The sequence below is a fragment of the Larus michahellis genome, chromosome 5 (genome assembly GCF_964199755.1).
Source record: "Larus michahellis chromosome 5, bLarMic1.1, whole genome shotgun sequence".
NCBI lineage: Eukaryota > Metazoa > Chordata > Aves > Charadriiformes > Laridae > Larus > Larus michahellis.
In genome coordinates this window covers 10,589,292-10,650,239 of record NC_133900.1, presented here as the reverse complement: position 1 = coordinate 10,650,239, position 60,948 = coordinate 10,589,292, and the positions used below count along the sequence as shown (strand labels likewise).

General features: G+C 45.0%; 3 protein-coding genes across 6 annotated transcripts; 1 reads left to right on the top strand and 2 right to left on the bottom strand.

Annotated features, from left to right (window-relative positions):
- Positions 1 to 1,036: 1,036 nt before the first annotated feature.
- On the top strand, positions 1,037 to 15,851 carry PPEF2 (protein phosphatase with EF-hand domain 2). The gene is made up of 16 exons (XM_074588699.1): positions 1,037 to 1,097; positions 4,680 to 4,807; positions 5,295 to 5,352; positions 6,518 to 6,693; positions 7,638 to 7,752; positions 9,055 to 9,101; positions 9,535 to 9,701; positions 9,786 to 9,822; positions 9,912 to 10,061; positions 10,855 to 11,190; positions 12,083 to 12,268; positions 12,951 to 13,093; positions 13,682 to 13,788; positions 14,323 to 14,486; positions 14,936 to 15,023; positions 15,673 to 15,851. Exons 1-16 carry the CDS (start codon positions 1,037 to 1,039, stop codon positions 15,849 to 15,851), a joined length of 2,142 nt encoding a protein of 713 aa, XP_074444800.1.
- Positions 15,852 to 17,256: 1,405 nt separating this feature from the next.
- Positions 17,257 to 32,019, bottom strand: NUP54 (nucleoporin 54). 3 transcript variants are annotated; one of them, XM_074588689.1, is made up of 13 exons: positions 31,868 to 32,018; positions 30,031 to 30,192; positions 27,579 to 27,662; positions 27,338 to 27,472; positions 26,386 to 26,615; positions 23,521 to 23,708; positions 22,463 to 22,659; positions 20,674 to 20,728; positions 20,017 to 20,110; positions 19,420 to 19,527; positions 18,910 to 19,029; positions 18,425 to 18,535; positions 17,257 to 18,084 (listed from the first exon to the last, which is right to left on the bottom strand). In XM_074588689.1, exons 1-13 carry the CDS (start codon positions 31,917 to 31,919, stop codon positions 17,956 to 17,958), a joined length of 1,665 nt encoding a protein of 554 aa, XP_074444790.1. In that variant the 5' UTR covers positions 31,920 to 32,018; the 3' UTR covers positions 17,257 to 17,955. The 3 variants fall into 3 exon arrangements, with proteins under 3 accessions (XP_074444790.1, XP_074444789.1, XP_074444788.1); XM_074588688.1 differs by lacking the exon at positions 30,031 to 30,192 and having other exon boundaries at positions 31,868 to 32,019; XM_074588687.1 differs by lacking the exons at positions 30,031 to 30,192; positions 31,868 to 32,018 and adding an exon at positions 31,565 to 31,745.
- Positions 32,020 to 32,919: 900 nt separating this feature from the next.
- On the bottom strand, positions 32,920 to 56,421 carry SCARB2 (scavenger receptor class B member 2). Of its 2 annotated transcripts, XM_074588690.1 has the most exons (13): positions 56,123 to 56,333; positions 49,279 to 49,436; positions 45,364 to 45,511; positions 43,685 to 43,873; positions 42,817 to 42,908; positions 42,075 to 42,194; positions 40,972 to 41,150; positions 40,300 to 40,418; positions 38,013 to 38,086; positions 36,501 to 36,552; positions 35,673 to 35,831; positions 35,462 to 35,532; positions 32,920 to 34,114 (listed from the first exon to the last, which is right to left on the bottom strand). In XM_074588690.1, exons 1-12 carry the CDS (start codon positions 56,237 to 56,239, stop codon positions 35,503 to 35,505), a joined length of 1,437 nt encoding a protein of 478 aa, XP_074444791.1. In that variant the 5' UTR covers positions 56,240 to 56,333; the 3' UTR covers positions 32,920 to 34,114; positions 35,462 to 35,502. The 2 variants fall into 2 exon arrangements, with proteins under 2 accessions (XP_074444791.1, XP_074444793.1); XM_074588692.1 differs by lacking the exon at positions 35,462 to 35,532 and having other exon boundaries at positions 56,123 to 56,421.
- Between the last annotated feature and the right edge of the window lie 4,527 nt (positions 56,422 to 60,948).

Below are 60,948 nucleotides of genomic sequence, written 5' to 3'. Positions count from 1 at the left end.
CTGTTTGTCCTCAAAGTGAGAGATTTTAGAGTTTGACCTCATATTGAAATAGGAGCCGTTTGCTCTGACCAGAGCTTTCCGCAGCAGTGAGGTTACAAAAGTCTGTCTGTCCTGTCCTTTTATACTAGCCAGGATGTAAGCAATTGATGGTACAATACGCTCCCACACTCAAGCACGTCCTCGAGCTGAAGGAAAGCAGTGTTTAACAAAGCTGATTATTTTCTTATGATAGCTAATTGTTATTTTAGACTTACGTCATCTCTAGCTGTTGTACTGCAAATAGATTTAAATACCATCTGAGGGTTCAACCCTCATAAATGAGAGTTATCCTTCACAGATGGCTATATGCTTGAATATTTGCCTGCATATGCTGATTGTTAAGGAATCGACTTAATTACTTTTACGGTTCCTGATCAGTATTGAAAAACGGTGGTTGTTTTGTTTTGTTTTTTCTATACAGCGTACAACTGCAGTCATGTGCAGTGTTTTAGCACCTTCATCCGGGTGCTTCAGGTATGCATGAGGAAGGGGGAGGTAGCGTGAGGATTCGGAGATCCCTTTTATTGTAGCATCTGAAATGAAGGCTCGGCTCAAAAACTGCCGTATTGCTAAGAGACAGGAGCCTAAAATTAGGCACGTGAAGCATTATGAGACTACATGAATGCCTGATTTATACATTTACCATACAATTATTGTACCTAGATATGCAACCTCTTGCTATTTTTATACAATTAGGAAAGGTGCTGAAATGATTCCCATTCATACAGCTGACTTGAAATTTGAAACAGTGAGACAGAAATCCTCATCTCGGATTGTCTAGAAGACAACAAAGTAGCTGAAAAAAAAAAACTGGTAGTGGAAGATGTACACCTGCTTGTTGATCTTAAGTGTTAACATATTTAATTATAGATTCTCGTCACCGTGGAACATGTTGCAGCTGTTTTGATTCTGGCCGAATGGTCTTTCCTGCATCCCTCTCGTGGTTTTGGTGATACCGGGCCAGTCTGCAACGTTCTAGGGGCGCTGGTTGGAGAACATGGGATCTGGTAGTTCTGTGAATGCCAACTACAAGTACTCCCTGCAGAAGTCTGAAAATGGTGAGTGATTTTTTGAAAAGTAATCTTTTCCTGCCTGCCCCTGCACATGCTGTTGGGAGATTGCAGTGGATGTGTTTCTTTTCTGAGTTACCTGTTTCTTTAGATAGTATTGAGGGAAGGTGATATCTTTCAGCATTCTGCAACAAGGAGTCTCAGCTGTCAGGCGGAAGACTAACAGGCTTGAGAAAATAACCGCTATTTAAACCAGGATTAGATTAAAATCGATCAAAACCTGACCAGAAAGGAAGCTGCAAAAAGCAGTTCTGTTAGAACTAACATCCGATGGATTAATCAATTGCTGGCTAATGCGCGTCCTGCCATGTGCTGACAGCGAGATAGATGGTATCACCCCGCTGCTTCTGGTGGACTCTGTTTTTAAAGTCTGTGTTAGTGGCGCAGGGCTGATAAAGCAGAAACATTAGCAAAGCCAAAATAAATTCGGTTCTAAAGAAGGTAAGACGGCGTGGCTAAGAAAAGCTGAAAAACAAAAAAGTGTGCTTTTTTTTCTAAATACCTCGGCGCAATGCTCTTGATCTCTGCTAATAATCTAGACTTTTTTATGGCTCCCAAAGCTGTAATGATTTATTTTTATGAAACCCTCTGTATGACAGTATCAGTTTTCTGGGTGTGTGCTTAGGTCTGCTATGGAGCAAAGGGAGCTTATGAGTGAGACTTTACACATAAGGAAGTGTAAAAAAGTAAACAGACGACTGTAAACAGAAATGAAAAACAGCGATTGCGTTTAGAAATGAAGAAAGCAGGGATACTGTTGCGACTCAGCCTTTTTTGTTTGTAAATTGTTGAAAAACTCCACCTTTTTTAACAGTAGGTTAGGCTTGTCTATTGCCTAGAACGCCAGAGAACCGTGGACTTTCACGAAGAGTTCAGGACTATTTTATGATAACAGCTTGTCTATAACAAACCAAGTGTAACATAAAACTAGTTTCTTGTTTGAAACTCTGCATTAGATGTGATATCTCATCAACAGTTTCCCATGACAGTAAAACCTCTTGGAATTTCTTGCATCTGGTTCTCAAAATCCTTCAGATCTGCGGATGTGGAGCTGCTTAGGACTTTCCACCCAAGTATAACGTGCCAGGCGGTGTCCTGTCCCTGTTGTACAAGGCCCAGAGGCTGTTCCCTATGGAAAGTGTAGCCAGTGTTAAATCGGCCCCACACTTGAGTGAAGAAGGGGATGGGGAACCCGAGAGAGGATGCTGACTCCCTCCTGTAACCTGATTCGTGAACTACACTGCTAGCACGAACAGGCATCTTTTGGTTTGAGTGCTGCCACTTTGGTGTGCGTTCAGTACCTTGTACCACGATGTAAGATTCGGTTTACTGCTTGGATCCTCAGAAAATGTGGATAAATCTCTTTCTTTATCTTTTTTATTATTTTTTCCTAAACTAGTACAAACTCTGCCAGATGAAACTCACACGGGTAAGCTGGTAAATTAGAATAGCCGGCTTTTTCAGTTGCAGAGTCAGTCTCTGTAAAAGTAAAGTAAAAAACCCAGTGCTTTGCCCAACTGGAGCTTAAAATGCTGTGGATGGTGGTATATACGCTCGCTGTGCGCTTGATAACGAGCTTTTCATGGATTTTATTTTTCATGTTTCAAAGGACCTAGTTTTCACTGGTATATGTGGAGTCATAACTGTGAATTTCTGCTTGGGATTCAGCTGAAATACATCTGACTCCTACCGCAGTAACTGGGCGTTTGTCTGCTCTTAGGGGAATACAGAAATTGTTTATTTTAGAGAATGATTGTGACTGTGATTCTGGTTACGTGCCAGGCAAATTACTGTACAGGGAGTAAGGCAGCTGTTTTTGGGTCTGTTACAAAGGAGGCTTGAAGAGGTAGCATCGCGAGCACCAAAATGCAGAAAAAAAAGTTAGCCTCTTATTTTTTTGTAGCCCAGCAGATCAGTAAGCATTATCTCAACAAGATATAAGGCCGAGGCAAACAATACATTAGTTATTTTTGAATTAAGGCCAGCCAAGTCTTACCTTCTTGCCCATGACTTCACCGTGACTCTGTTCCCCAGCTGCACAACAGTGATCGCTCTTCCCTTTTTGTGTTCTGCTGCTCCTAGTGCTGTAACAGTAACGTAATTTAGAAGGATTATTATTTTCGATAACTAAGCCATCAGGATATCTTCTTTAGGTAAAGGTCAATGTTTCCTGCTCAAGTACATGGAGGGTGGTTTATGTTCTACAATTAATGCAAGCTAATTGAATTAATGTCACCTCTTTGTCTCTTGCCAGCGCTCAGCAGCCTTTGGGGTACGCGTGGGGAATTTCCTTCTTTTTAATAAAGTTTTTCTACCCCACACCCCACATTGCTCTCCCTGTTTTGGTCAACGTGGAAGTGCTCTCACAAACCAGATGCCAAGGGAATACAAGCTTCTGCAGCGGGCCTAACTCTAACTCTGCCATCTCCATTTGATTTTGGGGCCAGCCAGTAGATAGAGCCGTTGTCCCTCCCTCAGCTAAAGGTGACACAGAGAAGCGTCGCTAGAAAATGTTTTAAACGTAGGGCTCTAGGGTAGGGCTCCATAAACGAACAGGAAGGGACAAAAGAGAGATGCCAAGTAGCAGAGTTGGCTGGCAAAGTGCTGTAAAGTAACTCGGCGGTCCGAACGGGGTCCAGAGCAGCTAAGGAGGATGGAAGAGTTTCTAAAGGTAGTACATTAAGTTCCCTGGCAGAACACGAAAAAAGAAATGGGAAACCGCACCAATGTACTTCATTTTAAATACGCATACAGCCAATCTGAAATAATCTTTTAATGAAGAACACTGGAATTGGGGATATGCGGAGGAATGGTTATGTTTTAAAGACCAGGGTAAACAACCATCACTTGGAGGGAAGATTCCAGTGCTGGCTGTGCATTGAACTGTACCAGGCACCTGGAAATTCCCGGCACTTCGTTGTTTCTGTGCCATTAAGTGTCCAAAGATCTGTCTCTGTCTTTTCACTGTGGTATTAATTTTGTCATTATTTTTATTCCAAGGTAATGGTACATTAACATTTATGCTAGAATAGATAGCTTCTGAAGTTTGTCCAGAACTGTAAAAGCTGAAGTATTTATTTGGCTAAGACGAAGGTAGACAAACACCGTATTTTTAAGGCTCTGGAAGGGGACTCAATGTCTTGCTTTCCCCCAGCTCCTTGTGTGGCTTCAGTCAAATCCCTAGTTTCCTGAAGTCCGAGTACCTAGGCTGTAAGACAGACATGAAAATCATCAAGGTAGACAGAAAGGGAGGAAATTGCCTATTACTACTGAAGAATGTGTTTGGATCTTTAGGCCCTAATAAGTTGTTGTTAACACTGGTGCTGAGGAGCCAGTAGCGATGGTTTAGAATTGCTTCAGAGGTCTCTGGTCAGGCAGGGTCGGATCAACCTCTTGCAATATGGTGAAAAGAAGTGAGTGTGTTTTATCCTTAATATTTAGGTATCAGAACACCTTTCCTGAAAACTTCCTCCTAAAAAAGAAAGGTCCCTCTTCAATTTTCAGGGTTGGGTAACGAGCGGTGTCAAGGTATCTGCAGCTCAGCAGGCTGGTTCTCTTTTCGTCCTCTAGCTTTCAAGGCAGCCGTTTTGATCCAACAGTGGTATCGGCGCTATGTTGCTCGGCTGGAAATGCGCCGACGTTGCACCTGGAGAATTTTTCAATCCATTGAGTATGCCTGCGAGCAGGATCAGATCAAGGTAAGGGGCCAAAGAAAAGAGTATGTAGGAAAACACATAGAAGGGTGGTTTTTGTGCCGCAGACTCACCCCTTTCCGGCTACTGGCTGGTAACCCTGTAAGTGCTTCAATGGGCTAAGAACTGGGTTTCCTGCCCCCTTTTTAGCCTATTCATTTCCTGCCTGCTTACGTCTGAACACAATAGGTAAGCCTAGTTGGTTTGTTAGACTTAAAATTTGATGAATATTCTCTTATATAGTTGCCTTGCTGTCAGGCAGGGAGAGGGAGGGCTTACAGGTGTACTTCTGTCTGTATGGCTGAAGGTAAAGCTGCTTTTTTGACTTTATCATGAGATATTTAAAACTAGAATTGGTACGGTACGATTTGTTGTACATGCCAGACAACATGAGAAGGGCACAGACACTACTTCCAGAAAGATCACCTTAAGTTGCCGCTCTGCAGAATTTCATTGCAGGGTGAATGATGATGGGCTCTCCCTCTTGTTGCAGCTTCACAACTTCTTCAGTTACCTCATGGACCACTTCACGCCCAGCAGCAGTAAAGAGAGTAAGTTTCTATGTGCCGTTTGTAGATGTGGCACCAGCAGCTCAGAAGGCTGCACCCTGTATTGATTCACTGCCCGGTGCTGGCCCTTCAGGATGCCAAAGCGGGGGCCAAGAGAGTCTAAAGAGCGATGGCATCAGGAATTTGGATAGGGAGTGAATTGTCTGGAGACTGTCAGAGCTGTGCGAGGGATGTGGGGCAATTCCTGCTCCTTAGGAGCTGGAAGGGGGGAATAAAAAGTCAGTATGTTTGCTAAGAGCAGTATTAGAAATCTGCCTTTTTTTTCAGTGATCCCTGGTAACCAGGGCTTTGCAGAGTCCGTTTCTGAAGCAAGAAAATCCATCTTTAGGGAACTGTGCTCTAGGGTGTCTACTTTATTTATATTTAGTCTCTCACTTATAAGTGGGGCATGGTGGGGATGGAGAAATGCTGTAGGAACCAATAGAGTATCTTCCTGAATCTGTAGAGGGCATTATATTTTATTTCTCAGTGCTGCGAACTTGCTAATGAGCTTAGCTCTGAAATCTGATGGTAGTAAGTCAAAATTAACTATTTTGCTGATCATAACCTGCTGAAGTCCTCGCTCCTTCCTTTCAAACTGCTATGCTTTTTCTCACCCCTCCCCCCCATATTTTACAGTAAAGCTCTGTTGGGGAAGATTTTTTTTGTGTCTATATAAAACAGGACAATAATGTCCTGTTCCTTGAGTTGGGCTCTGAGATGTTACAGCAATAAAAAGTAATGCGTATTTATACAAATTTGGTGCAACACTGAGAATGTAGGTACAAGCTTAGAAAAGAACAGTGGGGCGTAGGAGACAGTCCCTTATTATCCAGTTTGCTTTTGCATGTCATTGAAAATAAGATTTCAATTAGCCATGGCAACCAATGTCCACCTGGCTCTCCCAGAGTTCTGCAGACACCAGCGTAGCTGCCAGCGCTAGCTGACACATAGCGCATGGAAACTTGTCCCCGACGCCTTTTCCCCACTGCAAATCCTGTAGCGGTGTCAAACTAGGGAGCCTAGTCTCTGCCGCTGCCATTGCTTGTGAGCTCTAGCCTAACCAAACAGCTTTGCTTTAGCAAATTACTATAATAGTGTATTGAGCCAACTTAACTTTTTCTTATCTCTTTCTCTTTTAAAAAAACCCGACCAATCTGCCATCCAGGGGATTTTATCAGTCGCATGTTCATAAGTGGGGAAAGCTTCAAAGAGGCAGAGCTGGAAAAATACTGTGACTATGAATCTATGGAGGTGCCAGACACGTACACTGGACCCCGTCTCTCTTTCCCACTCCTTCCTGACCATGCGACCGCCTTGCTGGAAGCTTTCAAACAGAAACAAGTAAGGATCCGAAAAGGAACCACGCTTTCCCATTCTCTGCGCAGCGATGCAGGATAGATAATTTAGTTTTAGCTCTCCTAACAAGCTGAGCTGATTGGAGTACAACGAACTGGCAGGCTATTAAGCAAAGGGGGATGGAAATAATATGGTATTTCCCCCTGCCATAGGAACGCTTTTGCAGTTTTGACAAAATGGAAAAATTTTCGTAGGTGTGTACCAATATTAACCTGAATTTCATTTTAAAAGGGAAAAAACCAACAACAGTCTGTGTTAAAACATTCTGTCATTTTTGGTTGCAATTCCTCAATTTATAAAAACGTATAGGATGGCCGAGATGGAAACAGCTGATTAAGATTATGTTTTGTCCCATGCAACTTTGCTCCATATTTAAAATGTGATTTTTTTGATGAGGCAAACCAGTGCCAATTCAGCAGCGCTAACGAGACAAGTCCTGGTAGGTACAATGGCGGGGCTCTGCTGCCATCCCTCAGTCGAGGTGCTGAACTGCAAAATCGGCCAAAATATCCCTTCTTCTAACAAAATGACTTTTAAAACAAAGATCTCTAGTGTCTTGACTAAAATTAAATGCCTACTCCCTGGCTTTGAGCGAGCGTATTTCTGCAGGACATACAGCGGCCCGCGGCCTAGTTTAATGTGGAGAAGGCTAAGAAAGATCTAGAGGAGCAGCTTCTTACCTGTGATACCAAGGCTAAGAAAGATCTAGAGGAGCAGCTTCTTACCTGTGATACCGGGCTGGAATTTCTGCTGCTCTAGGAGGTGGTGTTTGCCTTGTCTTGTTTTTAAGCCCATAGGTCGGCACTGACTGTCGTCACACTTTCTACCATCCAGGCTATGGTGGCCTTGGGGCCTTTGCAGACAGAACTGCGCTGCTGTTCAGAAGTCACTGATTTCCTGCTTTTAATACCTTCGCTTTCTCCTAGTAGCAGCTCCACGCTCGCTATGTCTTAAACCTTCTTCACGAGACCAGGAAGCACCTCAAGCAGTTGCCAAACATCAGTCATGTCTCCACCTGCTATAGTGAGGAGGTCACTGTGTGCGGTATGTCTGGGTGGGAGGGCACTGCACAGTCTCTGGGGCATAACGCTCACGTGGAAGGGTTGGGAAAGCTATAAAATGGTAGCGTAAGCATGATGCCCTCCTCTGTACTGAGCGTGGAGCATAAATTCAGTCCGTAAGCAAAACGTCTGTTGCACTGAGAGGCAACTGGGGCCATCTAAAATATCCCAGTTTACCCTATGATGCTGTATTTGAGCTGCTGGGAAGACTAGGCTGAAGACTGGAGGGAGCATGGCCCTATTTCTGCTTGGTGCGGAACGGGATAGGGGTGTTGGAGGAAGGTGGTTTTCTCGGTCTGTAGTCTGCATTTGGCTTCCACGAGAGATTTTGGGATACATCATTAACAAACCCTGCCCCTAGATGGTAGCGTTCAGCTTCTGTAGCCTGCTGTAGCAGTGGTGCTGTCGCGGTGATTATAAAAACGCAAGGAGAGGAGGAGGTATGAACAGATGTACGTTTGTTTAAGGGAAGAGGAAGGGTGATAATGATAGCCTGTGGCTCTTAAAATTGTTACGCATTATAGCAAAGGTTTAACGAATTCTTTAACTGGATTCAAATCAGTCTTTGTTTTGTCACCCCAAACTTGGAGCCATTTAGCTAAATCGCAGAAACTGCACCTGCTCGAGGACTGGCCTCAAAACTCAGTCATTTTCTGTCCTGTTCCGTGGCCTGGGATTATTTAAACAACCAAATCCTGGAGCTGTTTTGGCTGTTTTCATTAGCAGCAGTGTATGAATTCAGATCCAGAATACTAACATGTCTTTGAGTCCTATCAAGTAAACTTGAAAGAGACGAAGCTTTTCACTGTTATTTTCCTACCCTAAAACTGATGTTTAAACTTTGAGATATTCCTGAAAAATATATACTTAGCACAGACTTTTGCAGGCACTCAGCTTCTGGAAAACAAATCTCTCTCTCCAATAACATATTAAAGGAGAATTTAGTTTGATTATTATTTTGTACGCAAAGCTTTCTCCCATGTAATGTGTAAACTCCATTTCTTGTGCCATGTTGTGTCATCATAACTGAACAAAGCTTCTAAATCAGAGCCTTCATAAGCTGGTGTAGGTTTTTTGCTGTCCTTCTGAGGCTTCAATTCAAGCCTTTACATCGTGTCCTTTTCCTTCGGGCACATTGACTCAGCGTAAGGAAACTTGTACCCTGAACTTCCCAAAATATTTCAGTGCTTATTAATTCATAGAGATACTTCATAGGAAGTGATTTATTGGTGTCTGTTTAAGTTAAAGGTAAATATACTGTGACTTGTCTTTTTGTGCCTGTTAGGAGACTTGCACGGCCAGCTGGATGACTTGTTCCTCATATTTTATAAGGTAGGCACTGTATTTGGAGAGGGAGGCTGGCCAGGCATTGTGAGAGGTATCGCGTGGGTCATGCTGAGAAGTGTTTGCAAAATTGGACCCTTCACATGCAATTCTCTAGGTCAATTTGATTTTTTTTTTTAAATGGCTTCACAAAGCAGCAGCTTGCTCCTTTGCTGACTTTGAAATCTGATATACATGGACACTTCGGAAGTGCCACTGGGCGTTTTTCTAAGTGCTGTACCATTGGCAACTCTTCCTGACTGCCAGCTTTCACTTCTCGGTGCATTCCTCCCACTAGGAGCCTATAGAATAAAAATAAGAGTCAGGATCTACTCTACCAGGTAACCTGGGACAGGAGTGAATGTGCAGTTGGGGCGGGGAGATATACGGAGCTCAAGGGGAGGCCTCTCTTGTAACACCCATGTGTTCCTTGCTTTTACAGAATGGCCTTCCTTCCCCTTCCAAGTCCTACGTCTTCAACGGGGACTTTGTAGACAGAGGCAAACAGTCCCTCGAGATCCTCATCATCCTCTTTACCTTCCTCTTGATCTATCCAAAGGAGGTTCATCTCAACCGCGGGAACCATGAGGACCACATGGTCAACTTACGGTACGGGTTCTGTGCGGGGATGATAGTGATGTCAAGGGGGTCGCTGTGAAATCCCACTGAACTTCCTTTCTCCTGTCCCTTTAGCTACGGTTTCACCAAGGAAGTAATGCAAAAATACAAGGTAGGCATGTTTGTGTCTCCTTTACCACGTGAGACGTGGACTTTGAAGGCTTGAAGCTTCATCTTTTCCTTTCTGACCTGTCCTCCTAGGTGCATGGGAAGAAAATCTTGAAGATGATTCAGAATGTTTTCTGCTGGCTCCCCCTGGCCACCCTGATTGATCAGAAAGTCCTCGTTATACATGGGGGCATCTCTGACACCACTGACCTGGACATGCTTGAGAAAATTCAAAGGAACAAAGTAGGTTTTATTTCCTAGATATTGCAAGAGACAAGAGTGTTGCTGATTTGCGGTGAGGAGCTTATTTCTACACGTCAACTTGGCTGTTGACAAGACAAATCAAACGGATGGCATTCCTAGACAAACTGTGTTTAAGTACAGGCTTGGCGTGGATTGCTTGGGTTTAATAGTGTGTGTGTGCAGGAGGTGTGAAGGGAAGAAGCTTTCTTGGCTTCTGGAGGATGTACGGATCGTAGCCAGGGAACTGGCGGGTAATGGCATGGGTAAATAGATGTGCTAGTGCCGACTGTAAAAACACAGTGATGATGAGACTTTGTCCCACAATTCCTTAGCCTGTTTTTCCCCCCTAGATTTCCAGAAGGATTTTGATAAGTCATTTAACTTGTCTCTGCTTCATTTTCGAGTTGAGAAATACTACTTCCCTTCTCCAAATGTACTGACAAGCACTTGCATTACTCATTACTCCTTCCCTTATTCTGCTGCCTGGTTCCCATTGCAGATGAAATCCATGTACTCTACCTTTTGCGTAACGTCTAGCAGCATAAAGTCAATGAAGAAGAGATAGATCTGTAGTCAGGATGGACGTGGGGCCCCAGCTGTAAACCAAGAATGGCACATCCGAGAGGACAGCACTAGTAATCTCACATGATTAATCGGTGTTTGATGGCACCAAAGGGAATTCGGGCTCGGAGGTTTGGGTCACTTGACAGTCTGCCAGCGGAAGATATTAGAACTGGAGATGCAGGTTTCCAAGTAGGGTGACCATCTCTCTTTTCTTTTTTACCTCTTTCAGTTTATATCTGTATTAAGAGGGAAAAAAAGAAAGGAGTCGAATAGAAATGTGGAAATACAGGAAATAAATGGGGAGAGCAAAGTAGAAGCTGACCCAGCAGGGAACGAGGCAGCCCTCAGTTTATGTCCACAGCCCCGGCCGACCGAGGCTCCCAGCATGGCCAACAAACTGGAGTTCTCCAGGTGGGTCCGGCAGACGGTGCAGGAGCAAATCGAGTGGTGCCGACGGCTGGTGGACATCAGTGAGTCGGAGGAGGAGGAGCTCACCTATTCCAGCGTAGTCTCCTTGACGGATTTGGATGGGCCGTGCTGGACTCGCCAGGAGGAGTGGAAGCAGGTGAGTAGTCTAAGCGGGGCTCTGAGCTCGGTGGGCTGTGGGTGTCTCTCGCAGGTTTGTTCTCTGTTATGAGGAATCTCAGCATAAAGTCTGTGAGTCAGTGCACAGACCTCTCTGCAGAGAGGTTTTTGCTGCTTCGCACGGTGGAGTTAAGGAGTGAGTTGTGATCTTGGGTGGTAAGAGCAGACTGCATTTGTAGTTTTAGCTGGGGAGCACTGCGAGTAGACTGCTAGGCAGGTCAGAGCCTGGGAACTTGGTTTCCCGTTTGTGTTAGACCAGACTGTCTTTAAGTCCCTTCTGTGTGCTCTGAAACCATCGTCACTTACTTCACATGGCATATGACATCCCGGCACTGCACACCTTATCAGCATAAAGCCGTATATTGAGGTCAGGGTTAAAGAGATTAAACTTTAATCCAAATAGTGGTTACTGAGTCGGTACTTACATTACTGGAGGCTGCAGAATGTCCTGGCTAGAGAGCAAAAGAGTTTAATACTAAGCCTGCTCGTGGCCTCGGGGTCTGCTGGGTATTCTTGCCCTGGGACCTGCGTTTTGGGATGGAGGAAGACAGGCAAGGCTCTTGGAAATCTTAGAGGCAGCAAAAGGGAAGCTTGTAACGGGCCTGATTTATGGACACCCTCAGGCACTTCGGATGCACCCCTAGCTCCAGTCCAACAATATCACCACCTCTGTGGTGGACCAGTGAAGCGACAGTCCTGCGAAGCAGTGTGGTGGTTCAGCTGGGATGCTGGAAACATTTGCTCCCCTGCCATATGGTAATGGCAGCAGCCCAGGGAGGGATTCAGAGATAGAGCTGTATTTGCTTAGTAAACTTTGACGGGTGGTATCTGCTGGGTACACTTTATTCAGTGAACTCTTCCAATCGTTTCAGATTTTAGACGTTCTCTGGAGTGACCCCATGCCTCAAGAGGGCTGCAGAGTAAATACGGTGCGAGGTGGTGGCTGCTACTTTGGGCCTGACGTGACAGGGAAGATCCTTGAGAAGTACAACTTGCAGTTCCTCATCCGCTCCCACGAGTGCAAGCAAGAGGGCTACGAGTTCTGCCACAACCGGAAGGTCGGTGAGGGGGATTGCATGAAGGATCCTCGGGTTTCCGTCCTGCCAGGGTGGGGGTTCTGCAGGGGCTTGTCTCAGCTCTGTATTTCTTCCATTGGGGCTCTGTTATGTACACGCAAAATTGTTGGACAGCCTTAGTGGGAGTAACTCAAGTGTGTTCCCAGCTGAGGTCTTAGGTCAGGACAGTCTAGAGCCACGTGCTCTGTCGGGGGCATCTGTTGTGTTGGCAGTATGTCCTTGCGGGTGGTAGCTGAGAAAAGAACTGAGCCTGTTTGTGCCGTTACCCCCACTTAATGCAGCTGTTTCTGAAGGTGGCATACAAAAGTGTGTTACTAAGCCGCTGCAGCAAACTTTTGCTCCCAGGAGATTCAGGATCACTTCAGTGACTTGAACAGGGGCACTTTTGACTCTGCTCACTGCAGTGGAGAGTGGAAGCTTGTCAGGAGTACGGTGAAATCGCAGAAGCCCAGTGTGTGGCCAGGTCCACATATGACCAGTGCTGCCCTCGAGGAATTCACAAATGTAAGGTTTCCAGGCCAGCTGCCACCTTGCTCTTCCTTTTCCACCTAAAACATAGCGCTTTCACAGTCTGTTGACTCCAGATGGGATCGGTTGTGTTGTTTTCACTGATGCATGTATATGTATGTACCGACTGTAAAAGCCTCTCTTTTCTGGAGGTTAGGTGCTGACCATATTTTCAGCCTCAAACTACTATGAGATTGGCAGCAACAGAGGAGCCTACGTGAAGCTGGGACCGGACCTTGTCCCCCATTTTGTTCAGTACCAAGCGAACAAGACAGCCCATAATCTCACAATGACCCAAAGGCAAGGCTTTCCAGTTGCTCTGTATTCACCAAGTCAAAATTCTAAAAGGGAAAACTTTGTGAGTTTCAAGAGTTTGTCTCCAGAGCTGAACTTTCACAGCTTGATTTACTAAATAATAGCGCTAGAAGAAGATTCAAACTTTGTGCAGAAATTACTGAGGGAGGCTCAAGGGTTGAGGAGGGAGTGTTACGAGATCAGGAGAGGACTCTTTTTTTTTTTTTTCTGCGGGGTGGGGTGGGGTTGTTTTTTTGGGGTTTTTTGGGTTTTTTTTTTGTTTTTTTTTAACAGACTGCTGATTTTCAAGCTTCTCTTTTTAATGTCAAGTTTTAACTTTTGACCCTTGCTGAGGTTCTCTTCTGCTTTATTACTTCACAAATTGATGCCGCATTCAATGCATCAGCTGCGGGGAACTGCGTTCCAGGCATGCAGGGCCTTGTCACGAGCACTGAGATGCAGCTGTAGCTGCGCAGAGTAGTTGTGCGAGGGTCTGGGCAATCCATAGACAGGTCAGAGGACTGGGAAGGTGCAGCTTCTCTTGCGCTTTGTGGCAAGTCCTTAATGTGCTTCTCTCTTTTCTGCATCCTCCAGAATCAGCAGAGTAGAGGAGTCAGCCTTTCGAGCCTTGCGGGAAAAGCTCTTTGCTCACACCTCAGCCCTCATCAGCGCGTTCAAGGCCTACGATAAGGACAATACAGGTAAATCTGAGACGGGGGACACTCCGGTTAATTCCCTGGTAGGACAGGATTGAAGCAGCTAAGTTGAGTGTGTCGCTGGTTGGGAGGCTCCGCACTGATAGTTGTCGGTGACTGTCACAGGGAAGGCTGCATCAGGCCTTGCCACAGCGTCGGTCTCATTTGCTGTGTTCAGTGTCTCTGTTGGGAAATCTGTTAATGCCTCAGAGTGGCATTGTAACGAGGTGGTGTCGGAGAAGCGAGAGATCATTAGCCTGATGTGTAGCAATTTAGGCTTGGTCCTAGGAGAACCCATTAGAACAGAAGTATCGATCAAGCGTTGGAAAAGATGACCTGGGACATGTCTGTCACGTGTCACTTGGGAAGGGCTGGGGGGTCTCTAGAGCCCCTTCATTCCTGGCGTCTCAGGGATGGGAACCTCCATGGGAATCACTGGGAAGAGGAAAGCGAGGGCTGTCCACGGTGGTAGCTTTGCCTTCACGTGCTTTCAGCTGCCCGTCTCCCAGAGGTCTCCATGACTCTCCCTTTTCTTTACAGGAAGGATCACGCTGAGCAACTGGGCAACGGCAGTGGAGTCAGTCTTGCACCTAGGATTGCCCTGGCGAATGCTGAGGCCGCAGCTGGTGCGCAGTACGGCAGACGGCATGCTGGAGTACAAGTCCTGGCTGGATGACTTGGCCATGGAGCAGAGGAGCCAAGAGGTAAGGACTCGCCACCTTCCACCAAAGCATGACGCAAAGCAGCTCACGAGATCCCCAGCATGTGGAACCGAGTATGGTACGGAAGGAGAGTGGATGGTTCCGGTTCCTGTACAATCCAAAATAATTCTCTGAGTCGCAGTCTATTAATGACACCCAGCAAAACCAACTCTGCAACTGTTAAAAAACGTAGCCCAAGTCACTGTCTTCTCTGTTAGCGCGGAAAAGCTGTTTGGAAGGGCTAGGTTGCTGATGTGCTATAATGCAGAGCTGCATAGAGGGCCCAGTCATCACAAACCTGTTTCTTAAGTCACACACGATGCCAAGTGCATTGCTGGCAAACTCTTGAGAGCAGTAAACACTTTTATTTATGGGAAGGTCTGTAGTAACTGCTCAGAGGAAGCAGAGAGCTGTCAGAAGGGTAGAAGGAATGTGACCACGTTGTCTTTCAGCACATCCAGTCAAGCTTGCTGGAAGTGATTTATCGAAACAGATCCAACTTGGAGACGATATTCAGGATCATAGACAGAGATCATTCAGGTAAGCAAGCGTGAAGAGGGGTGTTGGTCACTGCATAGTGTTCATTCTACTTTTGTGCTCCCTTTAGTATGTATGAAGGCATTTTTATTTAACGGTTTATAGTTTGGGTCTGTCTCCTCCCTCAATTGGGGTTATTGCCTCAGGAGCTTCTGAAATGTCATTGCAAGTTTCCACAAACGTGATGTATTTTGATGGATTGTGTGCAGTCCACGTAGAGAATTAATAACTATTTGTTCAGCGGGAGGAGTTCAGCAGAACAAAAATTGTGATGAGAGCAATGACAGTAACGCAGTGTACTAGGATCTTGAGCTTTACCTGCTTTCAAGCAGTCATTGCCACAAAATTACTTGTGAAAGAGAAAATACAACAGTCTTTGCCTTCTTTTACTCTCCCAAATTGTATTATGGCTCTTTACTGCTTTAGGTTTTATTTTAGCTAGTGTTCTGCACGCTAGGAAATTTAGTTGCAGCACGTGAAATTAAGATTACAAGCGAGTGACTTCCTTCCTTTAGGGTATGCAGGCAGCAGGGGTGGGATGAGAGATCAAACATGAGCAAGGGTCCCTCCTTGCATGCTGAGCTGGGACTGACTGGCAGTAGGGCCCACGGTGAAACTCGTGCTGAGGTGGCTGTGCCTTCCTTCTCCACAGGTCTCATCTCATTTGAGGAATTCCACCAAACCTGGAAGTTGTTCAGCTCCCACATGAACATTGAACTCACAGATGATGGCATCAATGACTTAGTTCGCAGCATTGATTTCAACAAGGATGGAAACATCGACTTCAACGAGTTCCTAGAAGCCTTCCGCCTTGTCAAACAGTCACAGTAGCGAGAAGCTGGCGAGGGTTGCCATGTCCAATGCCTTGACTGTCTGCGAAGCTGGGGGCGGGGGGGACTGCTTCCTACCTAACCGCAGAGCGTGCCTGTAGATGCGAAGCAGGGAAAGGGAAGGCAGGTACCTGTAGCACTGAACTGCGACTGCCGTAGCCAACAGCTGGGATCTACGTGGGGAAGGTAACGGATATAATAGTTCTGATCTTTTTTAAAAAGGAGCTGCGTTTGAAGTAGAAATGCCTGCTCAAAGGGAAGATGCAACTTAGTTTATCTTGTCATGAAATGTTAGAGGTCTATTCAAGTGTAGTAAAATGGGAAAAAAGGTATTTGTTTTAATATTGTAACCCGGTAGCAACTGTTTGAGCACAGCTTGCCTTCTAATAAACAGGTTTTTTCTAGATCACTGGGTCTGGGCTGTTTATACCTTCTCGAGTTTGTCAACTCTGTTAGCAGCAGTGCTGTTTCAGTGATAATACCTACATCCCCTCTGTTGTTCTGTTGCGGTAAGTTTGTTCTGCTTGATGCTACTAAGTGCAGTGGAGCAACATTTTGAAAAAAAAACACCTCTCTCTCTCAAACATGCAAAACCGTCTCTAGCAGGGGGCTTCTTTAAGAAATCTATTGAGACTAGTTCTTTTTCAAAGGCCACGGTAGTAGATGAAGTAGCCCCCTGCTAGAATGCCTATGCTGCACGTTAAAGAGATTTTCAATTGAAAAAGCAGGAAGGGCATTGAAGTGTTTGCGAAGAAAACACCACCTATTTATCTTGGTAAAAGACTTCACTTAGACTGCGACCCTGGCCCTTGAAAAAGAGAATTGTAGCCTCATTTGATTTCTTAGTAGAGCCTCTGCTGGAGCCTGTGTTGCACGTTTAAGGTATTTTATGTTTCCAAAAATAAACTAATCCCTTTCCCCCTTAACATTCCACGTACACTTTTTTCAAGTGTACTGCAGCCTTATTTCCCAAAGTAAACTCTCTCAAGTGAACAATACACGCTCTAGCATGCTGAGGTTCTATTTCTGTTTTTCTACCTTTCAAATGTTACAAATAGAAATCTATTTTTTTTGTGGCTAAAGAACAAAAGAATTCTGTCTCTAACGTCTTTGAGTTTCTTTCTGCTTCACAAATGCCTATTGCAAAGAATAATGTATCTTCTTTTCAGTGACTTTTTTAGTGGGGGGAGAGGGGGAAGCGCTCTCTCCAATACACGTAGTAGCCACCTGCTCTGCAGTACTTGGTCCCAGGTAGGATCTAAGGGACATGACTTCGTATTTTAGTTTGAAGACTGAGGCTACCAAGCAGACCTGTGTTATCAGGTGTGGTAGCTGGTACCTGGCGTGCCTGGAGCGTGTCCCTTCTTTGCTGATGTAGCTGAGAAAGAGCCAACACCATCCACAAGTTATTACAAAGTCAGACTGAATTTATTACTCTCTGGCAATTAAAAAAAAGGCAGAAGACAACACCTAGACATTCTGTTGTTATTTATGAGGCAGCAAAGCTCTGTGTAATACACATACGTAACGTGGTAAAACCATAACCTTCAGATCGTTGCAGGCCAAAGAAAGGACAGAAACTGGAAACATAAACTTCCTGCAGCTTGCCCCAGTAAACTACTTGTATTGCAGAGACAGAGACAGTTACAGCAACATACATATCTGTAATTAGCTGTTTACATAACGATGTTACTTGATTGTTTTGACAAAAACATGGAAGTAGGCTAAGCTTTCCACAACTGAAGTCACGAGTGGAACAATTCCCTCAGCACTGCATTTCTAGCACTATGCTGTTGTAAAAAAAGGAAAAAAAAAAAAAGAAAAAATGTACAATAGTACATATAGTTTTATAGTAAACCAGTATCTGAACAGATTCAGTTCTCCTTCTTTTATTAAAGCATATACAGCTTTATAAAATATAAACCTTCCAAAGGTCAAGTTCAAAAGCTTTGAAAAGGCTTTGCTAATTCTAAAGATAACAGCCAAAATACCATTGCTCCGAGAAGATACGTGTTTTATTTTACCTCAACAGTTTTAGCCTTGGAAGGTGAACCATGAACTTGAGTAACATGTTCTGTATAAGCCCAGCAGCAGCATCCACCACGTCAACTGAAGACTCCTCCTCTGATGGGGATGCTCTCGTTCAGCCCATGTTCTATAAGTTTGATGTCCTCCAAATCATCCTTTATAATGCTAATTAGGTGACTCAGGCCTTCTTGCTGCTGCTTCAGATGCTGCAGATGATAGTTCAAAAACCAGCATAAGTATACTTCACAAATTTTAAGTAATATTTCCCAAAGGTGCCATGGCCCATGGCCTTGGCACATCATTGAAAAGTCTAGCATAATTTCTTTGGAATAAGGAAAACCAGCATTTTCTGCACTCATAGTTTAAGTGCATAGAATGGCTCTGTAAAACACCTTGATGCACTGTCACTGAGAGCAATAAAAAGGACTCAATCACTGAACAATTACAAAAACATGACAATCTAGATACAGCTCCCAAGTCAGCGTGTAGCTGGCTTAAATTATGAAGTTCAAAGAGCATCCCAGGATTCTACCCAGTAATACTTACTTGTTTGATTTCCCTTAAGAGGTCTGCATCTATGTAATAGCGCTCTTCAGCCCGCACTGTTCCAAAGTGGTTTTGCATCCTGATCTGGGACATGAGCTCATTCAGTCTGCCCTGAGAAGACAAACAGGCTTAAATCAAATGCAACTCACTCTCATCTGTCAGAGCTCCAGCATGTACCACTCCTCAAGTCACCAGCGCAGAAAGCATATGCCACTCTTCCACTCTAAATCCACTTTTATTTCTTTAATTTTTTTTTGGAAGACATGCAAAAAGCAAGCAACTCCAATACTTCTAAGAACTCAAAAATACTTAAATACCTATCAGTCATGCAGCAAAGAACCTGATGCTACAACTTAGTAACTTCTCTTCTGTGCTTCTCTTCTGAAATCCTTCCATAACAAATAGATATGCACCGTTTAGAAAACTTACATTCTTTTGTGAGGAAACAAAACCAGAGTTGTGGCAAAGTTCTTTAAACTACTCACCTTGAACTGTGTAGGTGCGTTAAGTTCACACTGAATTGTATCTAACTGTACACGAAGCTGCTCTTCATCTGCTTGAATGGCATAACCACTTTTCCTTTGGATCTCCTGCTTTATTAACACCTACAAAAGAAGCCTTTGAGGTTCATTAGAGAACACTTTGCCCACCTCTTTCCCCACTAGCCCTTCCACGTGTCTTTTTGCCCTTCCTCCAGCATGTCTCTCATCCGATTAGTTCTTCTTTTAGTCTGCTGCTCTGAGACCTTAGCGCGGTCCCATGGCTTCTGAGTAAGTGAGAGAGAAAGTTCCCAAAGCAGGAAGACATGCTGCACACTTGAAGCTTTCCCTGACAGCTCTGCCTACTACTTAAAGCAATACCGTTTCAATGAAGTCAGAATTTCATTTTCAACATAGCCCATGCACAAGATTGCACAGGTCATCCTGCCCCGTCTCAGTTTGCTGTCTGGCACCAGAGTGTGTGTCAGAACGAGTTATTTAGACTATCCGTGTTACCTGTAATGTTCTGTGAGAAAGCGCCATCAGTTTCCTTTTGTACTGCGCAATTTTTGCCATAGTTGTCGTTTGGTTTTTCTGCAGCTCACTGATATCTTCTGATATTATCTGCACAGGAGGAGATCGAGTCAGCCGCAAGTCATAAGAGTTTCTGATAACAGAATACATTAGTCCTAATTTGAAACCTTGAGTTTCAGCATCGTCATCAAAGAGGCTTTCAGAAAGCTTTTTGCTAGACGGCCACTGTTCTGGTTTCTATTTATTTTCATATGCAACTGGGATTTTCAGAAGGCACCTTAGAAGTGGGTACCCAAATTAGAGTCTGTGCCAGTGCAACTTAATCCAGCTGGTTTGAATTAGCTTATAACAACACAGCAAGCTTGAACCTGAAAAAACCAAAGCCAAAACATACTGCTCAGGTTTAGGCCAAAAAAATGTAATTAAGAAATGTATTAAGAAATAGTGATAAAGAGTCACAGTCCCATGCACGTGGTTCCATTTTCAGTTTTCTACACATAGGAGGCACAGGGGGAGGCTCATTTAATGGCACATCCTTTGTCAACAGCAAGCAGACACGATAAAGCTGAGAAACCTTACATCTAATCGAGTTTGATGCTGTTTGGTCATCTGATCTTGGACCTTCAATCTTCTCAACAGTTCCTTGAAACCCACCATTGGCACCGGAATAAGCCTACAAGAATACAAATATTTCCTTCAACACACTTTTATATTAGACATGTGGTATGGATTAATAATTAGTAATATACTCTAAAGTTACAAATGATCTTGACCTATTATAAATTAAGATAACACATAAGCATATCTTATTCGTTAAGTTCTACGGTCCTCACTATTCCTAACAACTTATTCCTTTTTCATAAAGGAATCATCTTAAATTATCTGTAACCACTGGAGGGTACAAGAGCACATTAGTTTCAGCTGCAGAAACAAAGAGAAAAAACGATAATGGTTACAAAAAAAACGTCCCAACAACTAGTCTGTATAATGAAGGACACCACAACTCGAAATAATGGAAGTAAGGCTCTTTATCCTGACAACCCTTAAGCGCCCGAACGGGTAAAGGGATTAGACAGGCATTTCTAGTAATCCTCACTGCTTCAAATGAGATCGGCACTTGACAAAGTTATTACAGAATAAGTTTCTTACAACTTACCTGAAGGGTACTACACAATATTAAATATTTCTCCCTTTTCCAAGTCTTACTGTAATACTCGGACAGACTACTAGACTTACTTGTCAGGATCAGGATTGTCAACTTTAGCTTGTTCCCATATAATAGGATCGACACCTTAAAAAAAACCAACCAAACAAGTTTTAAGTACGGAAGTTGAATAGATACCACATCTTACAGCTATTAAGCATGAAAAATACTAGGAAATACACAAGCCCTCTGAACTCTGCTAACATGAACAACTGCTATAGAAATTGAGGTTAATTAAAACAGGGTAGTTCTTAAAAGTCTTGGTCCTTGACTGTGGCAGTAAGTTCAGTTCAAAAGGCTGTCAAGCACTTCTGCTGTTTTGAAAGGAACAACCACAGGTGACCAAATTGGACAATCCGTACTTCAAGGGGAAAAATTCCCATCTTTTCCACTGTATGCTACACTTGGGTCATCTTTCCTCTTCAAGTTGCTTATTGTATTAAAAAATAAAATAAAATTAAAAATCAGTAATTAAGCGATCAAAGTACCAAACCAGTTGGCGAAATAGTCCCAGTAGGAATTATCATGGTTCCTAACACGATTCACCTAAGGATTTTATCTGTTGACAGAACAGTTTCTTGCTTTGCCACGAACTGTTTCAACAGGTAAATATGTAAAATAAAAGCAGCCCAATTGTACATGTACATCAACATCATGATGCAACTTATTACATTCTCCAAACCTTACTACAAATCAGATCACTGTATAAAACGCCGATACCTAGGGATGTTAGGAAAAAAACAAGACAACACTGATAGGGAAACAATTGACTTTCTGACCAGAGAGAGACAGGAAAAAAGGGAAAAAAAAAAAGGGGGGGGGGGGCTGGTAATTTAACAATTTCAGGCCCATTTAAAGAGACCAGAACAGTCAGCTGGAACAACATTCTTCATTGCACAACACTCCAGGTCATTCCTCATAAAACTTACTATCTTTATACCAAAACTCATCTCTTGAGGTGTGACTGCTTCTCTAGAGCTTAGCACTAATACATCTTCTTGCACATCTTACTGCTTGATTAGCCAGCCTATAAATCAGCTTCTTTCTCAAGTCAAGCTGCGCCCAACTGCTGTTACACAGGCCTTGTGATACACCTCCAACATTAAGGAAAGCCAGCTCGCTTGTGCCCAGAGCAACTACTTCTTCCCAACGCAGTTGGAAAACACTGCTGCTTGTCTCTGACTTTTTTGCAAGAGTAGGCCAAGTTCTTTTTGCAATCCAGGTATCACAACCTTTGCTGTGTTTTTAAACCTATGGTCTTACTGAACATGCTACATATCGCCTGCTGGAAACCACAGGCTGCTTTCCCTGACCCACTGCAGGGAGTTCACTGCAAGTACTCCATGTGGTACTCTCTAGACGTAGAAAATAAGCCACAATTATCCTATGAAATGGCACGAATGGCACTAAAGAACTCTAAAACAAAGCTGTATACATATTATCTGTGGCCCCATACACAGGCTAAGTGATCTCCCCTGTAAATTAGGAAGTGAATATAGGACATGATTATTCTGATATTTAACTTTTTTTTTTTAATTGGACAAGTTGAAGCGATTTATGATGACTAAATCATGTAGTATGGTGTTGTGCGGCATATTACTGATAAACCCTAACTGTCTTGGTGAACTACATTGCACTTCAGTGGGAAGACTGGCTGTAATTAAAACCACTACATTAGTATGTCTGTCAGAGCGCCTTGGAAACTCTTGCAGTTTTAAAAGGTGTTTTCCAGCGGGCTGACACCTGTATTTTTCCCCCAGAGGCCCAAAAAAGTCCCATCAGGGGCCCGGCGGTGCCCTTGCGCAGCCCCAGACCACATACCGGCAGGAGGGTTCTGCAGGAGCTGTTTGACTTGTGCTGGGGACAGCTCTGTCCTGGCCATGGAGAGGCTGACCCCCAGCTGCTGCAAGGACGATTTTATGTTGGCTTGTTCAAAGTGGGCGTAGAGGGTCGTTGCGGGAACTCTCCTTGAAGTGCCGTTGGGCGAGCGCTCAACAACGTAAATGATCACTTCTGTCCTGTGCAAGACAAAGCGCATACTGTCAGAAAAAGCAGCGTACAGGAACTAACACAATAAGAAACAGCCCTAAATCGAAGTTACTCCTTCTCCCAGCTGACTGTTAACTTCCTTTAGCTAACTGACCTATAAAGTACCAGTAAACGCAGGGTTTTACACAGCAAGGAAGAGGAAAAGCTGTAAATAATACCCTACAAAATTACATTCTCTCCCCCGCCAGTTTTAACAACCACATTACACGGTGATACATCAAGAATAACCTAAAACCTTTGGTTTTTAAAACAGAATGAACAAACTGCGGGAAAGTAAGAAGCAGAAATGTCAGCGTACTGAAGTACTTGAGGCAGAAGGCTGAAGGTCTGAAGTTCAGACTAGGCTGAGGCCCCTAGACAAGTCAAAGTAGACAGCAGCCTCGGAACAGCTTTCCCACTGAAACAAATGTTTGTGATAGGAAACACTGCAAAGATCCTACTACTAAACATCCCAATGCTCTTCCACCTTACACATGGCCAAGTGAAGAATACCTCACAGCTCCGAAAACATTCAGTATTCATCCCACCCTCATGGTTAAAATCCTTATCTCCAATTTTTGCTGCTGGGCAGGGTCTAGAGAAGCTTATTTCCTGACCCGAGCTGAGGTACTCAGCTGTGTGCTCCAGCAAAACTAAGTAACATACACAGGAAAGATACTGGACTTAAGGACTTAAGAAAAAGCAACACGAAGGAATGAGAGAGACGAAATCAAACTCAGGATGAACAGATCTAAAATCAAGGAGAAAGAAAGACAGAGTAGACTAAGTGCCAACCCTTTATAACAAGCAATACCAGATAAAAACCACAAAACTGTGTAAAGTTCACATACTGGTCATCTGGCATCGTTTTAACACCTTCTACGTTGACAGTGAGGGTCTGGTTTCCCCCCAGAATTTTGTGTAGCGATTCTACAAGCTGCTGCTGCTGGCTTCGAATATCTGTTTCTTTTCTGTTAAAGACCAAGACCACGAGACCATCTTCATCTTTGTTGTTGGGCATTAAACTGTAACCCACAGCCTGCAAATGAATAAACAAAACCCGGGGATATATTACTTAACAAAAGAGGCTAAACCTCTCAATTTTTAGAGCAACTGGCTCAAAATTTAAGCTACAACATATTCAGAGATTGAGAAACATAAAATCAATCCCACTTTAAAACATTCTCTCACAAGGCCACCAATAGAGTAGTTTTTGAAACAGTTCAGGTGTTTACAAAACTTTTGTAAATATCCATTCCCCATATTAAAAAAAAAAAAAAAAAAAAGAAAGTGCTACGGATTGGGAGATGCCAGCTCAGCAGGGCATTTATGCTACATCAGAGCTGATATCAGTCAGCAACATTTTACAAATGTACACTTTTTCTAAGTTGCAAAAGGAACCAGAGGACCAGACTTTAATATAGAAAAATTACTAGAATTCCAGAAGAGTTTTACAACATTATATTTCCAGCTGTCTGAACGAAAAACTGTTACTGACATAACCTTGTTGAAAGATAAGGCAACCGTAAACATTTACAGATTCCTTAGCATTTTCCTACTGTATATCCGGACAGTTTGCCTGGCAATACAACTCAAAATACGGACACGAACTATTTCTACTACTAAGACAGAAATGAGGTAAGGCTCCCCACACAAGAATTTGGGACAGCTGGTTTCCCTTGTGTTAGCAAGTGTCACGGTTTCTTTGTACAGCTGCTTATAAAGTTTAATGTTAATCTTTATCCTTGCTGTGATAAAGGTGTAGTAAGGTTAGCTGTTTAATTCAACATCATAATCTAATACAGGAACACTTGATGCCACCTGTACTAAGCAACAGCGTGCTTTCCCCATTTCAGAAAAAACCCTGTTAGCTCCCGTGAAACTCCACACGACTTGTATGAAAGACCCAAACTGTTCACTCATTTTAAGCAAAAAAACAGAGCGGCAGTTTCCATCTCATCTTGCCTCCGAACTGTCGCACCAACATATCACTGGGGGATGTGCCCAAGAGCCTGGTCTTTGTCAGCAGAGGTTAATTCCCTGTGATGGTGAGCCTCGCAGAATCAGCCTTCTGAGGTTGGGCCATCCTGTCATGGAGCACAACACCGACAGCTAAGGAAGAATTTGGTTTTAAGCACATCCCTTTCACTTTCGTAATTGTCAAAGAGGCCCACACTGTTGAGAAAGACTTGCCAGTACACGGAAGACTAAATCTCATTATGTGCAAAGTGGTACTAAGGCCACACAAACACGGCTCCCCTGGTATTTCTGTCTAAAATAAATCAATAAATCTTTCACAATTTCCATATGCAATTAATTATTTTCAAACTGTAACAGATGTTTTACTTCACTGTGGTCCTTCAAATGACAGCCCGTATCACATACCCTAGAAGCACACTTTTCTTGGTTCTGCATGCTTCTCATTTGTTCTAGAGCTGGAGTTGTGTACAAGTGGATTCCTTGAACACCTGTGAAACCCTTCGGGTAATGCTTCATTCTTATCAGATGTCTGATGCTTACAGAGGCAACAAACCAAACCAGCTTATGACTCTTTGCTCCCGTACCTGCGCTACCAGCTTCTCCACTGTTTTTCTTTGGCATCCGCCATTGCTGGCATACATCAAACTCTCCAGTATTTCACTTAAGGTATGTGAATTCGTAACGGCATTAGTAATATCCAAGCCACAGGGACAAAAGTAAACCTGTGTCATCACCTAACTCGAAAGGAAAACTTATACTTTTAGTAAATAAAACTCTAAAATAACCAATTTTGCATCACACAATTTATACTTTGCTATTTTTCAAAGCCCAGAAAACTCTAAAGCCCTTTCAGGTGACAACTTCCAGGGAAGTAAGCTTTCAGGTGCATTATCAACAAAACATTCAAGGTAACACCTAAAAAGGTAACGCAACAGAAGCCAAACGTTTGTTATGCAGGCACTCAGTTGCTGCAAAGATTTTATAAAACTAGTCTTAATTAGGTATTAACCTACATTCGGGTTAGAAAGTTTGCACTTCAAAGAATCAGCTTGGGAACGGAGGGTATCACCAGGCCTGACCCAAATCCACTTTCAAGTCTGAAGCTCAGCAAGAAAGTCAGCAGGCACGAGATTTGCGGAGGATGAAGAGCTACATATTCTTGCTGACATGAGAAGCAAGATCTGTAACTGCTGACCATATCATACAAGGAACAGAGTCAGCTTTAGCACTGGCAAGGATAAAGGCAGAAGAAAGCTGAAGGCCAGTCTATTTAAAATAGTATGCACGGTTCATAGAGGGTTTTTCTCGTGTAGGCAAAACAATGAAGCAAGACCCTGAAGTTCTTATTCCAGATGTTAACAATTTATTTCAGATGTGAAGGTTATTTTAAATAGTTTCTCTAATATTGTAACCTGAACAAATACACGTTAAAATTCATTTCCAGAGATGGGCTCCAGCTACACACGCAATAGTCTGAATGCTATCATAGAAAAAGGTTAGTTTCACGATCCACATATGCACTCAATATCTAGCAGCTCAAAATCATCCAAATTTCCAGCAACTATACATCTTCAAACCTTTTAATTAGCATACATCAGAATTGTGTACATTGCCTGGAAAAATGCTATTTCACAATACTCTTAACAGTAACAAAATCCGATTTAACGCTCACGAGATGCTCAGCAAGCAGAGTAACTGCTTCAGAACTGTTTGCGGGCAGCTGAACAATTCCGTACCTTAAACCTGCAAAAGGGGTTTTCCTGCGTGAACTCCACTGGGGCAATGTTATTGTTGAAGTACCCTTTGCCTGTTCCCCAGAAGGCCTGAAGCTGGTTCCATTTTGCCAAAATAGCATCTCTCTCATCTCCTAAGAGTGTCGGAGCCGAGAGGGCACTGGCCGTGTTGATGAGCTGGTTCGACTGGGCAGGTGCCTGAGCAGGCTGGCTGAACAAGCCGCCTCCTAATGCTGCGTTGGATGAAGAAAAACAAATAAACTCCTTTACCAACCAAGACAGACTTGCTTGCTTACACGTTCCATCTGCGTATCATTGGTATCATGTCTTTGCACGTGTTGAGAAGCAAAATAAATGCACAGAAAAAGTAAATCGGTATCAGATAATGTTTTTTAAAAGTGTCTTTTTACACCCAATCTTCATCAGCAACGGAAGTTCCCCAATGCTGAGTTAGAAGAAAAGATTTATTCTTTTTTCTTTAAATAAGATGTCTATATTCACCCACGACATCATCTGGCCCCTTCAATGTCTAAATCTGAAGGGTACATTTGTTATTATAAATTCAGTGAACTCCGAGCCTGCAGCTGGCTGTTATCCAACTCACATTTAAACTAAATTCAACACTGCTTTTGTCCTCTTTCTAGTAATGCCACAACTGCCAACATCAATTCCATAACTACTCTTCCTACCACTGCCAAACTAAAAGGGTGAATATCGCTGCTGGAAACTCAGGGGTGAAGCTCAGAAACTTGCTTGAGCTCTAGTTTAAGAAAAAGGCAAGGGCTGCAAACGTAGGCATTTCAAAAGCCAAATTTCTGAGAAGTCTCCATCAGTCAAGGGTTAAGTGTAACAGCCTCCTTTCATAATATACTTCTGTCCCACTACTTGTGCACCTGTTGCAGTCTTATGCTTTCATTACTAAAGAAGGGGTAAATGAAGCGAAGGCCATACTTACTGGTCTGTTGCTGCTGGGTACCAAAGCATCCAAAGCCCAGCCCCGTTCCCAACCCACTACCCAAGCCAGTTCCAGTTCCTGTGCCAAAACTAGTACCAAAGCCAAAGCCTTTGTTCTGGGTAGCACCAAAGAGCCCTGGGGAAATAAGCAAAGAATTATTGAGAGAAAGAGCAGAATAGTACCTGTGAAATGCAAAACATTATTGTGAAGGGCAAATACTTTCAGGCTTGTGCTCTCTTACCGCTGGTGCCTGTATTGGTGGGAGCAGAAAAACTGAATGCTGGTGCCGCAGTGGTGGTAGTTGTCCCAAATCCTCCAAAAGCACCTAACAAACAAAGTTTGCAAGTAAGGCTGATGGCATGTTGTGAGCGGCAGCTGTGCGTAACATGACAATAAACTGCACGCTTCAAGGGGTGTTATGAGAAGAGATGTTGACAGATGGATGTATTATGTTACAAGCATGTAGCTCACATTGATCATGGGTATCAAGTTCATTGTCCGAGGAAATGGGGGAGAAAACATGAACCAGAAAGCCAATACATCTACGGTGTGCCAAGAAAACAAAAAACAAAAAAACAAAAAACCAACCAAAAAAACCAAAAGCAGCAGTTAACTAACATCCTGTTTCTCTACCAGCAGGACTTGCTTTCCTTAGTGACAGACACAACTAATAATAGTATTTTTTAAATTCATTCTCAGGAGTACTTCTAGTCAATGTTGTTGCCAAGTGTTTAATAAACAATCATCTGATGTTCTGTGAGCTTTTTAAACATTTCTAACCTCTTAAGAGCAAAAATAGAAACATATCGAGTAAAGCCTGAGGCCAGGGTGCACACAATTGCTGTGCCTACATGGGAATGCTGTCACAGCAGATTTCCTTCTACACACAGGTGAAATTCTACCAGGTGTTATCTTTAAGCCTAGTTTCCCTATTATCCTCCCCATTAAATCTCATTTTGAGGTTCAACCACTATCAGAGGAAGACAGATGCAAAAGCACTCAGTCTTCCACAGATTTTCAGGAAAACCGGTCACTGGCTAGCAGGAGACCTAAGTGAGAACCTGAGCTCCACTGTGCCAGAGAAAGTCCCAAGAACCCATCTTCCCATTTGCCCCCTTAGAAGAGGTGCTCTGATATACAGGGCAGCTACCGGCCTGGACACCCTCCAGCGCATGAGGCTGTGCAAGTGCTGGATGCCACCCCACAATCTCTTTGCTATGGTGCAGAGTTCGCACCACTGGCCCAAGGTGCAGCCTGTGGACATCTGACTAGCCCGGGAGAACTAAGCTTTCTCCATTTCAAACTGTTTTTACATGCATTCAAATGAAGACTGCTATAAAGGATTTATCAAAAAGATGCTGCCAGTGCTAACTCACATGTCAATAGGAAAAAAAACCCACCGACCAAAGTCTCTTTAGACCTACTACGCTTACCATCCTCTAGTACACATACAAAATGAAAAGCTTAAACCACAGCTGACGTGCAATTGCATTTTATTTTCATTCACCAAACATGTTAATGCGAGTGGATATAAGAAGTTTTTACCTTTAACGTTACAGTTTCAATCCTACCAGCAAGTGAGAAACCCTAGCAGGAGTACCATCAGATGACACAATTTTTAGGTAGTTTTGTACTCACAGAACTTTAGTCATCCTTTCTTGCAAAAGGATCTAAGAGTGCAAATTGCTAAACAAAATCAAGTATCCAAGTTCTCTTCTGGAGTAGTTCAAATTCAGCTGAAGAAACAGTCCAATGGTGTTCATACCAAATAAAAACAAACCCAGACCCTCGAGTGCGCAAAACAGGTAAGAGTACGCTAACACAGGGAGCAATGACACTGTGGAATGAATATAATTCCTATACGAGCAGCGGCAACGAGACCCCACAGGCTAATTCTACACGAGTAAAAGCGTTAGAAATCCATACAGTTCAGCATTTTTGTATGAAACAGAAGAGACTTAACTTGAAATTATATTGGCTGATCGCTCAGAACTGATGCATCTACATGGGTCCATGAACGGTTTTCTTAACCGATACCCAGTGCACACATCATGCACAAGACCCTCCCGGAAGCGTAAGAGAATCTCTTAGCGAGAGCCTGGGATGCGTGCTACTTCAGGGTGCAGAACGGCCTTTAGGAAACAGAGATCACAGCGAGGGCTGTTCATTTTGTGCTGATCGTATAAAATTTGTTTCTCCACAGAAACTATTGAGGTGTAGTGCATTCATGACAGCCAACGGAAGGCCAATGAGGAGACACAGGGGAAGATGAAAAACATGACTGCAGTAGTCCAAGAATCTCATGTCAGGAAACGTGGCCTTAGGGACCAGCTCTGCAATTGTTCATGATTGCCTGGATCTGAATGGAGAATTGATGTTGCCATTTTGCTGGGGAATCTAGGCTCAATTTTAGACGGGGTCAGACTGGTAGGTTACCACAATTCATTTCCAGTTCAGAGACTGAGTATTTGGTACATCTTTATTTTTCCTCAACAGCTATTTCTTGAAAATTTAATAGGCAAAAAACCCCACAAGCCTATGGCTCTCAAACCCATTGCACTTCCAGAGCTTTTATCTCCAGGCTTCACTGGATATGAAGATTAGTACTAAGCATAGATTCTCAGTTAGGAATGTAATTCTTGGACCCCTGCTATTAACATTTATTACAGAACAAGTATTTATGCATTATCTACCTGCACTTGCCAGACTGTTACCAAAATTGAATGGTGGAGTTGAGGTAGTGGAAACACCGAAATTCCCAATATTAAAATTCACTGCAGGATTAGCAGTTAATCCGAAACCCCCAAAATTAAACCCACTGGCAGTGGAGTTTGTAGTTTCAAGCCCACCAAATCCTGACAAGCGGGAAGCAGAAAAAGAGCAAGGTAACATTAGTTCTAAGTAAAAGCTAGGTTCAGGAAAGAAAAGCTAAAATATTTTTCCATCACCACGGACGAGACAGGCACAGTTAAAAACAAGAGTAAGATACTAAACACCATTTATTGAACACAAGGAGGACAGTTAAAAGCTTTCTGTTTAACCCACTCTCCCATCATCACTGCTGTAAGCATATCGTTTTTCAACTAAAGCAACTAATGCTTCTCCCATCTTAATTCAAAGCTACAGATGAAAACATTGATGTGATTCAACATTCCTGATAAGAGCAATTTTAGCCGCCTAAGATAGTTACATTAGTACAGATGCAGCTGAATCAAGCTGATAGTAGCGTAGTTATTTCATAAGCTATCAGGAAGGCAAGAATAAACCATCTTCATGCTAATATCATACACACATATGAGCAGCGAGAGCAAAATAATGACAAATTACAACTCCAGCGGCTGAGGCACCATGCGTGCCTCAAATACTCTAGGGCTGACTTATTCGAGTTACATTCACAAAATCTGTCATATCCAGCGCCTGCTGGTGTCTTACCTGATGCATCCACGTTTTTCAGTGCTAAGAAAAATGGGCTAATACAGCGGCTCCCCAATTCCCTCCCCAGGAGTAGCTGAGAAAACGTTCACGGTAGACAGACAGACAGACAGACAACGGGAAGTCCTGGGGTATGATCCCAGAATTCCCTCTTATATTGGCCAATAACAGTGTCCAAGCAGCACAAGATTATCTTTTTACTTTAAGATGGGGCCAGAAAGTCTGCGTCTAAACCATCCAGAATCAGAGGGAAAGCCCAAACAGTATTGCCCAGGCTAACCGCAGTGAAGATGAGGCCGGTCCAAAGGGCTTATTCAGAGGGTCTACTCTAAGAGCCAACAAAAGACTTATTTTACTAAGTGAGAAAAAGGACAGCTCTGGCTCGCATTTCATCAAGACTGACAGCCAACTGACAGCAATAAAACAATAGGAGAGAAAATGTCTTTCTTCCTTTACAAATCAAACATCGTCTTTTACACTGCTCAAAAATTAACTTCCAAGCGCATCTCATCCAAGCAGACACGCTACTGCCATTAAAAGCGATGAGCCCAGTGAGCTGGCAGCACGAACCAGGCACCGCCGTGCATCACCACAAGCGCCCTAAGAGCGACCGACTCCTCTTTCTGCGGGATCAAGCCCTGGACGCCTCCCGACACGCAGAGGCCACCCCTGCGCAGGTGTTCAAGCCAGAAAAAGAAAAAAAAAAAAAAAACAAAAACACGAACAAAACCCGCTGGGGACAGCGTTTGACCGAAGGCGGGCGGGAGAAAGCAGCGCGGGGAGCTCGCGTCTCACCGGCTCCGCCGACAAGAGGCGACCAAAGCCCGGCCGAGGGCAGCTCTGCGGGGACCGGCCTCCCGCCCGCCGCTGAGGAGACGCCGAATGGCGCTGAGGGGGGCCGCCCGTGCCTCCCGCCGCTGAGGGGGCCGCGCATCTCATTGGCGGGGGGGCACGCGCGCCTCCCGCCGCTGAAGGGACGCGGATCTCATTGGCGGGGGGGCACGCGCGCCTCCCGCCGCCGTCGGCGAGAGGAAAAAGGCTCCACCGCCACCACCCGCCCCGCCCCGCCCCGCCCCGCCCGGGCCCCTCCGCGCTCACCGGTGGGGTTGGCGGCACCGGCGCCCGCCGTCGCCCCGAAGTTGAAAGCCATGAGCTGCTTGGTTGGCGGCGGGAAGCACGCGCAGCTCCCCGGCGGGTCCGACCAGAAACAAACCGCCGCCGCTTCCGGCCGCGGCCGAAGAAACGCTTCCGGGTGACACCGCCTCCCGCCGGCAGGCGAGCGCTGCGGGATGTACCACTACGCGCGGCCGGGGGGGTGGGGGTGGGGGAACGGGCAAGGATAGCGAGTCTCACCCGCGGGGACACTCAAAAAAAGGAAAAAGAAGACTAAACAGCTGTTTTTGTTGTAGGAGGAGAAGAAAAGGCCCTGCTCCGGCACAGCTTCGCGGCGGCGCCGGGCTGAGCACAGCAGCCAGGCGGGCTGGGGTCCCCCCCGCTGAGGAGGAGCCCTTCCCTGGCGGGGATGGGGCCCAGCGGGGGAGCGGCGGTTTGTCCTCGTCCCCTTCCCGGCGCCGTCGGTCTGGCCCCAGGTTGGGAGAGAAAACTCCAGCTGGAACAAAAAAAAAAAACCTGGAGTTTCCCCGCGAGGCAGGTTCTCTCCCGCGGCCGGCCAGGGAAGGAGGTGAGCAGCACAGAGGCGCTGAGGGGGCTCTCCCTCCATCAGGGTACCCGGCTCCCAGGACAGGGGCTGAGGAGGAGAGTCCGGGGACCGACAGAGCCGAGAAAGCTCCCGAGGTGTTCCCACAGAGCGTTACTTTCATCCCATCCGCCCAGAAAACAGCATTGTGGGGGGGCGCTGAGAAGAGGGGGCAGTTTGAACCCCCGCCGTGGAATGGTGAGGCGTCTCCAGAACGGCTCCTTTGAGGCAACCGGCTGCACAAAGCTGTGATGAGTTTCTCCTTCTCGTACCGCGTACGCTTGTGGTTCTCCAGGCAATAGTTTTGCTGCTTGGCTGAAGTTTAGTGCACCTGCCCTGGCTCTTCCATGTACCACGCTGGAAGAGGCAAGGCTGCAAAAGTGTGAGAGCCCAGGGCTCTCTTTATCTGCTTTTAGCTAATCCAGATAATAAATAATTGCAGTCACCACGAAACTTCCTGGTTGGAACTGTCTCCAGATGAACAAAACTCTTGAACAAATCGCCAGCTAAGAAAAAAACCCCAAACCAACGCAATGCAAAAACCAGTGCTTCTATTTAGAAGACAGTAATACATTTTTCAAATATGTTTCACTATCTAGATCTAACGGAAATACTTCTTAATGAGAATAATCCTTTAATTAGGGGAAAAAATACTTTTGTCACTTTTAAAACAAGTTTTCACTTGACAAGTAAAAAAAGTGTTACGACTTTTCAAGGCCCTATACATACCTTAAGATGGAGGTGTGCTTTTACCCTAAACAGTAAACGTAACTGCCAAGTCTGCACTCGCATTAAACCACAGAGCTGGGAACTGTGACACAAATACCAGAGAAAAAAGAACACCATTTTGTACCCTCCACCATCAAGAACAATGTCGTGTTGTGTTTTGTTTTTTAAGTTGGAAAAACCCCGATGGACAGATGCATTGCTAACATGCAATGGGATCCGGTGCAGAGTTAGAACAGTTAAGAGGTCTGTACGGAAAAGCATTTCAAATCAGCGGCTTCTTTTAGCCTGGTAACTACAGAGGCTTGACAAACTTTCACTCGGGGTTTTGGACTAATTGTACAAATAATTTTTGTGAAAGGACCAATGACATTAATAATAAACAGTCAGTGCATACCGGTAATAAGTAGCGCGCAACACTTGACAGAAAAGACAATACTAGGCCTAGAGCAAAATTGTCCGTTGTTCCTGGGCGATACAGGAGCCTGCTGTGTTTCCAGAAAGGTACTTTGCAGCCCACACTCCTAAGGCCATTTTCAAAATTTTACCCGTGTCGTTCCTGTAACGAATCAGGCCATTTTATTTTCGCTGATAACAGTGGTTATGATAGCCTATGGCTGTCAGTGCAGGTACAAAGAGTGCGTGGTTGAAAAAAGCAGGATCTCAAGCTGTTTTTAAATGTAGTTTTAAGGTTGTAACTTAGCCGGTAAGAAAAGTCTCCTCCCTTAATGACAGTGCAGATTCTCTTCCATCTCTATACCACAAAAAGTTACACTTGACACGATCGTTTCTCCACAGTGGACAACGCTGGGTAGTGGTAGTTGGTATTAGGTCAGCTCTAATAGTTTATTCTCCAAGCTCACACGTTTAAAGAAAATCTCCTAAGACGTCCTGATGAGTGGGGACCTTTCGTCTTCAGTACTCTGAAAGAAAAAAACCCGCAACACAGCAAAGTTAAATATGGCACATTAGAGAGCTTCCAGTGGGGAAGCTGGATTGCCGAGACTCCAAACGGGAAAGGAAAAAGCTCTTGGCTCCTACTTCTAAGTACAATTTCCTGTAAGAGAACCAGCACTGCACTAAAAAAGCGCCAGAAGGTGGGTGGCAGCTTGGGCAGGGACCTCGGGCTCACTGTAGCACCTTACAGGTGATGGCAGGCCATAACCACCCTGGTGGGAGGGGCGTCACAGGGAGAGCTATAACTACCTGAACGACTTCTGTTTGCAGGAAAAGCAACAAAAACAATGTAGGGAAAACACGGATTTTAGTGTCCCTTGGTCATTTTAATCCCTGCGCAGTGTTCAAGAACACCCAAGAGAGCTGGTATGAAGCTATACGTGTAGGGTGGGGCAGGAAGGCCTGGGACAGGGGCCTGAGGCGATGGGATGGGTTTGCCTCTCTAGCTGAGCCTGCCAGGAACACAGGCAGGCTCAAAAGCTCAAAGGAAAAAGTACCAGGCTCTCTTGTAGAGGAACCTGAAGTACAGTCCTGAGAGCATCTGCTCATGAAATGGGTACCCAGAGAGAAAATCAAGAAGGAAGCCAAGAGAGCCAAAGATCAGCTGCTCAAAGCCACTGCTCGAGGAAAGGAGGCGGCAGACCGCACCGCCCAGGTGCTGCCACTGCTGCCGCTACCATCACACCCCTAGTCTCACTGGAGATGTGGTGGTAGTGACCCAGATGGGTCCCACTGCCTAAGACAAAGCATGCGTGGCGGGGTGCTCTGGAGGCAGGCGTGAGGGCACTATCTTACAACGGTGTGAGAAAGCATTTAGGAAACGCCACACAAGCAAGGCCACACTAAGACCACAGCAACTACAAGGAGCAAACAGCCTACTAGAGTACCCAGTCGATTTCTCTAGCCAAAGGATCCATAGTTTCTCGTGTCCGAACTCGACTGCCTCGCCTATTAGGGTGAAATTTTGGCATCAGCTTTTGACCGTAATGTCAGCACGTCATTTTGTGACAGAACTTTTCATAAATAGATGTAGAAACCGGTGCTGCCTGGATAAAACTTTCTGCATGCTGTTGTCTCTAAAATTCATCTGTTCTTTGGTCATCAATTTGCATGATGATTCTGAAAAATAATCCACTGACATGACACAATTGCTTCTACTGAGAACGCTGTCAGATTGTCACTGACTCGATCTGTCCATCCAATATGGTGGAATTTTTGCATCTTATCTCTCAGGGTCCTCTAGACAGGCTGATTTTTTTATTTTCACTACCGTTGGCAAGGGAATTAGGCACAGAAGATACGACCTGCCTTACCACGTTTCTTATATTAGCTCCATTCCTTTGTTTTGGTGCATTTATTCTGAGTCTATTAAAACTTCCCTTCCCTAGAAAAGGTCATTTTAAACAAAAACAACATATAAAAATGTTTGTGTGCAGAAAGACACTGAACAGGTAAAATCAATGAAAAGAAAATCAAATACAGGCAGATGTACAGTAAGCAAGGTCTAATTCAAATGCTACTTACCTCTTCACTTATTCCCCGGGACCTGCACACGAGCACAATAAAAACAATCCCAAAAACAATTCCAAGAGTCATGATAACGAAGGGGATTCCAGTTACAACACTGGCTTCCAGCAGGACGTGCTTGAGTTTGCTGGCAGATACTTCATCAATCAGAACACTCTGGAGCAGAGAAAGAGATCAAGAGGAAAAAAAAGATTTATTTCTGTTTTTCCTTTATATCAGACTGCTTTATTTTTGTAAAGGGCAGGGAAACAACACTCCCATAACTCTCCACCTCTGCTTCATTGCTTCTTGATATACTTTCCCTCTAAGAATGCTTAGCCCTCCTTGTGTGGCCGGAGGGATCATCTAGTCTGCATTTCAAAAGAAAGTAGTGATTTTTAACTCTCAGTTCAGGAATGGAATAATATAGGCCGGAATAATGGCGTACATCATCAAAACTAGTCCCCTAGAGTCCTCCCTGAGTCCAACGAATTCAGTGACCCAACTACAGCCCAGGAATATTCACAAAAGACTACTCAAAAAAAAAACCAAAAAGATGTGATCTTCTGAACTCTCGCCTCCTCACCTGAGCAGCCCCTTTCCCCACAGCCAACACCTTTGAAATTAAAAGGACTGTCTGACTGAGAGGGTTTTGCAGGGCTGAACTTAATACTATGGTCAACAAGCAGCAGGAGGATGTTAGTTAAGAAACAGCGACAGCTTCCTACCCATTGCTGTATAAAACAACAAGAATAACAGCATTTTCTTTTCGGGTTAGCTCAAAGACGGTATTTTTGCAAGCATAAACATACCGCAATATTGCAAAGAAATAACAAAAATACTTACCTCATTTATATACATCACTGGGAAAATTAGCGTTCGGATGTTGCCTGTTTCACTGTGTAAAAGAAACAACAACTAAAAATGATGGGTTTGTGACTTGGAGGGTTTTGAAGACAGATTATAATGGAACAATGAACAAGGAAATTGCCCCTAAAAAAGCTCTGGGCCGTTCCTTTTTATCGTCAATTTCCACCCCCCTGCTGGAAGAGAACAAGCTCGATCTCCCAAGATGAATACTAAATTCTGTTTTGGGAAAAATGGTGTATTTTGGGACTCAGTAGGGAGAGAAAGAGAGGGATCCAGAAGAGGCTCATTAATAACCGACTGAATGACAGATTTGTGCCAGTCAGCAGGAATGCTAAGCTAAGCTGGTCTTGAAAGTTACTCATGTTTGTAAAACACAGCAACTATTGTCCAAGCAACATGCGCAGAGCAGCCTCCCCAACATTTGGCACACATGAAAGAACAGCTCACTCTTAAGTTGTGTTAATGGAACGGCTCCTGGGCACTAGAAAACACGGTGGTGCTATTTTGAAGAAATACCGCCGACTCTCCCGAGAGCATCGGGCAGGTAAAATACTTCTTTTTTAGTTATAATATATAGCAAAGCTGTGCCAATAAACATCGGCTTAGAAGCTAAGGAGGAAGAATAGCTACCACACAGCGTTGGTGATGAGTACATCACCATTCTATGACTCTATATCAGAAAGACACGAAATGAAGGGAATGGTATTTCTGCACAGTTGAGCTGCAGCTCGGGGACATCCCCCTCAAACAGGAACGCCCAGAAAACCAAGCAGAATCCACTTGCAACAAAGAAGAAAAGGGGCATTTTACTCACATATTACTTGGGATTGTACCTTGTTCCCGTTTGCAGGGTTGTACTGAGTGCCAAAGTTGCAGTACAAAGATTTCTCGTTATCACAGCAACGCAGTCACAGGCAAGGTACTTCCCTCCAGCCGATCGAATGATCCCTCCCTCCCGATTTTAGACAGGACTTGCCTCGGCTGGGAGACACGCCACTTGGTCTACATTTTGTGCTTGGCGGGGAAAGGCACGGGCAGCCCTGTCTGGGTTTTCATGTGACCGGTGCTGAGAAATGATGGCAACTACAGTATTTTTGTCTCCTAAAAAATGTGAAGAGCAGAATGGCATGTCCTCACTGCAGCGGGTAGCCACTCTCCGAGTTCTAGCTGCACTCCGCTGTGGCAGACCTTCTCTCCAAGCAAACAAACCAGCGTGATATGACTGGTCCACAAGCACCACGTGGAACCTGTCCGTAAGATCTTGCTTTTCTTGAATACTGTCTTTATTCTACAGATGGAACTGCAAAATTTACTCGCTCCGTAAGAAAAAAGGGTACTGCCCCTTGTAATTGAGATTTGACTGGATTTCTCTCTCTCTCTCTCTCACTTGCTCTCGCCACCCAATATTCCACCTGAACGCTGCAGACAAATTAGTTAGGAGTATCAAATCGGATCTGAGATATCCACCCGGCAGCAGAGAACACTTACAAAAATTCAGGTAATTTTCTGACATGAACGTTGATCTGCATCCGCTTGGCTGCTTGCAGGACAAGCCCGGTCAGCTGAGGAATGAAAAAAATGAGAACGTCAAAAAAAAAAAAAAGAGTAAACGTGAAATAATAGGAACTGGGAAAATACAACCTGTTATTTACACTGGTGTGGGCTTGATAAGGGAAGACAAGACCCACTTAGCGTTATTATTTATGTTCCTTCACCAAGACAGTCTTCTAACTCATATACCTACATTCCAGTCTGCCTCTTAATTAAGGAGATGTGAAGAGGCTGCGCAGAGATAAGGGTGCCATCGTGCTGTGCAAACTTACGCTTGGGCTACAGAGAGATCCCATTTCTTCCAGATCCAGCTGTAGCTTTGGAAAAGGCTGCCACCTACAAGACAAACCTTTTTTTCTACAGAGTGAAAAACAGGTCCTGACCACAGTCTATGGGAGTGTACGGCCACAGAGATAACAAGCGTGAAACACTCCTCACGGTAACGCCACCACTACAGTAAGAGCTGCAATCGGATGCACAGGAACATTTTTCTCATTCAAGCAGCAAAATTTAGTCTGGAGTGTGGGTGGGAGGCGTGGAGCTTGTTTTATGGTAGTACAAAAACTCTGGGAAGTAGGAGCAGGGTAAGAAGAAGAACCTGGCACCAAAGCGCTAGACCTTAAGAGAGGAACTATGCAATTTCCTCCTGCTTTAGCTACACATAACAGCCTGATGAGTCAGAGCACTCCGTTTCTGTAAACTAGGCAGGTCACGATTTTGCTCTTTCCCTCGACCTACATTCCTACGTGTGGATGCAGAGATCAGTGTCGCACTGGTTTTAGCTGGGATAGAATTATTTTCCTTCATAGCAGCTGGCATCAGGCTATGTTTTGGAATTGTGATGATAACAGTGTTTATAACAGATGGACGTTTTAGGTATGGCTGAGCAGTGCTTACACAGCCTAAAGGCCTCTTCTGTTTCTCACAGTTTCTCACGCTGCCCTGCCAGTGAGAAGGCTGGGGTGGGGGGGGCAAGAAGCTGGGAGGGGACACAGCCAGGACAGCTGACCCAGGGATCAGGGATATCCCCTACCATATGACGTCATGGTCAGCGATGAAAAACTGGGGAGAAGTTTGCCAGGGCTCCTGTTGCTCGAGGACTGGGTGGTGGTGATCAACTGGGATTTTTTTGCATCGCTTGTTTTCCTTGATCTTGTTTGTTTCTTTCTTTTTTTCTTTTTTTACTTATTAAAGTGTCTTTATCTCAACCTGAGTTTTCTCACTTTTCATAGAATCATAGAATCATTTAGGTTGGAAAAGACCCTTGGGATCATCAAGGCCAACCATCAACTCCACTCTACAAAGTTCTCCCCTACACCATATCCCTTAACACGACATCTAAACGAGTCTTAAACACATCCAGGGATGGCGACTCCACCACCTCCCTGGGCAGCCTATTCCAGTGTCTGACCACTCTTTCTGTGAAGAATTTTTTCCTAATGTCCAGCCTAAGCCTACCCTGCTGCAGCTTGAACCCATTCCCTCTTGTTCTATCATTAATTACCTGTGAGAAGAGACCAGCACCAACCTCTCTACAACGTCCTTTCAAGTAGTTGTACAGAGTGATGATAGATGTAGAGAGTTTTCCCTGATAGTCTCCCCCATCCTGCCGGGGGGGGAGCAAGTGAGCGTCTGTGTGGTGCTCAGCTGCCTACTGGGGTTAAACCACAAGTGTAAAACCACAGACCATCAGTTGCAAGCTCCCTTTATTTCTGGTATTTCACGGTGAGAATACCAACAACTCCGTAAACTTCCATGAAAAACATAATCATCACGCTTCTGTATCTCTCCTCTCATGACTCCATGCCATCTAAATTGAGTCCAGCATCCAATGAATCTTTATTGATTTGCTCTCTTGGTCCGCATACCTAGCTTCTACTTGGGGAAAACACAGTCAAGACAATACTCAAATGGTTGGGATGGCAGGGTAAACAGGAAAAGTAGCCTCATCGGCTTCTAAGAAATACTTTAGCCCCTTCATCTCATCATTACCCGTCTGATGGCATCTCTCATTGCACAGGCACAATGGGAAATGTATTTTAATTCTTGCTATCCACCAAAGTTTGCTCTATACAAGCAAATACTAATAGACCAGTTCCACATAAACTAATACAGCTTCCTTCAGGTCAATGGGACTGTGTCGATTACACGCCGTCCAAGAAGGCGACCTAAATCCACGTGCTTGAATTCACCTATATAACCCTTTAAAAAATGCTGCACTTACAGGATTGATGTCCAGAAACGTCTCATGATACTCCTTTTTCGGATTCATGCCCTCTATGTCCTCTACAAACTTTGGATCTGCTTGGTAAAAGTGTGGAGCTGATAGAAATATTGGAGCACCTGGAATGTGAAAACATAGAAAGTCACCACCTAAAAAAGGCGGAGCAGGATTTGGGGAAGTCTTTGAGGACCTCAAAACTCTTCCCACCGTGGCGTTTACAGCGAAAGGAAACGTCCATTCTGGAGCTACAGAATCAACACTCTTGACTCCCTGGCTTCAGAACAAGCCAAATTTTCCCTTGTGCAGCACCAGCATGGCTTCATGTCTTGCATGCTGGTCCTTTGCACTGTTTTTGTTCAACTACTCAGATGTGACAGCCACCTGGGTAAGAGCAGAGGCTAAACGCCCAAGCTGTTCAGTATGGATCCTGGTACTTCCTTCGGATTCCTTGATTTAAATCATTGCTGGAGCCGACAGCATCCGACAGGAACATCCCCTCAGATCACTACTGCATTTTACAGCCAAACAGTTGCTTGTTGCTGGCTGATTTCACTGAGCACAGACATAACCCTACAGGCCTCACCAAACTGTCCTCATGTGTTTCAGATAGAAAGGAGAAATATATTCCCTACTGATGCCCTTCTAGTCTGCTCCCACCGCCTGGCAGCACACCTTGCTTGCAGATGCTGACGTTCAGGACGCCAGTGCCAGGGCAGTTTCCCGGCGGCACGCAGAATCCAGCGTTGTCTGGGTTAACCGTCGTGTTGGCAAAGACCATAGCAGAGGGCACAAAGCGGTAGGTTGGGATGCCTGCAACAGTTCCTGAGCTGTCGTACACCAGGTACAGAGACCTGCAAGGAAGAAAAGCCAGGCCCACATTTGTTATTCTTGCGCACACGCTGACACCTGCTGCAGATGACTCTTTGCTGATGCCTGCCTATCAGCTTAAGTTTACAGGAAGCTAGGTTTGGTTTAAGCCCACTCCGACAATCTTCTGTATTAAATTTAACAGGCTTTTGATCGGCAAATAGACATCGCATCATTCTGCTGCTGCACAAAATAGACGATCCTGTGCCAGCTGCGCTGCTGCAGGGACGCTGATGCCTGCCTTCCGCGTTTCAGGGTCTCACTCTGGTCCCCACGTTGCTATTGCCTGTTGTGTGAGACAGTTACACGCTACTGAGAAGAACAAGGAAAGGAACACAGCTGGGCAAGACAGAACAATTTGAAAAGTCCTGAATTTAGTGTAACGCGCATCTGTATTGATCTAAACAGAGAATTTCAGATTGGTTTTGTTCTTCACAAATAGGGAAATAGGCAAGGGAGGAGACAAGGTGGAACATGAAGAAGGAAACATCAAGATATTCTGCATCCTGATGCATTTCAAACAGCCTTATGTCAAGTCATGAATCTCTGAAGAGGGCAATCTGCGTTCTCTAAAAAAGCAGGGCACAGAGGAAGATTTTGGAGGAAAGAAGCTTGAGACAAGGTTCAATAAATCCTTCCATTCCTTGCAAGGCAGTCCAGTCTCTCTTTCCAGTCATCTTCCGAATTTTCACTTTATCTTTATTTTGAAATAGCACATCCTTAACTTGATGCAAATTGGGTTTTTTTTGGTGTAACTCTCTCATCCCTCATACCATGAATAAATGCAGAACACTCTTACTCTTAAATAAAATCACGGGAGAAAAAACACCAGCCTAAACATGAAACCTCAAGAGGAATGGATGTACCTGCTCTGCTTTAAAGTCTGAGTGACATTTTCTTCTCCTTACCTGCAGAAATCAGAAGAAAAGATATAAATGTTCTCATCTTTGCTAATCAGTGGGTGAAAGGATGTCCCATCTGTCCCATTGATCATGTTACATCCCTCTGTTGTCCACCAGCTCAATGACCTAAAGAAAAAGAAGCAAAGAGAGAGTAGGGGTTAAAAGATCTTTGAGCGGTGGTCAGGCAATGCCAGCTCATGGTCTGAGCAAACGAGAATCAGACCTGTCTAGTGCTAAATCCTCTTGCTTCAGCTCCGCAAACAAAAAATGGGATTAAAACGGGTTTAAATTGCATCTGTAATCTCTTTAAACTTGCTTGCGCCAGGCAAGCAAGAATACGTCTGCACAAGTTCCTCCCGTACATGTAACTGCTGGCAGATGTTTTAATGGGAGAGGGATGTTTTACATAGTTCATCTTTGGCTTCTTTGTGACACACGCTGCCCATGAGGAGGTGTTAGATACCCAGGCGCAAGTTGGCTCTGGGTACAGAGCCGTAAGGAAGTGTGGTCTCTGGAACGCTGGCCGTGGAGATGTGGGAACGCTGTCCCCATAGGTGGCTGGGACGTGTGTCCCAGAGGAGGGAGTGGAGAGAGGGTCACCTCTGCCAAGGGGCAGCCAGGGGTTCAGAGGTGAGTGTTCACAGCAGTCTGCTCTGTGACCCTTTTTTTTGTAAGCAATGCTTACGTTCATCCAGAATGTGAAAAGGGGCAGATTTTGACAGAGGCCACCACACGCCGAAAAACTTACTCTTTTCCTTTCCATTCCACAATCCTTGAGAAGTTAAGGTAGTTCGTTTCCCCACTTAGGAAAACATATTCTCCATCATCGGTTCCATTCATCTGCAAACAGATACGTGAATTTTTCATCACTCCACTCATTCTGTAACACCTGGCTGGTAACTACAACAGCGTGGCAGGAGTTTAAGCTGTCATCGCTTCAAATTCTCCCTAGGAGTGATAGAACTCCCCCGGAGGTAAGCGCAATTCATTCAACTCCACCTTGAATATAAATGAGGTGGAAGTGACCGGGCTAGATTCTTACACCTCCCGAGTGAAGGAAATATAATATTAGATTAGCCTTTTTTTCCTTTGAAATTTGACACTGAAGAAGCAGCCCTTAGCAAAAAAAATAAACCCACAGAAAATAACCTGAGTGCTGCAGATGATCTCCAAGATACAAGGAGTCCCCGCAGCCCCAAACGACGCACAACCAGAAACGCTATGGAAGCCAGTAATGGCTCCAGCACAGAAATAACATGCAATTTCAATCAATTACTAAGGAAATTGGTCAGGAATTGTTTTCTAGTAGTTTGCACAACCGGCCCCACAAAGCCCATGTAATTCAAGTGAGCGCAGCCAACACTGGAGTGGTTTGCATCCACCCTTGGAAAGCTTATCCATACCTGATAAAGGGAAGTCAGATAAAACTCACAGCTGTGCTACCAGCGAGTGCCTTGATACGGCCCAATGGAAAAGGGAACATCCTTTTGCTATCCCTGCAATCTACCTCCTGGCCTCAGCCCAGGCACATCCTTCTCAAGTGGCTGACAATGACAGTCCAGACTCCGTAGCAATGACATAATTCCCCACCTAAAGCATCAGAAAGTCTTGCATACCTTATTAAAGAATCCAAATACTGGATCGATCTCAGGATGCAAAAGGTGAATGGTTGACAGGAGCCTGTCTTTGTAGCCCCACAGTAACTCATGAACGGTGTGAACTGTGAACAGGGATTCTTGGTAGAGAAGCAGCAGCACCTCTGTGGCAAACTGAAGAGGGGTTGACCTGGTCCACTCCATCGCAGTCTGCCAGGGGATTGGAATAAGGGAGAAACGGTCTGATTTACTGTAGAATAAATAATACCAGCAGCATACAAACACAGACACATTTCAGCATTGCACATGTTTCAACTGTATTTTCAGTTTCATTATTTCCACTTGCAGCAAGTAATGTGCTGGCTAACAGGTTCTTCAGCTTTTCTCCCACAGGGATGTGCTCTTGCAGATTCCCAGTCAGCCTGGCACTGGCACACAACCAGCTCAGTTCCGTGCCATTAACTTCCACAGTCTTACAAATGGATTTTAACTGATACGTGCAAAACCGCTTTCTAAACAGCCTGAATTTCACAAGTATATTACAGCTGAAGACGTGCTTTGAATTTCACCCTTAGGAAGCTGTGGTTTACATTTTTGAAAGCCATTTTTAAAACATAACCATTTCTCCAAAATGCAAACAGTACCAAAATTTATTCCCTTTCTAGCTGACAAGCGACTTTACAACGTCTTTAAAAAAGCAAAAACAAAAGAAGGGAATATTGCCTGGGTGAACCAACCTGTAGTTCTAGTACTGCCTGTTACAGTGCATCACAGTCAAAAATCCGAACGAGAGATAATACTTACCACCACTCAAATGCCTGGGAGGAATTGTCAATACGGTGACTGTACTGTTGGCAACTTTTAGTAAGTCGAGTCCTATCGCCTACTATATACAGTGCATTTATGTATTCATTCATAGAGTCAGACAAGACATTTTTAGAAATGCTGGGGGAAAAGTAGAAATTAATGTGCCCTGTAATTGAAGTCAACTAAACTAGTAAGGGGAGTGAAGGCTTAGTTACACAACCAACAGGTATTTTAGTACAGTCTCATTTCCTTTGCAGGGTATGAGCTTTAGATCCGCTTGTTCTCAAACTATCCCTGTATGAGACCAAATATCATGGTCTGACTCTCATCCCCAAAATGAAACTTTCTTTGCGGAGAAGTTTCACCTAACACAGTTTGGGGGCACGTGTTTTAACTTGAATTTTATTCTGAGAGCACCTTTTCATTCATCTGTATCTGAAACTCTTCTGCTATAATTTTTTTTTTTCCAGTTTGAGATGCAGACTTGGGAGGCAATTTTTGCAATTCGGACAAAACAACCCCAAGCTTTCCAAACTTTCCCATTCCGAAGTCAGAGTTCCTCCTATGCGTTTGGCGTCACTAATTGCCTGGTTTCACTTACTCATGAAAACCCCACAAGCCTGATTTCTGCTCGTCTCTGAAGCGCGCAGCTCTCTGCGCAAGGGTGAGGCACTGACAGTACAGAGGCGTATGGCGAGGGAGGAACAAAATACAAAAACCCCACAACAGTCCAAACCAAAACCGAATGCGGTACCTGCCCCGGACGTAATGCCGCCTCTCTCCTTCTTCAATCACCTTTATCTACCACAAGGCCAGAGACAGCATGAAGCAACAAGCTGCTAGTTACAAAGTGTGTCAGGATGATTTCCAAGCAGAAATGAAAGAGAACTCACCACTGCAGGAATATTAACTGTTCTAATCAGGTCCACTTCAGGGTCTCCAACTGACTTCTGAGGTTCAAATACATACGTCTTTGGATTCAGAGCAGATACTTTGGTACCGTTGTCCAAAAACTGAACATGCACTCTTGGCCTGTATTCTCTGCAAAACAAGAGAGTTTGCTCTCTAATCAAGTTAAACAAGTACACATCACATTAATTGCAATTAACTTATGGCTATTCTACTGCTTTAAGCACATGAAGGCGGGATTTTCAGTTCATTAGGAGCAGACTCGTTTTGGCCACTGCTGCTGTCAGCAACAGAACTCCCCTTTGTGTCAGTGTCAGCTGAATCAGACCTCGCAGGGCGCTTCCAAAAATGCCATCCCACATGTTAATTGCACTTCATATTTTTGCCTCGTCTTTAAAAACCTCCAAGGAAAAAGAACAATTTCAGACAGAACAGCAGGATTTAGAGGCGCTATATACGGGACAGCCCTTGAAGTACAATCTGAAAACAAAACTTCTGCCTCTTTGCTGCAGGCAAAATTCACTCCCAGGCAGAACAAGATGTGGGCTTCATGTAAGTCTCATTAACCTGACCTAAGAACCTACCAGTATCTTTCTGCTGGCTTCAAAGTACTTTGCACTAGGACTTCTGGGCTTACATGTGACACGCCCACAGAACAAGACGCATTTTAGCTCTTCTCCTTTAATTCCCAGGCAGGAATCCTAGACACGACAGAAATTTAACTGAATTTTTGCCATGAGCTTCTCATGGCCTGGGAGGTTGCTTCTGTTAGTGTCAAAGCACTCAGACGAGCAGCATAAAACTCAGGATTGCTGACAAACAAGTGCAATTGGCAAGTAACATCAACTGCTACCTGCTTGCCCGACGAGGAAGTCAGATCTTAATTACCCTGAAACACATGTCATAACCATAATTCAGTCCATTGCCACTGCCATTGTACAGAGAAGAAACAGACCGTTCTGCAGAACTGGCTGGCTCAGGCTCACATTGAGCTACGCATGTGCCTTCAGCAAACCTGAAAAGGGAAACGGCGGGTTGTCTGCTCACGGCATGATCCTTTTGACGTACACATTAAGTGAAAGGCACCGTATTTCATAACTCTACATTCACGTAAGAGGGGTTTGACGTTTACATCGCTTTGCTTCCCGTGTAAATTTTAAGTCCTAAGATACGAAGGTGAATTATTCTGCAAGACCCTGTGCTATGATGTTTTTCATTCATTTCAGGTCCGAGATCCTACCCCGGCTGCACTAGACCCGTCAATGCAGCTTCGTGACAGGCTGTATTACTCTGGTTCAGTCCTTCAAATTTAAAGCCCACTGGAAAGGCCTGTGAAACTATTCTTGTTGGAAACCAACCATTTCCCATCTTCCTCACATAAACAGCGCGCCTACCGCTCTTCAGCATCCCTGCCACCTAGGAACATTTCGCTCTGGCAACACTTCCAGCTTGAGTTGGCAAGAGCCTCTCGTCCAGCAATCTACTTTACACTCTAGGGCTTGAAATGAGGGGATGGAAACAGACAGTTGTGAAGTCCCTTCCCTAAAATAGGCCAGAGTTAACCTGAGAAGCCTCTCCAACTCTAAAAGGGCCAGAGAGGAAAATAATACTCCCTGATTAGGGATATGACCAGGAAGATCTCAGACGTTAAAGGCAAAAAGCTGTAAATGTGTGCAAGACCAGGCAATATTCAAGTGTTCTCTGGGACTCAGCAGGCTGGGGCAGATAAGCAGCTTGCACTTCATCGTTAATTATTTTATATGCTGCAAATTCAGCTTGCAGGATTTGAAAACACAAGCACTACTACATTTCTGTTACAGAATCTACCTCTGTGCTAATTGGGTTTACACTGAACGTTGGTCAGGACGTTGGAAGAATACGCAGGAAGAGATTGCATTTAGCCGTCCCACCTCCTCTCTGTCGCTCATTAGATTTTTTTCCTCTGCTTGTCCGGGCCAGTTCACTTCCAGCCTTTCTCCTCAATATCCTGTTTTATAAAAACACTGCGCCACACACTTTGTGTTTAGGCATTTTAGGTGTTTTGCCACATGCGAAACCTAAATGAGTCTTTAATGCTTTGCTACGTGGGGCCTGTGAGCCAAACTTGGTATTTATTCTCTGGCTCGAGTGTGCAGTATGTCTGCAACATCCCTCCCTTCTCCCTCTCCTCCCACACGCCTCCTCTCTTCCCCCCCCCCCACTGCTGACAGTCTGGTACGGTCGGCTGTGACAGCAAGGCAAGGATTAAAGAATCTGCGGGAAAAGATCACTCCACTCTCCAACCTTCCTCTTTCTTCTATCAGACGGAGCACAGCACAACCGAATCCTGTTCAGACATGCCAAAAACCAGGCTAACCAAACAAGCCAGAAGCAACTGAAACACACAGCGCTGGAACGCGCAGCCTCCCTCCCTCGCACGGCAATAAACAACTCGGGGACAGCCTGCGTCGGCCGACCCGCTGCCAGCCAGGCTGTGGCACAGAGCAAGCCAGCCACGCCACCAACCCCGGCCAGCCCACTACACGCTCTCATGGATCACATGCAGCTTCACAAACCCAAAAGACACTCTGAGATAAGGAAAGGGAAAAAAAGAAGCCAGCAAAGGGGACCGAGTACCAGGGTGCAGGAGAGCATGGGCCTATGTGGTTTCATGTAGCTGTATTACACCTAGAGCCGGCCCTATCTATCTTCCTGACAGGCTGAAGGCACGGCTGACTAATTACCAGCATTATACTGCAGAGACCTGAAGAAAAGCTTGGGAATTTGAAAGCTTATGCATCTTTTCTCCAGCTCTGCTGGTTTATCTAATACAAAGCACCACACGTAGTTTGCCAAGGGTAAACAGGCACGGTACTGAAATACAGAGGAGACAGGGGAAGACTGGTGGCAGAGGGTGAAGCAAAGCTGAGGTGTGGGAGGACAGAAACAGAACGGCACAGACCAAAGCTACCACAAAGGTCCTCCCTTTTATTCTACGGTATTTTTTTCAAATACTAACAACCAGGTTCTGATCGTTTCGCAGCTTCGGCAAAGACAACTCCTTCTGGCACTCAGCCCGTGCCCGGTCTGAGTGAGCGTGTGTGACCCGAAGTGAGACTGACAATGAGAAATCAACCTTTTTGCCGTGGTTCTCGTACCTCCCTGACTTCAAAGACTGTAACGCTTCCTGCCACAGGACTGCTCCTGGTTTACACTGCTGCACGCAGCAGAGCAGAATGAAGCTCTAAAGGAAAGCTCATTTGTAAGGTGACTTTAAAATCTCTCCACGTGCAGCAGAATCAGACTGTTCAGCGTGTAGCCATACCACGCAGAAGGAGAGCACTCAAGAGGCTGGATAAGCTCCAACGCTGCATGTGGCCTTAGGAAGCGCGGCTGTCTGTAAAAATGGTAGATATGTCTGAATCTAAGCAGGTTTTACAGTGAGAGCTGGCTGAGGCACTCTCTAATTGGTTTTCTGGCCACATTTTTACTGATGTAAATTGTGCAACTTCAACTAGGAACTAATTTTGGGGTGAACACATGAATCACGCTTTTATGCAACACTCCTCTCCCCAGACTCTCAAACATCACCCAACCAGTCACTGTTTTTTCTCTCGTTAAGACAGTAGGCCAGGATGCAAACAACTTCCTCTGTGTTAAGCAGCTGAGGAACAGCAGCGCACAAGCCAAATCTTGCCCAAAATCTGATAGAAGTCACTGGCTTAATTGGGAGCTGATTGCAGGCCCTCCAAGTGTCAGTCTAGTTGTACTGTCTGGGTGGTGTATGACCATGAACCCTTGAATAAACTTTTACTCACACATTAAGAGCTAATGCGATCCCAAGCGTTCTGGATCCCACTTTTTGGCTTCCTCATACACAACAGGTTTAGTGAAATGTGAAAATAGTGAAATGGTCCTACCGGTAGGTGTATGGTCCTATTTCCTCTACAAGAGGATTATCGCCTTGAAGCACTTCTAAAGGATTTGTCACGTTGAAAAAGTAGAACTGCATGTAGACTGGTGGAGGAGGATCCTCCCAGGCTTCAAAGGTTTCCGTGCCATTTTTCAATACTGTTCCCTGAAACAAGAGAAAGACAGATTAGCTGTTAATGACAGACGCTGTATGACGTTTATAGGGAAGAGAGGAATTCTGTGCCCTCAGCATAAGCACAGGCAATAGGATTGGAGATGCCAATTCTACAAGTGTTTATAGATACTTTTTACTTTGAAGCATCTCAATAAATATCAACACGACCAGACACACGCTACAACGGCTCGCAGGTTGAAGGCACAGGTTTGTTGGGTTTGTTGTTCCACTTCTTCCCACAAACACTTCTTCCTGACATTTTTCACAAGGAAGACTTATCAGCGATTACCCAGCGATCCTCTTGCGTTTCCCGCGCCAGCAAAAACCCAACCTGGTGTAAGATACCACAAAACACGCCAACATTAGACATAAAAGTCAAACTCAACAGTGGGAGGCCAAGAGGTCCCAAGAGAGACCTCTTAGGAGGAACAAGGCCAGCAAAGAAGCTTAGATTCCTTGTGTTTATGATTTCTTTGCCTAAGAATGTCAGATACCAGTACAGCTGTGAGATTCTGTCTCCAAAGCAATTAGACTCTGTTTCTCAGTGGCCCAGGAGGAAAACCTGCAAGTGACCGAAATTGCTTTCATGTAGGCATATGAGGATTCGCACCTTTCTGAGGTCTCTGAATAGGGCAAAGATTCTTCCCCCTCTGTCTTTAATTACTTTCCTACAGCAAGGACAGCGCATGCATCTCCAGACCCACGGAACATCAGTCTACTTTGTAACCGAAAAAACACGGATCTACAGAAGAAAGCTATAAATCATTATTTTATGGCAGAAGCACTTGCGTAACGAATCGGTAATTCCTTTACCTAGGAGCATATACATGTTATAAGGAAAGTCACAAGCATACCTGTACGTAGCTCCATTAGTAACGTATAATACAGGTCTCAACCCCTCATTTTATTCCCATTCCATTTCAGATAAAATTCACCCCAACTATAAAAGCATCACCACCACCAAAATCAAGGCTTTTCATATAGTTGTAACACTGGTGCTGCTACTGTGGTAGTAAAGAGTAATTGGGCTTGCAGAGCGGAACTTCCAGGAAAAAGCACAAAGAAAACTATATCTTTGAAAACCGTTTCACCTGTAGGCGGAAGAAGGGTGGGGGGAGTAATTTGCAATTAAATGGGTCTCATCAACACTTGCTCTTTTTATTCTTCTGAGAAAACAAGACACATATTGTAAGTGCAAGCTCAAAAGCAGGGCAGACTGGACAGCTGCCATTCCTTGGTTACTGTTCATGGGGTCCTAACTTTATCGGGCACAGTTGCCTCAGGCCTCATTCTTGGCCTTCCCACTTAAGGAGCTGTTTTCTCTCCGTGTAGATTTTAATTTTGAACGATTAGATAAAGAGAAGACTGTTTCAAAGGAAAACTTATTGGCAGGAGCTGGGAATGGCAGCAGAACTGCTGAACGGCAATGAAAGCCAAGCCAGCTGGTGGCACTTTGCAGTTGCGGACTCCTTTCCTCTGAGGATTTCAAACCACGTATTCTGTGCACACCACAAAAAATACTATATTTTAGATATGCTTCAGGAGCTTTGTGCATTTCTTTGGAACTACCAGCACTCTCATACGTACCATTTCCTACACAGCCCAATGCTTCTGATCCTGTTTTCTTGCCATCCGTGCCAAGGAGGCTCAGCCCCGTATGCAGACAGAGCCCTCCTGAAGTCGGTTTGTAGGATCAGGAACAGAAAATGTCCCAAAATCAGGCATACCGTTTCCATGATGCCACCATAAAGGGCTGGGAGGGAGACAGCAATGTATTTAAGACACCTACAGATGACTGTGATAGCTTTTCTCCATATGCATAGGACCACATTCCAAAGGCAATTATTTCAGAGGTGGTGTAACGAACTACTGAAGGCTGCTCCCTTCCTAAGTAGCATTAAGCTCACAACTCTCACGTGCGTGTAACACAATAAGTATAAGCTTGACACTGACGAACAGAGTCACTATTGTCTGTCCTGACCTTAACCATCCGTATCTAGAAATTTGAACTGTTCCTTAACAACTACGAAGCATTTTCAGGACACCTATCTAGTGCTCAAACTTCTCTCATATGAGGCAACTAAAATGCGAGACTATTACTCAGCCTAAATGCGCAATGTCTGAAGAAAAAAGCGCACCCTGGTCATATCCATTCCAGATTTAGGCTCTAGTCTATCCTTTATGACAGAGGGATCACGTTTACGATGTGCAGGGAGGACACGTCCCCAATCTCCTGAGCTAGACTGAAAACAAGAGGCTCCCCAACTCGATGTAGCATCACTAAACCTAAGGGAGATTTCTACCACGCTCTCTATATACACATACGCACCAGATTACACGCAAAGAGCATTAATAAGAATGAAATGAAATGAAGGATATTTTCTCTGGCAGGTTGCTTTAAATACAGGCTCTTGAGATTCTGAAGTCATAAGTGATTCTCTGGGAGATGAGCTACGGAGCAAAAGGGTAGTCATCTGCTGATTTTTTTTCCTGGGTCTGCATGACACCGTTTGGATCTCCCACAGAAATGGCGTGTCTATTTATAGCTCTGTACAGTGACAGCCCCAGTTGTAAACCCAGATGCACAAACTCCTGAGCTGGATGCAGACAGGCTCATGGGAAACTCTCCAATAATAAAATACAGTGAGCTCTCTTCTATTTTTCGCCAAGCGTTACCAGGGATATTTGGGTCTATCACATGATATTACACAGCCTGGACCTGAGAGAAAAATATGAGCACATATTTTTGGGCAAAACATATGTCCGTGTCCCTCAGCTGATGGCATTCAAATTCAGCTCTGCTGACTTTCCTCCACACCAGAGCACGATCCAATGTTACATGATTGGGATTGCTTGGTTTTTTTGCCAGAGCTCGTGTTCGCTACCAGGCTGGCCAGGCTACAAGATATTAGATCACAGGACTCCTCTTTAATCTAAAATATGTAAAAGACACAGCTCCGCTGTCCTTATTGCTGCTGTACTGCGCAAGGCCAGAGAACCAGACCTTTCCTCTGCTACGTTTATATGCAGGAACAAGAGACACAACTTCAAGAATTCAGAAACCTCAAGTCAGACACTCGTCTTGCAGGCAGTAGCCTAGAGAGGCCTCAGACTCGGAGACCCTGCCTCAGAGAGATGCAAGGCTGCACCTACTGCAAGATCACAACCCAAAACCAGCAGACAATATCATCTCCTCTCTTCATGCGGAAGCACAGCAGGCGTTCTCCTTTCCAAGTGGAGTCCATGCTCATTTCAAGTGTACCAAAGCATCCTTCCTGCCGACTTTATTTATCATGCCAGTCCTGAATCTGCAGCTGTGTCGTTCTTTGGTGCTTCCTTGTCTTGACCGCACGTCACACAAAGGAAATAAAAAGTGAGCTTCCCCTCCCAAATGTATCTGTTCCTGGCAGTGATAGCGGGGGTGGGAAACGGTACTGAACATTTTTGGAACCTACACAGAAAATGAATATATTTTTTTTTCCCCTGGAACTGAAAATGTTCTAATTCCAAGACATACTCTTATGAATTCATCTATGACAGAATTTAATTGCAACTTTGAAGACAAGTGATAGGGTAAGCTTTCAGACACACATGAGCAGACTTCTCTGACCCTGCACCTTGGGAACGGTCTGCTCAGAAGGAGCATCTCGACTGATCCTTCATCTGAGCCTCCACGCTAAACTGCGCTGGAGCTCTAGTACTTCACATCAAAGAACAACAACAAATATCAATACATAAACTAAATGAAGGGACACAGTATCTTCCCTGTCCTTTTGCGTCCTAAACACTCCAGACAACCCAGCTCTAGAGATGGCTGCGAACAGAAGCCCAGTGAAATTTCAAGGGGTTAGAAGACTAAGTGATCAGTGTAAGGTATGGGGCATAAAGAAAAGACTTGAGGTAAAGGACTGATTGCCCAAGTTTGGAATTAGGTGCATAAATCAAAGGTTGGTATATTCATAAACTGCACGCTTATGGCAATAAAATACCTAACATATAGCAGAAGGCAAATACTGCTAGCAGCTAAGGAAGGCCCTTCTCCTGCAGGTAGCTCATTTATTCTTGTTCATTACAGGCTTTTTGCCCTTGTTCGATGGCGTTTCAGGTGCTAGCCCCTGAGAAAGAACAGCTTTTGGACAAGTTAGACACGTGATCTGGGATGGCACTCTAATTCACAAAAAGCCAGTCAGACTGGCAAATAAGACAAAGAACAAATTGACAAGATTTGAAGGCCTTCCAGGAAAGGTGGGCCCACTGTCCTTGTCACTACACATCTGCCTGCTGATTTTCAAGGGGATGTGAAAACTGACGCCGGGCTGGATTCCCCACTCTTCCCACACCCCCTCTGTATCCGAGAACCCTGCCTTTGGCTTGAAAGGATGCAGCACACAAACGCCCTGCTGAAAGCCGACCCACCCTCAGTGGTTCACAGGTCCTGGGTTTGGACACAGGGGTGCTCCAGCTGCTCCAAAACACGGTCTTCCATTTCAGGGGTAGCTGAGACTGTAGCAGAGGCAGCTCTTCACTGCAAGTCAGCTGCTTCAGGACTGCTGGAAAGCCCTCAAAGGAACGTGCACTACCTGCCGTAAGGGCAAACTCTTGCCCCTTCTGCAACTCCTCCAGTGACAAGAGAGGCTGAGGAGGCTAAGACAGGCCAGAGCACAGAGATAATGTTTCATGTTCACTGTCCTGGACTGCAGAGAGCTGGAAAAGCTCAAGTCTTGCCACATTTCAAAGGCAAATTGAGATTTGTCTATTTGCACAAGATTTTCTGAGCTGCGTACGTGGTTACACAAGAGACAGCGACTTTCTAGACTACACACAAATGAGAAAAAGCTCACGTGGGATAAAGCAGATGTGGAAAGCAGCCGAATCAGCAGAGTGATTGGGAGGACACTGCTCTGGGCCCGAAAGCTGTACTTCTGCACTTGTGTGTGTGGCTCCTGGAGAAGGCCAGGAGGGAGACAGTGGCTAGCGCAGGGAGCAGAAGGCTTGATTCTGTGCAATCCAGATGTACGCTAGCACGAGCTGAAGAGCCGTAAGCAGGAAAAGACCGAGCTCTGGAAACTTTATCCTGCATTACCGAAAGCCCTGCTGAGCGAATACCAACTTACTCTTACATAATCAACCATTAAGGGTAAGGAGCATGTAGCTAAGAGATAATACGCGTAAGGAGGATCACACCTAATTCCTGACAGTCCTACACTCTCCCGCCAAACCATTTTTTTTTACTCCCCTGCTCTTCTGTGAAGAGCATGAAAACAGACTTGAAACTCAAACTTCTGCTGGGATGCGGCGGACGACGAGACTCCTTTCCAAAGAGACCCAAGATCTGGGCGGCGGAACTGCACATGCCTGTGCAAAGCCGTACTGATTTGGCTTGGTTTGCATACAACTTTGCATACATTAACACTCGTATCGCTTCTCACCTGCCTTGCAGACTGCCTAGGAAAGGTATGGGCTGACGATCAAATGACTTCAGGATAAACCATCCATTACCCACGCTACGCTCCAGCACGGCAGAGGCACGTACCTGAGAACAAACACTGTAGGAGCAGCTGTAGGAGCGGTTCCTGAAGAGCTGCTGACACACTGGCAGGCTGCAGGACAGCTTACCCTATGGTAGCCTTTTTTTTTTTGGCTGTCCCCTGAAGTTTACAGGCGCGCTTCAAAGTGCCATGACTTGCTTTAAGCTGACTGCCGACCTAGAATTGCGCTCGCTAAACCAAACTGACTTAGGTTAAGACAATACAGCTTCTATGTCAGGAAATGCTCCCTGTCAATACCCCGAAGAAAAGAACAGCGCATTGGTTAGGGCATGACAGGGGATCAGCAGACACTGTGCACCCGTTAGACAATAGCACTGGTCAAATCCCTCCATTTGTTAGCACTCTTGGTTCCTCTGTCAGTACGACAGAGAGGATGATATTCCTCAGACTAGGTAAATAATTGTTCATTTACACACTTCACAGGCATTTTAAGGGAGTTATTAACACTAACACAGCTGACCCTTCTCACTGGACCACTGGACAAATGCGAAGAGCCAGTATGAGAGAGGAACAAAAGCTCAGGCAGGCCACCAACAGTGAAGGGCTCTACATTCATAACAATGTCAGGATGGGTGTCCCCAAAGCGTGCTACAAGCAGCGTTTAACAACAGGGTGAAATGCCTCGCTGTCGTCACCCAGACTGGGAAACCACCACGTGTTTCAGCCCGTAGCACCTCTGGCTGTGCTCCAGCGGCAGCAGTAAATGGAGCAGCAGAACAAGCTGCTGCACAAAAGCTGCAAGAAATCTATGACAGGGATGTCCAAACAGTAGAGGTGCTTTAGGTCCTCCCTGCTCACCTCATGTGCTGCTGCTCTGGAGAGGGCTCTGCACCACACCTGTTAAAGCTGCCTCAAGAGAACTGATTTTTACTCATATTTACCCAATTTTTACCCAGCCCAGGCCGAGGGCAGCCTGAGCTCCGCCCGGAGCCCCAGCCTAGCCGGGTGGTGCAGGGCAGGGGGGGGTTCGCTGCCCAGGGATGCTCCTGCCCTCATCCAACCACAGCTGGTGCAAGCAGCGAGCCAGAAACGCCACCCGCCAACCCCCTCCCTCTCATCTCAGGGTTATTTTGAGAGGGAATAAATCGGTCGGGAGGGACTGGGGTGGGAATCGGGCCGTGCTCTCACCTGCTTCACCTGCAGGTCCACCACCCTCTGGAAGACGTGTGCCACCAACAAGGAGATGCTGGCGATGAGCAGCGTCATGGCAAGGACCCCCACGGTGACGAGGCAAAGCGACTTCATGGCTGCAGCCGAGGAGGGACACGGTCGCCAGCGCCACAGCCACCGCCAGGCTCCGGGCCGGGCTCGGGGGGCGGGCGGCCGCCTGGCCCCGCCTGCCGACGGGCCGGGAGGAGCCACCAGCGCCGCGGAGCCGCCCGCCCCGCAAGAACGGGAGAGTCCGGGAGCCGGGGATCCGCTTCTCCGCGGCACCGGGGCGAGGGGAGGGACGGCACCTCTGCCAGAGGGAGGTTCGGTGACCCAGGGCCTTGCTCAGGGCACCGGCTTGGTCGCCGTAGCCTTCTTACCAGGAAAGAGGAAACTCTACCCAAAAATAATTTGGTGGGTTATTTTCTTTTCCTGCGTGCAAGACAAGCTGGCGCTGGCAAGGCTGAAATCTTCCCGTCTGCTGTGGATGGATCCGCTGGTGCGCGTCTCTCCATGCTGCAGGCATCTTTTTAAAAGGTTTTCTGGAAAAGAAGCAGAAACCCAGCTGTTATTCTTCATGGAATCATAGAATGGTTAGAGTTGGAAGGGACCTTAAAGGTCATTCTTCAGCAAGATGATTACGGAAAAACTCGTTGGGAATGCAAACTGCCTCTAGACCAAATTAAGCTTCGCAGGGATCAGATTTTACCATAATTTTTAGTAGAGCCTGTTGCGATAGGACAAAGGGTAATGGCTTTAAACTAAAAGAGGGAAGATTCAGACTAGATATGAGGAACACGTTTTTTACAATGAGGGTGGTGAGACACTGGCCCAGGTTGCCCATAGAAGTCAATTCCCCATCCCTGAAAATGTTCCAGGCCAGGTTGGACGGGGCTCTGAGCCCTGGTGTAGTTGAAGATGTCCCTGCTCATGGCCGGGGGTTGGACCGGATGGCCGTTAAAGGTCCCTTCCAACCCAAACCATTCTATGGTTATATGATAATACAGTTGAGCTTCCACTAACACAGTTAAACCACTCCTAAGAAATAACGTAACCGACGTACCCATTTCTCCTTTAAAAGACAGCGGGCACTATTGCTCCAGCTTCCCACCCATAATTGCCTCCTGGTGCACTGCTAGCAGGAGGGGAAGATACCTGCAACCGGGGCTCTCCCAGCGATGGATGGTGTGCTAATTGCTTTCCATCATGGCCTTCCTGTTGCACAAAAGGCAGGAAAGCCTCTGCGATACAGGGCCCCTGTCCCATCGCCATAATTCCTGTATAAATACTACTTCCTGTAATTGTAATTGCAGTAACAGTGTTACGTTACTATGTGCGTTTTTCTTTTGCTTATGAAAGGTTACAAGGTCACATTTCACAGTTGTTTGGGAAAACTAGAATTTTTGTGGTTCCACCCATGCAATAAAAAAAAAAAAAAAAAATGTTCCGGCAGCTTGTTTTCATTTAGATTCCCACTCCGAAGTGGCGTTCTTAGATCTGTTTCATCATCTCTCCAAAAAGCAAGCAACAGAGTAAATAATCAGAATATATTTTTTGAAGGCTAATTTAACTACAGCAATAGAATTCTCCCCCTGGAAAAAAATCCTCATGGGAATTCTCTCTCCGAAACCGTGAACCTTCCCTTACATCACAAAATACTGGCCTTTGGTGGGGACCTGCTGTAGCGACAATTTTTACAAGCAGATGCCTCCTCCTGCAGCACATTAAACATATTTTCCACGGCTGCTGAGGCAGTGGAGTGGAGACCTCTTTCTCGTCTCACCTAAAGTAGTTTTAACTGCTCTGTGGTGCTCTCTGACTTCTGGTTTTTAGTGAGGATACCCTGATACATGCACTCCAATTGAAGTAAGAAGCCGACCAGGTCCATATCTCTAAATCAGACATGAACACAGTAGAACAAGAATAGATATCAGTCCTCTAGTTATGCAAAAGCCATTTTTATCCCATGAAGCATTTTTTATTAATGATGTTAAAGAACATGCTGTTTTATCTGAGCACTGAAACCCTGGAAAATCAAAAGAAAGGCAGGAATATTTAAGGAATTCCAGCACGCTGAGACATCTTAAATGGCAGATTATTTTTTTTAAAGGCTAAATTTGGTTTGCTGCCTCAACGGATAAAGGATTCTTGCAGCCCATGGTACCACTGAAATTCTGTTAGCTGAACCCCTGCATGTATATTTATAGATCAAGCAGTAATTTCTGCAGAGCTTTGGTTTTGCTTAATTCAGTGGTTTGATTTATTTTTTCACAGTAATCTACCCATGTGATGCACAGAACCACGTCGTTTCTCCATACAGATTTTCCAGATTCTCAGTGTGAATGATTTTCTTTTTTGGCAAATTACCTTTGGAAACCAAGAAACTGCTTCCTAGCAATGATACATCTAAAACATTCCCGTGAAGAGTGACTCCACCTCTGAAGTGCAGCATGGGAATGCAGTGGGTGCACTGCTGGCTCAAGGCACAGTACTGTGTCAGAATTACAAATCCCTGAAACAAGCAGAGGCATATCTTCCCATTCCAATATCACGATGACATTAGAAGGGGAAAAGGCAGATAAGGCCCACATTCAGGAAAGCATGTAAATGCGCTTACCCAAAGACTTCACGTCCTCGTTTTTTCTCCTTTCTTACCCCTTCTATTGATTTTCCCTCCCCCCACTCCTTCCACTTTTTTACTATTTAATTGGCCATTCCCAAGAATCTCCACCACTTAAATGACAGTATTTACAGAAATTCATGACAGATACTCTGCTCATGTGCTACACTGTTGTCTTATCTCCATTGTAAAGTCTTAGCACAGTGTTTTTCTGTTATTGTACAGAACCCATCACAACTGGGATCCCAGCCGTGGTGGGCGCCTTGCACTAACACCACAAATACAGGGAAAAAAAAGGGCAAATTCTACTTTGTAAAACGTACCAGGTGCCAGCTCCCCTGCTGGGGCTTCACTGCCAATCGCTTAGCGAAAAAACAAAAGGCAAACTGATAGCTGGGACAGATTGTCCCTTCCCCGTTGAGTGCCATTCCTCACGCTCGACGGCAGACGCGACAGGCCTCCATGCACGATGTCGGGATCTGTAGGAGAGAAGCACATCAAAATGGATGCACGTAGCCGGCAGGATCCCTTTGGAAACGTAAAGTTGCAACGGGTGCAGAGGGCAGGTAAATCAGAGAACGCTGAGTTGTTAGGGCCTGGAGAAAGCCAACTGTAGGAGAACACACCAAGCAAGCAGTCACGGAGTCTGCCACATAAAGCTGCTGTCTCTTGTTTTGCCCCCATCACCCACATACGCTGCTGGGCTACTCTAGATGTTGCGGTGTCTCACAAGAAAATGGGCAAGCTTCATGCTCTCAGGGGAAACGTTCGGGGCCTCTCCTGATGATTTCCGCCTGGTAAAATGATTTGAGAACCTTTTTTAAAAACTAAACGATGGATGAAATAGTCCTGTCCCATGCACTGGGAAAATCTTCAAGAAATACAAAAAGTCATTACTTACTGAGGTTTCAACGTGGCTTCTTCAGTTTGTGTAACACCAGTTACCTGGCTCCTTGGGGTCTACGTAAGGAAGGAAAAGGCTCGTCAAGGAAGGAATTAGGAAATCATACAGCACACTATCAGCCAAATCAGAACAGATCCCACAAATCCTTAATCCTGCTCCTGTGTTTCAGTAACTGTTAGGCCTTTCTGTAGTGAATGTTTTATGTTGGCCACAATAAAGGGGTGGAAACAGCAGACAGGAGGGCTAGGATACTTTTCGCTGTCTACTTGTGTGCATCCATGTCGCTTCACGGATCTCTGGTCTTCGCCAGCCAAGATAGGAATCATGCTTGTCCTTACTTCAGACTTTGGTGCTACAATCGTCTGCCACTGTGGACAGACCTGTTCACACCAGGTCTAACTGGATCCAAATCTTGCATTGCCTCCTTTAGGAGCTGGGACCTGAAGGCAGAGACATGAAACAGCCTTTCCAGAACCAAGTGTAGTTTCATCTCAACAGTGAGAATGCAATCGTAACTAGAAAAGTGTTTTACTTAATAAATACTCTACCAGTTTCTGTCTTATCTGAAATTCTGGTAGACGTGTCCGCTCATTTCCTTCTGCTGCATGATGTTTGCAGTCTTTCGTCTGTGTATCTGTGGTGCTCTGCTTACTTCCATCTCCATTGCCATGTTTCTGAATCCCACCTGTATTTTCCTCTGGAATACAGTGCATAAGAAATTCAGATGTAAATATTACAGGGACTGACATCTTCTAGTTATCAAGAAAGGTGCTTTTGTGAAGGTGGGGCATCCCTCTCTTTTGCGTACTGTCAGGAATTTAACCCCTGGCTGCCATTCAACTCAGCCCAGCTCATCAACATAAAACATATAACAGGTAACTTGCAGGTCCTTAACATATCAAGTTTCCCAACAGCTCAGCACAAAGAGCCTCTGCTGGCTGGACGGTTCACAGCATGGGCCAAGGAGGCCAGCAGAAGCAGCTTTACTTGCAGTACACTCCCAGCCTTAGAGGAGCAGCTCTTGGGAAACACCCAAGCGCATCAGGAATATACAAGGAAAATGTTTTCAGAGACTTCGCTCTTCTGTCGTTCATGCACAGCTAATACACATACTTGTCGTCAATGAATTTACACATACTACGCATGTTTCTAGTACTGCATGCGTGATTAATAAAATAATAAGCTAGTCATAAGATACTGATTTCATCTGAGAGTTGAGAAATTTCTGAAAGGTTTGTAAGTGGGTAGCGATCAAATTTCACTGTACTCATGCTTTAATTT

What these genes read in the sequence shown, in the direction of transcription:
- NUP54 (XM_074588689.1), bottom strand. Translation starts at nt 31,919, where the DNA reads ATGGCTTTCAACTTCGGGGCGACGGCGGGCGCCGGTGCCGCCAACCCC. An exon ending in CGGTGCCGCCAACCCCACCG is followed by an intron (nt 30,193 to 31,867) that starts GTGAGCGCGGAG and finishes CCCGCTTGTCAG; the next exon opens with GATTTGGTGGGCTTGAAACT. An exon ending in ACGCACCTACACAGTTCAAG is followed by an intron (nt 18,536 to 18,909) that starts GTGAGTAGTTTA and finishes TTGTCTTCTCAG; the next exon opens with GGCAGACTGAATGAGCTCAT.
- PPEF2 (XM_074588699.1), top strand. Translation starts at nt 1,037, where the DNA reads ATGGGATCTGGTAGTTCTGTGAATGCCAACTACAAGTACTCCCTGCAG. An exon ending in GCGAGCAGGATCAGATCAAG is followed by an intron (nt 4,808 to 5,294) that starts GTAAGGGGCCAA and finishes CTCTTGTTGCAG; the next exon opens with CTTCACAACTTCTTCAGTTA. An exon ending in AAGTAATGCAAAAATACAAG is followed by an intron (nt 9,823 to 9,911) that starts GTAGGCATGTTT and finishes CTGTCCTCCTAG; the next exon opens with GTGCATGGGAAGAAAATCTT.
- SCARB2 (XM_074588692.1), bottom strand. Translation starts at nt 56,239, where the DNA reads ATGAAGTCGCTTTGCCTCGTCACCGTGGGGGTCCTTGCCATGACGCTG. An exon ending in TGGACCTGCAGGTGAAGCAG is followed by an intron (nt 49,437 to 56,122) that starts GTGAGAGCACGG and finishes CTCTTGTTTCAG; the next exon opens with GGAACAGTATTGAAAAATGG. An exon ending in CGTCAGCATCTGCAAGCAAG is followed by an intron (nt 40,419 to 40,971) that starts GTGTGCTGCCAG and finishes TTCACATTCCAG; the next exon opens with GTGCTCCAATATTTCTATCA.